The following is a 70,488-nucleotide window of genomic DNA, read 5'->3' on the forward strand; positions in this document are numbered from 1 at the left end:
CTTCACCTGGATTTGGGTTTGGCACTACAAGATTCTTTACCAAGCGAAAGTCTAGCTTATTTCAAGAGAGAATACACACAAAACTGTGGGATTTATTTGCCATATTGGGGGAAAATTCATCATGTCTTTTAACAATAATAATAATAATAGTTACGAGCCAATTTTGGGGTATGAGAGGGTGCAACAAATAATGTAAGCGGTGGACAGCTGTTAAAGTTAAATAAACCAGTTTCTATTGATAAGAGCAAAAATCAAGCCTGAGCCTCCATTAATTAATGTGTCAGAATCAGGGTCTGATGACAAGATTTCTCCTCTAGTCTGTTCATCAGCCTGTGATGAAGCAACGTCCTCATTCAGAGGAATGTGAACAGGAACCTCTGCAAATAAACGGGACAAGGCTCTGTCTGAAAGACTAGCTGCATGGCCTTGGCTTCGAGCTTGTGCACAAATTACTGCACAAGCTGGATACAAATTGGATAACAAATAGGAATCTGGTGAAGCATCAACTACAGAAACATTTAATACTACACGACCACCAGCTATATCATTCCCCATTAGCATATTATCATAGTTATCCCCTTCAGAGGTAATTCTGGACATACAGCTACAGGAAAAATACCACTAATTAAATCTGTCCTAATGTGCACATGATGTACCGCTCCGGGCACATATGGCATCTCTATTCCTCTGTTCACTACATTAAGCCCACATGAAGTAGCGTTAAAGAAAGGCAGTGCGTCAGCCAAGATGAGGGACTGGGAACCTCCAGTATCCCTCAAAATACGGATCAGGATTTCATCATCGGCATTTCCTGTTAAACAGAACCACTAAATATGAAAGGAACAACACATGAATCAGGACTTTTTGACTTATCTGATTTTGCGTCTCTGCAGTGAGCCTGTGTCCAGACCAAACCTACACCTTGTGGCTGTGGTTTGCGGTGGTTTTTGCGTCTCAAAACTTCACACTCAGCAATAAGATGACCGGGTTTGTGACAATAAAAGCCCTCCCGCACCTCAGGACTTCTCACAAATGAAACTTCCTTCACAGGGTGACTGCTTGTTACCTCACCAGCTTTTGACACCGCACACAACTTGTCAAAGAGAGTACTTTTCATTTCCATCTGTGCTCCACATAAGTTTGCCCCGCAGATTGTTTCTGCTGGCGAAATTTCTGGCAATAAGTTTCAGGTATAAGTTCGTAAGCTTGGAGAACTACGGCTTTGACTGTGTTGTAGCTCAAGCTGTCCTTTAACGGCAGAGCTGAAACAACCTCTTGTGCATTTCCAGTTCACTTTTACTGTAACAATGAGGGCCACACGTCATATGGCCATTCCAACGTACCTGCAATGCACTCAAATGCGGCAAAATACGAGTCCACCTCTGTATCCCTGAAACCAAGGAAATGCACTTGCTCACATCAAAGGTGACAGAAACAGAAGGAGCCACTGCTGTAGTGGTGGCTAAAGTGGGCGGTGCCTGGGCTTGAGCCTTCAGCTCCAACCTTCGGAGTCTGACAGCTTTGTCAGCTTCTATTTCCAACTTTAACTCAAACGCCATGTGCGCTTGGCGAGCTTCAGCCTTCTTACGGGCTTCCAGCTCCAATCTTGCCAAACGGACTTTCAACCGAGCCCTAACACGGGCATCCGAACTGTTTGAGGAACAGAGTGGGCAGAGTGACAGGTGTCACCGGCTTTTCAGCCCCCGGTCCCTCCTCAACCATCTTCGGGCTGGGAGTCTGAATTCTGCTTCTGCAGACACCTCCAACACCCCACAAGCTTCCAACTGCTCCACCAGTAGAGCCTTAATCTGGCTCTAGATGGCCTGATTCGAGACCAACAGGGAAAAAGATCAGCTTTGCGGCAACAGTCAAGAGCTACACTGGAAGGAGCCGCAAGAAACCAGTCCAAGTCAAAGGACGTAGCCATCTCGATCTCCGATCAGAACAATAAAGTCCACTGCTCCACAACAACTGTGCTAAATATACTACAAGAAAAAAAGCTCCCGGACGAGCCCCCAATTTATTTACGACCCACTATAGGGGTATGAGAAGGCGTAACAAAAGAACAGAACTGTGGACAGATGTTATTAACGGAAGCAAGCAGTTTTATTGTTGTAAAAGGAAATGGAGAACAAACAACCAGTGGTAATGACAAATGCTGGGTTTAGTGAAGCTGTCCAAAGTAAAAACACAATAGAACCACTAAGGTCTAACTCAAAATCAGCCAGTTGAAAACAAAACCAATTTTACACAAAATAAAAAGCTGAGCATAAACCGGCGTACTTATCGAGATAAGAAAACGTGCAGCAATTCTAATAAACTATGTAAGATGGCTGCGATGCGATTGGCTGGGTGATAAGCCAACCAGAGGGGAGGAGACGAGGGTGCGTCTGGTCAAGCCACTCCGAACAGGCATCAGGGACTGGCATTTGCATGCATGACGAGCCTCAGGGGGCAGCAATGACCGGCTTCCGTAACAATAATAAATTATTTTTATAAAGCACTTTAAGTTTTGGAAAGCATTCTCAAAGTGCCGTTTCTATGTTGCATGGACACGAATGTGCCTTTTTAAAGAACGACGCCACCTAAATAACTCACCACATACCTCACAGGGAAATGGTCTCTGTCCTGTGTGGATTCTCATGTGTTTGTTTAAGCTTGTCTTTTGACTAAATCGTTGTCCACATTCCTCACAGAAAAATGGTTTTTCTCCTGTGTGGATTCTCGTGTGTTTGTTTAAGTTTGACTTGAGACTAAATCTTTGTCCACATTCCTCACAGAAAAATGGTTTTTCTCCTGTGTGGATTCTCGTGTGTTTGTTTAAGTTTGACTTGAGACTAAATCTTTGTCCACATTCATCACAGAAAAATGGTTTTTCTCCTGTGTGGATTCTCGTGTGTTTGTTTAAGTTTGACTTGTCACTAAATCTATGTCCACATTCATCACAGCTGAATGGTTTGTCTCCTGTGTGGATTTTCATGTGTCGGTTCAAGCTCATCTTCTGACTAAATCTTTGTCCACATTCATCACAGCCAAACGATTTGTCTCCTGTGTGGATTCTCATGTGTACATCTAAGCTTGACTTGCGACAAAATCTTTGTCCACATTCATTACAGCTGAATGGTTTGTCTCCGGTGTGGATTCTCATGTGTCTGTTTAAGTTTGACTTGAGACTAAATCTTTGTCCACATTCCTCACAGTAGAATGGTTTGTCTCCTGTGTGGATTCTCATGTGTTGGTCTAAGCTTGTCTTTACATGAAATCTTTGTCCACATTCCTCACAGTAGAATGGTTTGTCTCCTGTGTGGATTCTCATGTGTCGTCTTGAGCTTGACTTGTCACTAAATCTTTGTCCACATTCCTCACAGCTGAATGGTTTGTCTCCTGTGTGAATTCTCGTGTGTAAATCTAAGCTTGACTTGCGACTAAATCTTTGTCCACATTCATTACAGCTGAAAGGTTTGTCTCCTGTGTGGATTCTCATGTGTTTGTTTAAGTTTGACTTGAGACTAAATCTTTGTCCACATTCATCACAGCTGAATGGTTTGTCTCCTGTGTGGATTCTCATGTGTTGGTCTAAGCTTGTCTTTTGACGAAATCTTTGTCCACATTCCTTACAGTAGAATGGTTTGTCTCCTGTGTGGATTCTCATGTGTCGTATTGAGCTTGACTTGTCACTAAATCTTTGTCCACATTCATCACAGCTGAATGGTTTATCTCCTGTGTGGATTCTCATGTGTTTGTTTAAGCTTGACTTGTAACTAAATCTTTGTCCACATTCATCACAGCTGAATGGCTTTTCTCCTATGTGGATTTTCATGTGTCGGTTTAAGTGTGTCTTGTGACTAAATCTTTGTCCACATTCCTCACAGCTGAATGGTTTGTCTCCTGTGTGAATTCTCATGTGTAGCCCAAGTTTTCTTTTATGACTACAGATGTGACCACAAACATCACATTTAACTGCGTTTGTCCCTGTGTGAACTCCTCTACTCAAATTTATATTTCGTGTTACTTTAAAACATTTCTTTTGCTTTAAACAACTCAAAGGATTCTCTGTTAAATGTCTCTGGAGAGATTGTTGGTCGTGAAACTTTTCACCACATTCAGAGCAGCTGAGGGAGTTGTTGGCAATGTTACACTCTACATCATCGTTTACACCTGACCCATGTGCCCTGTTCACGTTCCAACTTTTATCACTCTTTTCGCATCCTGATTGGGCCACAGTTCCTCTGGTTCCTCTTCTAAGCAGAGGGGATCTGGATCCAGCTTTTCCAGACTCCATTTCCAGGGAACCCCCTCTTCAATCACCAACAGCTGTTGCAGGTAACACTGAAAGAAAAAAGAAAGACAAAACTGGATTTGAAGGAGCCTGAACAGTGATGTTGACAGGTTCTCAATGTAGTGAGTCTCTGGCACCCATAGCTGGAAATTCAGTGGGTCCCCAATGTAAAAAAAAAATCTTTTAAGTTGTTACATTCTTCTTTTTCTTAAATTGTAGTATTAAACTTATTTGATGGGTGTATGGTATGACATGGTTATAATTAACAGACAGTCTCTCTGTGTTGCACTTCAGGTCCACATCAAGTGTTAGGATAAGTAAAAAGTAATAAAATAAGGAATAAAATAAATAGCAATAAAACAGACTCTTATATAGTGTTTACTATACAGAGCAATATATGCAAATATACATGCATTAATGTCTGAAACTATAAATAAAGTATGTAATACTTAATTTCCTATTGTCACATCCCCAGGCCTGTGGCTGGTGGTTGTGGTAATTTACATTCTGCTGCTCGGTTGCTTCTCTGCAATTGGCTGTGGATGCGGCAGTGACCTCCCCCCTCTTCCGCCTCCCTGATTGGTCGCCTCCAGTCCAGCTTACTCTTCGGTGGGACCAACCCCTGCTCTTCTGTTATTGGACGCCTACAGTTCCGCACTTCCTCTCTTCCTATCTTTATGTTTGGTCCGGCTCATTTTTGTTATTGATCCCAATTCCCCTGGATTTGAAAAGAGGTAGTAACACTATAGTATATCATACCAATCCCGTGTGTGTACATATAAACTATAAAATATAGACAGGGCTGCACGGTGGTGTGGTGGTTAGCACCGCAGCCTCACAGCAAGAAGGTCACCGGTTCGAATCTCAGCTGGGGGGAGGTTTGAACCTTGAGGGTGGTGGCCTTTCTGTGTGGAGTTTGTATTTTCTCCCCGTGTATGCGCGGGTTCTCTCCGGGTTCTCCGGCTTCCTCCCACCATCCAAAGACATGCATGTTAGGTTAATTGGACACTCTAAAATTCTCCCTAGGAGTGAGTGTGCGTGTGAATGGTTGTTTGTCTCTATCTGTGTTGGCCCTGCGACAGACTGGTGACCTGTTCAGGGTGTACCCTGCCTCTCACCTGTTAAAATGCTGGGATAGGCTCCAGTTCACCCGCGACCCGAAATGGAATAAGCGGTCAAGGTAATGGATGGATGGATGGAAAATATAGAGACGTATTAATATTTATGTATGTACCAAAAACATATCTGTCTATACACACATATATATATTAGTGCTGGACACATTAACATGTTAATCGTGCGTTAACGCAACGCTTAATTAACGCCGTTAATTTCTTTAATTGGCTGTTAAGTTTGGTTTTGTTTTTGCTGCCAACTGGCTTTGATGACAGAAACATGACCCAATTCAGGGTCTACACACTTCGAAGTCTGCTTAACGTTTGTGAAATGGGACAGCCTACCTAGTCAACAAGAATTTCCCATAGCAACAACACAGGACGTTGAATCACCTAAACCTCTGAAATTACTCATAGGACACTTCAGTGGACGCCTAACATAAAGCGGCAACACCAACAGTAAAAAAAACAAAAAACGTTTGAGGCTCCATTGTATTTCAGCAGGTACACACTTCATTAACCCCTTAAAACTCATTTAATATCAAATATTAAAGAATTTTAATGTCACCATTTAACAAACATGCTTTCAATGTACTTGGTTTTGTAACGTTAGTAACTAAAGTGTCATAAAAAAAAATGTACTTTAAAAAAAAAAAAAAAAAAAACTTTAAACTTAATACGATTCTTCTGAGGTTGCTGATTCAGCACTGTCCTGTGCGCAATGAATTGTGGGAGAAAAGAGGCCGTGAAGGATGCGTCACCAGCAGCCTTCGTTTGAGGGTCGGAGGGTCCTTCTGTGAATCGGGACAGTACTTTGCGCACCGCGTGCAGACCCTGAACTGGGACACACCCCATGTCTCCCTTCCCTGCTGCAGCGGTGCGTCTGATGTAATCAGGAGAGAGCGGGTTTTTTAAAACGAAGAGACGTTTTCTGTCTGGAACTTAAGAAAGAACCAACGTTTCTCTTTGTCTAAACCCATGCAGATGGCAGAACATCGTGAATCTGCTCCAAAAAGACGGGAAACTTTTTTTTTTGTTTTAATTTTGGCAAGACAGCAAAGGTAAGACATGCTTTCTGACTTTTACAAACGTAAAGCATAAATCGGGTCTTCTTCTGTCTCTGGTTCGGTGAATCTTGGTCACAGCGAGATGAAACTTCCAGCTGTGGAATCTATGAGATGTGAGCTTTCAGTAGAGGAGTTGTTGGTTCGTGTTCATGGGGAAACATCATCTGTGTTTACATATGCTTCAGACTTTGTGTACCTGGTCTTTTACTATTGTTGTCCTAACTGTGTATGTTAGATAGAAATGGTTTTACTGAGCTCGTAGCTGAGATTCTGGACTTTCTGTGGATACCACACATGTTTGACTTGAGCTCATTAGATTTGTAAAAAAAAAACATTACAATAGGCAGAAAAAAGTGCATGAGGAATGTATTAATTTCTCTGCAGTTTCTTCAGCTGTAGTTGGGTGTACAGACGGTATGAGATTAAATGATCATGCCTGAGGTGATATCTGAGACAAAAATTGAGTGGAAATGTTTCTGTTCACAGGGGAACTCTTGGTCTATCTTTCGAGGGAAGCAGGCAGGTTAAAAGTTAAAAAAAGAAATGGCCAACTTTTTCTTCAGTTTTTTCTGTGACCTCCTTATCTCTGGGACTCCTCTGAAGGAAAAGGTCCTCCTGTGCGTAGACCACAAAATCACATCAGTAAAGTCCAGAAATCAACATTTGGCCCTGGATCTGGCAAAATTAAGGATGAGATTTCCTCAGTTTCTGTGCCATCTAGGGCTGCAAAGATTAGTCGACAATGAAAATAGTCGACAACTAATTCACCCGTCGACTATTGTCAGCAAAAAAAAAAAAAAAAACCCTACAGAGTGAGACATCGTCTTCTTCCCTATCTCTGCTTAGATTTGCACAATGCACATGCGCAAAGAAAAAAAAAAACACTACAGAGTGAGACATCGGCTTTTTTTCTTATCTGCTTTTTCTTATCTCTGCTGAGAGCTGCACATGCGCAATAAAGCCCGCAAGGGGAAAAACATGGCGGCCGACCGGGGAATAGAACGGCGGCAGAGGACTTCAAAAGTTTGAAATAATTTCACGTTAAACTTACAAAATTAATTAAATACATGTCGGATTTGTAAAAGGGGCCTAGTGTACCACGGAAGTACGTCTGCAATGCTGGAACATTTAAAGAGGAGGCAGGTCGGACTTACACAACAACCTCATGCAAAATTTCAAAGCTGAAAGTGAAATAAGATCCATTTAATAATTTTCAGATACATAATCCGATTGGTCGACTAGTCCTTTTAATAGTCGGTGACTAATCAACCATCAGAATAGTCATTAGTTGCAGCCCTAGTGCCATCACAATCTACATACCTTGCCACATTTGGGCATTTAACCTCTACAAGGCTGAATGCTGGCTGCCACCATGCGTCAAACACAATACCATCAGGCGAAGAGCCCATCCATGGTGCATCGGGATGAACAAGGAAACCACATGGATAGCGGTTAACATCCATTAGTCTGCAGTATTCCTCCACTGCAGCAGGTTCCTTGTCCAGCCCCCGCTTCATGTCTCCAGTCTGATGAGAAGGTACCTAGGAGCCTACTGGCTAGATTTTTTGAAGATGTCTCTCCCCTGTAATGACATACCTTTCCTCTCTAAATGTGGTGGAAGTGACACTGAGCCGCCTTAGTTGATGCCACTCATGGCAGCACCTCTGGTGTTTTGTACTGTTCTCAATGGCGTGTGCTTGTTGGAGTTTTCATCCTGCTCATGTGCAATTGCTGATGAAGACAAAAGAGACTTGAGAGGGTGGCAGTCTATAATTAGCTAGAGGCAGCTGTGGGGAAGAAGGGGCATTTGTGTGTGTGTGGACATGTTTTTGGCACTTTCTTTGCTGGAATGTTAAAACAACACACTTCCGTCTTGCACTTTTCCAGAGAGTCAACCAGAGGTACATCATTAGATATTACCATAGTTGTAATTAATGGAGCTGTATCACTGGGGAAATCGTGGTAGACCTCATCTACCTGGAGTGTTGAAAGCTCAGGTAGAGCTTCAAGGAGCAACATGAGAGGAGAGGGAAGAAGCAGCTGTTGCACCAACGCAGAGACGAGAAGAGATCTTCTAGAGCAGCCATGTTGGTGCAGGACGCAGGAAAGGTTTACAGAAAGAATGAAGGAAAAGTGAGGAGGAACCCTCTCACCAGGAAAGAGTTGTCTCAATACACCCACATTCTCCATGGAGGAGATGTCCATGGTTGCTCCATTAATAGTGTGTTTATTCTCAAATCCATACATAGAGCCAGCCGGCTGATCTCAGGGTCCGAAATTAACACTCGCCAGGCGCCAAATGCGAGTAAATGTTTTGTTTGATGAGTAAATCTCAGGGCTATCCACCAAATGGCGAGTAAATGTTTGGACCAAATTAATAATGTTTTTCAGTCTTCCTTTTGGTGGATTTCTTCTTCATGTTCCTCTGCTGTCTGCATGAATGAACGACGCGCACGTACACAAACATGCACTGACGCATATGCTTGCACGTGACATGAGAATGTGCTGCACTGTTTCAGTTCTGTTTACCGTTTAGCTCAGGCTAATGAAGCAAGTAAATATGTGGAGATTTTTAGAAGGAGACGGCCAGCTTTCTAAAAGAAAGCTCAGTGAACTGGAGGATAAATCAGCAGCTTACAGCGCCAACCAGAAAGTTCAGTGTAAAGTGAAGGTTTGGATAAAGCGGCGCCTGCTGTCTGCTTCACAGCCCAGTTCCACTCGCTTCTCACACGCCGAATGTAGGCGGTAACACACCTGCGCGTGCCGACTGTAAGCGGTAACACACCTGCGCGTGCCGACTGTAAGCCGTAACACACCTGCGCGTGCCGACTGTAAGCGGTAATACACCTGCGCGTGCCGACTGTAAGCGGTAACACACCTGCGCGTGCCGACTGTAAGCGGTAACACACCAGCGCGTGCCGACTGTAAGCGGTAACACACCTTCGCGTGCTGACTGTAAGCGGTAATACACCTGCGCGTGCCGACTGTAAGCGGTAATACACCTGCGCGTGCCAACTGTAAGCGGTAACACACCTGCGCGTGCCAACTGTAAGCGGTAACACACCAGCGTGTGCCGACTGTAAGCTGTAACACACCTGCGCGTGCTGACTGTAAGCGGTAATACACCTGCGCGTGCCGACTGTAAGCGGTAACACACCTGCGCGTGCCGACTGTAAGCGGTAAGACACCAGCGCGTGCCGACTGTAAGCGGTAACACACCTGCGCGTGCCGACTGTAAGCGGTAACACAACTGCGCGTGCCGACTGTAAGCGGTAATACACCTGCGCGTGCCGACTGTAAGCGGTAACACACCTGCGCGTGCCAACTGTAAGCGGTAATACACCTGCGCGTGCCACGCTGTCAGCACAGCAGCACTCTGTTGGACGTGATGTTAGCCTGTTAGCTTAGCTGTTTTCAACTTGAAGGGTAACGACAGCTGCATAATGGGCGTGACGTGACTCTGCGTGACTACGAACTGCTGTCAACCAATTAACTTTTTTTAATAATGAGACTTATTGTATTGATCGGTTATTAAATTCATTATTTTAAATCAGCTTTACTTATTTTTGATAAGCTATTTATAGTCAGTATTACTGATTTCTCATAAATCGGATAAATCAGCTTTAAATTTAATTATCAATTTTTGTTAAGTTTAAAGGAATAAACAATAAAATTAGAAGTAAGAATCAGGGAGTATGATCCCACCAAGGCTGTAATGCTGGGGCACAAGGACTGTTAGGAGCCGGAGGCCAGACTTCACGGACTGTGTGAAAGCATGAAAAGTAAAGGGGGACGAGTCTGATCAGGTTTTAGTTAATTCATTCATTAACACATTATCAAATAAAACCATTTTTCTTGTTGCTTTTATTTAATGTTGCTGTGACTTCCACTTTCAATTTGGATACAACAGAATTTTATTAAAAAAATAACGTGCGTAGAGGTATGTGTGAGTAAAATAATTTAATAATTTGGGCAGTAAATAATATGTTTGGCCGGTGGATTTTTTCCATCTATCGGCCTACTTGGCCGGTGAGTCAAAAAGTTCATTTTGGAAACTGGCTGGTCTTTTACTTTGCGTCTCTCCAAGTCCCGCCATCATAACAGAAAAATGACGGATGTGTGGGGCTTGTCATGCCACACATGCGTTGTGTTAAAATTAACGCAATTAATTATATAAATTAATTATTGTCATTAACGCATTATTTTTGACAGCCCTAATAAATAGTTTTCCATCCTTATTGGTTTCATTATATTGTTCACAGTTAAATATATAATAGTAATTAATTAATCAATCAATCAATATTTTAAAATGATACAGAAGAAACCCGAGGGAGTCAGGTGACATAAGATAACGGAGAGGTTCAAAATTCTTCCTACAGTTTCAAAAATACTCGGGAGGATACCTTGCAAAATGCAAAACTTAAGGCAGAACGTCCTACACCTCTTTTATTACATTTTAAAGGTCCCATATTATGCAAAATTCACTTTTTAATGGTTTTGGAACAGTCATACTGGTCCCCCCGCATGTGTAGGAGACCCGTAAGTGTGAAACTCTTTCAGGCGCTCTCTCTCCCCCCTGCTCCACCTCTAGGGAAGTAAGCGCTGAAATGAGCTTGTTTGAAAGCGTGTACGTTATGACGTCATAAGGGACAATAACCACTCCCCACAGAGCGATGGACCCGTCTACCGGCTCTCAAAGCCCGCCCTCTAAAAATCACCTAGCGCCCAGTGTTTTTCCCTCTTCGGCAACCCTCGTTAGCGGACATGGCTAAGCGACAGAAGCACTGTTCTGTTTGTGGCTGCATAAATGAACACGAAAACGTTTTTTTACTTCCATCCACTGAACCCACGAGGACTGAGTGGATTAATTTTATTTTTGGAGGAAATGTACCCGGAAAACTTCCAAAGGTTTTGCATGTCTGTGGCCAGCATTTCAAAGAGGACTGTTTCCACAACATGGGGGCATGGAAAGCAGGCTTCGCCAACCGTTTGAAGCTGAAGCCAGGTTCAATACCAACTGTCCGTGACACAGCTGGAGAGGTAAGAGCTGGAAGTTATTTTATCGTTTCGGCCTTATTAGTCTGATAGCTTGAAAATATATTAACCTGTCAATCACCTCATGACGGGCGATGCGATGGGCGGAGCCAACAGCTGAGCTGCTCCACCAGGGTTCCGCCCACCATAAACGGCACATTTCTGAAGCTGCTAAAAAGAGGGAGGTGAAGAGAAGCCGCTGCACTCAAACTGAGGGTCGATTTGTCCATACCATGGCGGAAATATTTCATTTAGATATTAATGAATGGTCTCAGATTGGGAATAAAGTGTATAATATGGGACCTTTAACACTGCACATTTTTAAAATTTTCTCCTTAGTGTAAATATTAGCATTTTAGCTCAACAGCTTCCATGTCACATGACTTGTTTGATCAAATTAAGTGCAGGATCATATAACCATACAGACTTGTTGACATACGCCTCTTTTATTACATTTTAATGCTCTTAATAGCCTTTGTGAATTTTGTAATTTAAAAATTAGCATGTTAGCTGAATGGGATCTAGATCATGTAAATAGATCTGTGAAAAAATTCACAGATCTATTCATCCTGTTGGATCACTAAAAAGTTGAAGAGTGTGGATTTATTTCTCTTTGGCTTATCAGAAACTATCTTAAGAGTTTTTTCTTTTTGGGCCTGCTGCTCCTCACAAGTGGCTTGGGCCTTGTAGGCCTCTGAATCCATCATGCCTCCAAAGGTGAATAATACCAACACTGAGGAGTTTGTCACCTTGTCGCAGGTGCGTGATCTGTTAGACCAGCAAAAAGAATTCTATAAAACTCTGCTTGAACAACAAGAAAGAAGTTTTAAATCATGTCTTCAGGTGTTTGTGGACTCTTCAAACAAGAGAATAGATGACCTGATAAAAACCATGTATGACTTTAAACAGAGTTTAGAAATGACTCAAAAAGATGTGGATGATTTTAAAGTTTCATCCTCTGCTTTGACGAAGGATTGCAAAGAATTCAGGTCTGAACTGGACACCATCTGTAAAAGTCTTCTGGCATACTCTGAAAAGACTGAATCTCTAGATGGCCTTTCAAGACGCAATAATGTTGTAATCGATGGCATTAAGGAACCTGGAAAGGAAACTGCTGCTGACTGTGAAGACCAAATAAGGAAGCTTTTTAAAGAAAAACTTCAGTTGGAGCATGTCAAAATTGAGCTGGATCGGGTTCATAGAGTTGGCAAGTTTACATCAGCCAACTCTGACAAACCGCGTCCTATTGTGGTGAGTTTTCTAAGACTTAAGGATAAACTGGCTGTCTTGGGTTGTGCAAGAAGGCTAAAAGGAACAGGGATCTTCATAAATGAGGACTTCCCTGAAAATGTTCGACAGAAAAGGAGAGAGCTTTTTCCAGCCCTGAAAGCAGCGCGGGAAAGAGGTGAAATTGCATATTTGAAATATGACAAGCTGATTACTCATCCACCCCGCATGGTACCTCAAGCTACATAAGCAAATGTCTAGTTTGCCTGGTGGTAGCAGGGAAAAATGCTTGATATTGTTTTTTTTTGCAGATGTTAGGTCAAATTTCTTTTTTTCCTCCATGGCTAGTGCTTTGTGTGCCAATGAAACTAACATATTAGATTCTGCTGAGTCTTTTAACAGTGATATTGATCCTGATGCTCATTTTTACTCTAATTTAAATGGTTCAAAGTTTTGTCAGTATTATAGTACAAATGATTTGGACGAACTTTTTATCAATACATCCTCTAATGTTTTTTCAACTTTTCATTTGAATGTACGTAGCCTATCAAAACATTATGATGAGTTTATTCACTTTTTACACTCCTTTGAACATATTTTCTCAGTTATTGCTTTAACAGAAACTTGGCTTACTGAAGACTTATGTGAACTCTATAAGCTACCAAATTACCAGTCCTGCCATTATTTAAGAAAGAATAAATTAGGGGGAGGCGTTTCTCTTTTCATTCATAAAAATTTTGAGTTCAAAATAAGAGATGATTTAAAGCTCAGCTCAGATAAGGAGGAACAAGAATCCCTATTTGTTGAGCTAGTTGGTCCTTTTGTGGAAAGAAATGTTGTTGTCGGAGCAATTTATCGTCCACCTGACTTTTGTATCAAGGACTTTATTGAAAGTCTATCTAAAACTCTTGACTTGATAAACTCTGAAAAAAAGCTCTGCTACATTTTAGGGGACTTCAATATTGACTTCTTAAGAAGTAAAAATGCAGTACAAACTGATGAATTTATCAATACTCTTTATGCAAATTATTTTGTTCCATTAATTCATAAGCCAACAAGAGTAAGAGATAAAACTACTTCTCTGATTGATAATATAATTACAAACCATATAGATTGCAATATTAAATCCGGAGTAATTTACTCAGATTTGTCTGATCACTTTCCTATATTTCAGGTTTGTTCCTCTATAACTAAGAAGCACAGAACAGAGAAAAAAATATTGATGAGGAATATGTGCAAAACTAATGTAGACAAATTTAAATATAAACTAAGTAAAACCTCCTGGGATAAGGTATATATGGAAAGTAATGTGGATGATGCATATAAATGTTTCATGCATATTATTACAACCCATTTCAAAGATTCTTTTCCAGTTAATTATTACTGTAAAAATAAAACTAAAAAATACAAAAAACCATGGTTTACATCCAACTTATTAAAAATGTCAAGAATGAAAATTAAACTTTACAGGAAATATTTATCTAATCCTTCTCCCCTTGCTTTGAATGATTATAAAAAAGTTAGGAATAAGTATGTAAATTCTTTAAGATCTGCAAGAAGGATGTATTACCTAGATAAAATTAAAAGTAGTTCTAACGACACTAAAGGTACTTGGAAAATTATTAATGATCTACTTCAAAAAAATATATCATCCAGGAATGTTATGCCTTTGGCATTTGTAGATGATGGAAAAACTTATGAAAATTCAATTGATATAGCTCACAATTTTAATACATTTTTTGTTAATTCTGGTCCCGAGCTGGTGGAAAAAATGTCAATTGCAATGGGTGATCCAATGGAATATATAACATCTAATTATCCTCAAATTATATCTTTTCACCCACCTGATATACAAGAAATAAGTAAAATAATTGATGAATTAAAACTATCTTCTTCTGGGCATGATGACTTATCTGCTTGGCTTGTGAAACAAATAAAACAGTTTGTACTGCAGCCCCTAGCTTATATCATCTCATTGTCTTTAAGTACTGGCGTCATACCGGAAGATTTAAAAGTAGCAAAGGTAATCCCCTTATTCAAGGCAGGTGAGAGACAGTGTTTTAATAACTATAGGCCAATTTCTATATTGCCATGTTTCTCTAAAGTAATGGAAAAAGTAGTCTATAAAAGAATAATCTGTCATATAAATAATAACTCCATTCTCTATAAACATCAATACGGTTTCCGAAAAAATCATAGTACGTATATGGCCGTACTTCATTTAATTGATAATATAATTTCTACATTAGATAGTAACATATTTGTATGCAGTATTTTCTTAGACTTATCAAAAGCATTTGATACAGTCAATCATAACATTTTACTTGCAAAATTACAAAAATATGGTTTTCACGGACTTGTTTTTAAATGGTTGCAAAATTATATTACTAAAAGATCTCAGTTTGTCAGCATTAATGGCTGCCAATCGAAAAAGATGGATATACACTGTGGGGTTCCGCAGGGCTCAATATTAGGTCCATTATTATTTCTGATTTATGTTAATGACTTGTGTACAGTCTCTCATGCTCTTTTTCCAATCATGTTTGCTGATGATACCACTTTAGTTACTTCCCATTCAAATCCGAATGCCCTCATGAAACAAGTAAATGAGGGATTATCTGCTTATAATGAATGGTTCAAGAGAAATAAATTAGCATTAAATATTAATAAGTCTAACTACATGATCTTTAGTGGTAAAAAAACATTCTCAACTAGTCTTACGATTAATATTGCCTCAGTTGAAATCAGTCGTGTGGCATCCACTAGATTCTTGGGTGTTATTATAGATGAGCATTTGAATTGGAAGGAGCATGTTAGATGGGTAATGAGTAAAGCAAATAAGTCTATAGGTATTATAAGAAAAGTCAGTCATTCTGTTGGTTTAAAATGTACTCTTGCTTTATATTATAGCTTAATTTATCCCTATCTTTCATACTGTAATATTGTGTGGGCAAGCACTTTTCCTTCAACTTTAAATCAAATTCTAATTTTACAAAAGCGTTTTGTTAGATTTGCAACCCATTCGGAACCATTGTCATCATCTGCAAATTTATTTTTAAAATTAAATTTATTAAATATTTATGATATCAATGTTTTCCAAATATGTATTTTTATGTTTAAAATTCAGTTTAATCAAACTACTTTGCCTGATCATTTCATTTCATATTTTACTACCAATGCTATGATTCATAATTACAATACCCGTCAAAATCATCATTTTCATTTGTTTAAATGTGTTACATCAAGAGCTCAGTTTTGTATTAGATATAGGGGGTGTAAATTGTGGAACCAGTTTTCTTATGTTGTAAACAGTAAATCAGAGAGATCATTTAAGAAATATTTAAGAAAATCAATTATCATGTCCCATTGATAGTTTTTTTTTGTTTTTTTCTTTTTTTGTTTATTTATTGTTGTTTATTATCTTTTTCCTTCTTATATTTGTATTAGGTGGAGGCTTCCAAACAAGCCTTTTTTGGCTTTCTGCCTCTCTCCTGCACTTTTATCCATCTTTTAAAGTTTTTTTTTTTGTATTGTGATTTCGATGTGCAAATAAAAAATAACGAATAACGAATAACGAATAACCCAAGTAACTAAATTTGCACTTGATTATACCGACTTATATGTTTTAACTTCCTCTCAATAAGCCAGTGTTTTATTTTGAAAACCGGAAATAGTTATGGGAGCACTCGAAATGCACGAGCGGTAAGCTTGACACATGGAAAGGAGAAACGGTTAGATTAACCCATGGATGTATTATAGAACTGGATAACGGACTGAAAAAGGACGGCACGCCGATTTTTCCCAGTGGCCACTCGTGGTACTGCAACAAAAAATCCCATGGGGCCCAAAAAGCATTTTTCCCATAGGCCACAATGGTAAAAGACACGGCTGTAAAACTGTTGACAGGACGTCTTCAGCTTTAAACACAGCTAATTACTAATCTTTCTATTCAATATTTTTAATTCATGGACATTTAATCCGTCAATTATTTTTCAAAAGGCCATAAAAGCCACAGAAAAGTCTCTATTTCTCCGGTGACGTCACGGCTGTGCACATGCACTGCCGAAGAGCGGTCATGCTGTGTCGGGAGCGAGGAGGACGGCTGTTGACTTCAATATGATGGGAAAGCTGTTCGTAAAAGTTAAGTTAAAGTTAAGTTTCTTTAAGGGAATAGCAGAAAAATAAAGAGAATATGCATGGGTAGCACAATGAAATAATGCATTAACAAGGACTTCTAACATTTATTACAAAAGAAGTGCCTAAAATTATTCATGAATAAAGGTAGGAATTGTAAGTCATCGTGAAAATTTGACACGGGATTATACAAATATACAATATAGACTGACTTATATTGGGCTATTACGAATCCCATATAGAAATTCATCAGATTAAAACAAACCATCATTTTAACAATTACTACACAACTTTTTCCACGTATATTATATCATTACTTTACATCGAGGTCCGATCGTGTGCCGTAGAAAATCATCTGAGTTTGTACAGCTCTCATACTGCAGATTAATGTCGTGACCGCGCGTCGCTGGATCAGGTCACTGGGCTGCGCATTGCTCGTTCACAGTGACGTGAAGCATGATGGGAGGTGACACTACTGCGCATGCTCTATGGGCCCAATATGCGGAAGTAACCCGGAAGCCTGAGAACTTTTTCGGCGTATGCGCTGGGTGAGCAACTTCCATAGAAATGAATGGGCCGCCATTTTCAGTCCGTTATCCAGTTCTATAATACATCCATGGATTGACCGCAGTGGAAATCCAACACAATAAACACGATCAAAAACTAATGGAGTGCGCGCTCCCGCGTCAGGGATGCAGTTTGTCGAGGATACCTGCTGTGGTACAGCAACTGATCTCGACACGAGACACCAGTCTGCCACACCAACTTAACGTCACTAATCAAATCAAATTTTATTTATAAAGCACCTTTCATGCCACAGGCAACACAAAGTGCTTTACATCATTTAAACATGTATGCATATAAAACAAAACAAAGTGGGAATACATAATAATAGAAACACTAACCAAAATATTTCACACAGCCGCACACACCAAGCAGCCTTCCCTCCCCATTCTATACAAACATGATTCTCTTATTTCTGTCTCGAACTGAATGTTATTATGAAATACTAAAAGTGATAAGCAACCGGCCTGATGCTGCTGTGTGGAAACAATATCAATGTTCTCTGCAGCCCTGAGGGCCTCCAGACTGTTCCACAGACGAGGGCCGTAACAACGGAAAGAGGCTTCGCCGAATGTCTTGGTCCTCACCCTTGGAACAACTAAAAGGACAGAACCAGAGGATCTCAGGGTCCGCGAGGGTTCATGAATTAAAAGAAGGTTTGATAAATAAGATGGACCAAGACCAGTAAGACATTTATAAACTACTAAAAGAACCTTAAAATCAATCCTGAAATGCACCAAACATCACAACCACACAGTTCACAGGAATATTACCACTCGCTGATTAAACCAAACACGTAACACACACCAAGCTGTGTTAATTCTCACCTTCCTTCCCGACCAGGGTCCCTCGATAACGAGTCTTTGTCCGGTCCCTCTTCCACGCCGTCGTTCCTCCCCAGCGAGCTGAACCTCCGCAGACAGAAACGTACAACCGTCAGAATCCAAGATACGTCGAAGTCTCCAACTATAGTTTAAAGTTTTCATCAACTAATGTTGCAGTAATACCTTGAAAAGAAGTTAAATGGATCCTCCAGCAGTGATGCGGCTTGCAGCGGGCAGACTAAACCGGAAGCATTTCGTTCTTCTTCTTCTTCTTCTTCTTCTTTGGATCAAGCAGGCTAGACGCAGCTCCGGCGTATTGCTGCCATCTACCGGTTAGTGTTGTCGCAGTTAAATTCTACCTGATCACTCACAGATACCATAAAATATTCAGATCCACCTATAAAGGTTAGTCTGATGCAAATAGTCAAACACTTTTCGAATTTATCCCAACAGTCCAGCTGCAGCAGTGTCTGTACACTAAAAACTGACATTCTGATAGCTCCCAGCTCTCCCAGTTTCTTTCTTTGCCAGGTATAGTTCTTGCAGTCCATAAGAACATGTTTAATTGTTTCTGTGCTTCCACAGTCACACTTCCCATCCGAATGCTTTCCTGTCAGAGCCAGCCCACTCCTAAGTCCACAGTGACCAAGACTCAACCTAGTCAGGACTACTGAATCTCTCCTCTTTTCAACAACCAGGCTTGTAGTGGTCCTTATTTTCCCTTGTACTGCAAAATATGCTTCTTCCTCATACCACAACTTTTTTTTTGTAAACTACTCAAAGACTAACAGTGCAGTACAATACAATACAGCTGCCAGGGGGGCTACAATCTTTCAGAAGCGGCGTTTCATAATATCGTATTACACAAACACATGAAAAATAACACATAAATCTAAAGTCTTATTGGCTTCATATCAGTGGAATAATAGTTTAAATATATTGTTTGACCACATTATTAAAGACAAGAAGTGTAGATTTTGAATAATGAGTCAACATTAATGGATATGTCATTTGGCTGAATATATAATAAGATTAATGATGTTTTTATTTCTCAGATGGAAAGTTAATGAAGCCAAACAACATAAGTCCAAAGCAAAGGGAAAAGGGTGTTTCTATACAAGTAGAAATGAAATTGTTATCCAGTAAATAATCTGCAGTACAGTAAGATAATTACACTTGCTAAGATGTACTGAAATAAGAAACATATCTGGACTTTAGACAAGTTAGAAATATCTTAAAACAAGTTGTAAAACATTCATTTCACCTCCGTCATTAAGTGGAAAAACCCTCAAAACGATCAAGTTAATGCTTCTTTTCAAAGTCGTTTCTTTTTCACTTTGTCAGAAAAAGATCTTAAAACAAGATGATTCTTCTCAATTCAAGAATATTAATAGTTTCATTAGAAAAACCTAACAAATCCCCTGCTGCAGAGGTAGAGGGAGCACCAATCCCTGCCAACAACTTCTCAGACCACCACCAAACATTCATTTACCTGAATGAGCAGGATGAAGTGGAAGATGAACTAGCAACCTTCTACTTACTGGACAACCTGCTCTACCACAGCCGCCGCCAGCAGCTAAACCATGTACACTGCCACTCTGTTCAATTCTTCTTTAGTTTCTCTTGTTTTAGGATCTTTTCCCTCAAAATGAGAAACACTGAAAGAAGCATTAACAGGCAAATTATCAGGTTGACTTGAAATGAGCGTTTCACTTGTTTTAGGATATTTTTCATTTGTTCAAAGTCTAGAGATTTTTTTTTCTATTTCAGGAAATCTTACCAAGTGTTTTTCCCTCATACCAAGACAGCTCCTCTCTGCCGAGTGTGAAGTGATACAGGACATCTTGAAACGAGGTTTTATAGCTAAAACTAGTAGTGAAAAATACAATCATGGAAATCATGGAGTGACCCCATCAAGGGTGCAGCCAGAGGAGCCATGGACCACCCCTACAATCTGACTGGTCCTCAAGTATCGATAATCAAATTCTAACAAATATTCAGTGCTAACTGACCTTTGCCTGGATAAACCTCAGATGTCTGAGTGTAACTGAACGCAGCATGTAATATCTTGCTCTACCATGTTGTAGCTCATAATAATGATAACTTTATTAGCTAGAGCCTCTGATGAGCTAGCATACATGCAGCATCTGACCAGCTCCTTATCTGGGTGAGAATATTTGTCTGTCCAAACTTTACATTTTCTGAAGAGGATGTAAAAGTCATAAAATCACCAGATGTGATGACTGAAGTTAAACAGCCAATAATGCTGAAGAAACTCTGATAAAACTGCTGATTTGGCTCAAACGGAGTTTTTTTTTGTTATCAGTGAAGTAGACGTGTTTGTGCAGCAGTGATTAAAGACATACAAACAGTCCCTGTGTTTAAAGACATAGATGCATCTTCAAAAACCAAAGAGGAAGAGACCTGAGAAGCATTTACCACTTAAAACCACCACTAAGGATCCTGTACAACACTTTCCTAGAGTTCTGCATGAAAGTGGAGGAAACTGTTTGGTACCACGTGCAACAATGTGGTGGAAGACAAACAAAAGTCGTCATTTTTCCACTGCTACACACTGCCAGAGAATGTCTGTAAAGAGAGAACAGACGAGACACATCACCATGATGGAGTTCAGAGCAGCAGACCTGCTGCAGATGGAAGAATATGAATAGTTTTTATTCTTTGTGCTGAAAAATTTAAAACTTTTCAGGATTTTAAGAGACGATATGACCCAGCATTTAGTATCTTCACTTAGTTATTTTTCTCTCTTGTGTAAGATCTCAATCTAAACAGACTGATTAAATCTTTTTGGGGGGTTGGTGTTGCAGTTTTCTGAGAGTCCAGCAGAGGGCAGCCATGATCCTCATCAACAGCACCGAGCTGCAGTCCCTCCTCTTCTCCTTCCTGCAGAAATGCCTCAACAGCTCCAACCTCCTCCCCCAATCCCAAACCGAAAACTTGAGCACTCGCCCTGAGCCCCTGATGACTAAATGACATCACCTGCGTGAGGAGTCGAGGGTGACAGGCCACAAGGGCTCGAAATGCTTTAAATAGGATTGGGACAGCACTTTGAGACCTGCACTGCAAGGAGAGAGACGCCAAAACGAGAGGATTACAATTCTTTAAAAAAAAAAAAAAAAAAAAAAAAAAATGACAGAAGAGAAGTTGCTGCAGCGACGATTTGTCTGTAAGTATAAAACACTGCAGCCATGATTTATTGTCATGAATGTCTGAAAGAATGTGGCTAATAACAACGTAATATCTCCATCAACAGGGTCTGAAGACCAAACCAAAAAATTAATTTGTCTCAGGATAAAACATGAAGCGCTATTTACGGGCTTCCGCAACGCGTCCTTACAAGGATTTGAGTAAGTGTTGAGTTCTTGTAATCCATATAAAAGTAAATGGGCTGAAAACAAAAGAAAACCAGTGTTGATGAGCAGCATTTGTGTCTGTGTGCGTATGTGTATAGTGTTATCATTGCAGAAATGGGTCTGCAGAAGGTTGTGACCCCCCAGCCAGGCTGCAAAGAAATGGGAAAACTTAAAGAAGAAATATAGGGTTAACCTGTTTAATGTTTATGCACATGGGTTGCTGGGTGACATGTTGGATGTTGTTCTGTGGGTTCAATTGACACCAATGGTGACTCTTCCTGAGCTTTCTCCAGTCTTATTAGATATCAGCAATTATGTATCACTACATTGAATGTGTGAATCTGATGTCATGTGCTCTTCTTGTAGGATCTCATCTTGCCACGAACTGGTGCAGGCACAGAGGGTGGGCAGGTCACTGCTGCAACATGGCCCTTTTTTGAGGCCATGCATGATGCCATGGGGGCGAGGGACTCCATCAGGCCCCTCAGCCTCATAGCCACTGCAGTGGATACAGAGGCTGAGGAGGATACTGATGAGAGTCCCAGACACCCCAACAATGGCGCGTCCACCAGCGCAATGCCGTCCACCAGCACTGCCTGGGGGTCCAGTGGAGAGCCACCAGAACCCTCTACCCACTCTCCACTCTCCAACAATCCAGAGGGTGGAGGGAAAGGGAGGAAGAGGAGGAGGAGGAAGAGCAGCAGCAGCGACATCCTGGAGTTCCTCAAAGAAGATGCTGCCAAACGAGAGGCCAGGAACCTCCAAATGGATGCCCGGGAGGAGGCCAGGGAGGCCAGAAACCAGGCCCAAATGGACCGGCTCTTGGGAGTATTTGAGAAACTTGTCGACAGTCAGACGGCCAAAAAATAGACCGCCTATTTGTTTTTTCTGAGGTCTTTATTTTATACACTTTTTTTTTTTTAACTTTATTTTATTTTTATTCAGTCATTACAGTGCAGGTTTAAGCACTACCCCCTGGGTCTCTGATATTAAAACATTTTGAATTTCAACTTATGCATTGCCATATTCATTAAGGTAAACAGTCCACTTACTAGCAAGTTGGTGTTTGTGCTGCACATATGCATGTTGACAAATTGCACTCTATTGTCTTACACAAGTTACTGGCAGTGTTTTTCATTTAATCAGCAGACCAATGTGTGGTAAAACAAATGCATGCAAACAGGTCACAGGCAGTACATGTAGTATTTTTATTACCACAGAATGAATTGTCAACCAGCTGAGAAAATCTTCCAAGGATGATTGTGATGGGATCACTCTTCGTCTGGTCTCTACCCTTCAACCAATACGGCATGGGTGTCCCTACCAGGAGTATAAACTCCAGCCGACATAGCTCTCAAGGTCATGGAGACACACAAACTGCCCCACCATGATGAGGTGGTGATCCATTAGGGGCAGAGAAAGTAGTATGCCTGTAAAAACAAAAAGAATGTAAACTGAAATGAGCCATCCTGGCAACCATCAATGTGTCAGTCAAAACTAAAAAGGCACTCATGCATTCTTAAAAACTACAAAATAGGATGCAAAAATGAAACATTCTTGTGCCTTCCTCAGGCATTGATGCAAATGAACAGGCACAAAAAAAAATCATAAAGATGAATAATTATGGTCCTGTAATGGTGCCTCAAGATGTGAGGGTGCTGAGAGACAGGCGGAGATCCTATCCCTGATGTGGGACCCACTGCTCCCCTGGAGGTCTTCGGGAGGGGGTGGTGGGGGTGGGAGGTCAGGGCCATGTGGCTGCTGCTCTGGCTCTTCGACAACATCACCTTGGGCCAGACACAAATTGTGCAGGACTGCACATGCCAGGGCAACTTCAGAGCAGAAGCGGGGCCTCACCTCCAGGGCCTTGAAGAGGGTGGCCCGCCACGTGCCTTCATCATGCCAAAGGCCTGCTCAATAATGGAGCGGGCCCGGCTGTGCGCCTGGTTGAAGCGCTCCTGCATCCTTCCATGCAAGGGGTGTCGGTAGGGGGTAATAATAGCAATGGGCCCCTCAAGGCAGGGGTAACCTCCGTCTCCCAAAAGAAAATAACCAGGTGGGGGGTACAAGGCCTGAACATAAATGGGGCTGTTTCTGAGAATGCGGGTGTCGTGCACAGAGCCGCCGTAGCCAACAAAAATGTCCAGAAATCGTCCGGCTGAATCACAGACAGCTTGGAGTTGAATGGAATAAAGCTGCTTGTAATTAAAGTAATCCGGTTTATTGTGTTTGGGTGGTTTAATCCTGATGTGGCAGCCATCTATGGCCCCCACTGCTTTATTGAAAGCACAATGCTGAGCCAGCACACCAAACCCATGGCCAACCTCATCCAAGGTGTCATGGCTGGGAAAGAAAATGACCTTGGATCTGGCCTTTCTGATCTCCCTTCCAATGCGGTGAACAACCCTGTGGATGGTGGATTTTGGGATGTCAAATGCCTCAGCTGTCACCCGATAAGAGGTACCATGGGCCAGCCAGTAGATAAAAATGAGGACCCCCAACCATGGTCCCTCTCCTGATTAAGGATGGCCAGCAGGGCATTAAACGACCGCCTGGTCAGCCTGAAGCTTGGCCTCATGTCCTGCTCCGGATCCATGTAGACCCGGAGGACAGGCACCCTGACATTAAGCCGAGCGTAGCAGATGACCTGGAACAAAAAAGCAACAAAGTAATTGCAATGGACAAAGGAGGATTTTACAGGATATTTATTGTACCAATTCTAACAAACACTCAACCTGAAAATGTAAATGTGCCGAATAATTCTCATAACATCATAATAATGATAAAGGTTGAGATGGACACATTTGCAGTGTATAGGTGGCAGAAACCGGTTGTCTGGTGTGGGGAAGCTGTGCTCCAAGATCATTGGCCTTCCTCTGACATCCCTCTCCACCATCTCTGACTAATTTGAGGCTTGAGAAAGGCCACCAGGATTCTCCTCATTTGAGCAGCTTCCCCCAGGGGGTTGGTTGTTGTATATATATAAATATTTACACACATATATATATATATATATATACACACACATATATATACACACACATATATATACACACACACATATACATATATATATATATATATATATATATATATATACATATATATATATATATATATATATATATATATATTGTTTGTGTGTGCCTGTGAACAACTTAGTTCGCCTTTCTGTTGTGTCTTTGAGGATAAATGACGTTCTTCTGAATTATATTAAATTTGTGTGTATGACCATTGCATCTCTTCCCTCCACCTAAATGTCTGTGCACATGACTGTTTAGATGGGCCTGAGCATTATTTAAGCACCTTTCATGAACAGCACACATGGTAATCATGAGGGCAATATTATCTTAAATGTTGGATCTTGATAAATATCTTTGTGTAGCAGCTTTATTCACCTCAAGTCACATTTCTGAAATTTCAAGGTGATATGACCAATGAGTTAATCAGCAGCACATAAACAGGATAAAAGAAATACACAATCTGACAGTAATTACCTGTCGTCCACCCCATTCCGCTAGGATGTTGAGGTCAGGAAGCTCCTGTAAACGCCGCCGTGGGGAAATTAAACGGCGAAAAATATAACGACCCAGCGCCACAATACTGAAGAACATGTTTCACACGTCGGCTTCTCTCGGTAAACTCCGTGTTTCACGTGACATCGCAGTGATTTATGGGTAATTCCTTAGCGAAAGTTGGCATCGATGCTGACTTATGGAAAGGGGGCAGAAAGGGCTCAAAAATGTCCGCCATCATCCCTTGATCACTCACACAATTCCAATTGGAATACCACTGAACCCTTAATGCCACATTAAAGAAAAAAGTTTCCTCTTTGATTTCAACTCAACACCCTGCATCATGTCTGCGACTTTAATCCAGCAAACAGGATTCATATGAAATATAGTAAAGGCTTTTTAATGAACTCTGGGCTCATTCAGTTTCAGAAACCACTTTTCAAGCAGTTCATTAGCTTAATACCAACTCTGCTGGTTCAGATACAAGAACCTGTGACGATGAGGACAAGATGGAAACCACCGGAGAGCTTAAACCTCCCTTTTGTGGTGAAGTGTTGCCCTGATTCCTATGTTCATAATATAATTAAAATACCATGACAGAAGCCCTGATCCAGTTCTCATTTCTTCATATTTGACTTTGTTTTAAATCTTTTAAAGTGGTCTTGATCAATAGTTCTCCATCTTTCTGAAGGTCTTTCAAAGTTTTTCTTTGAAAGTTTTCTACTTTTTCCCTCATTTAAGAACCACAAAGAAAACCTCCAACACAGGATTATTTAATCACCTCTATCTAGCAGCTAAATGACACAAACAGTAGTTTATATGCACAACAACCTTCTGATATTTAGCTGATGGAGACTTGACTCTGTAGAAGACACATTTTCACCTGAAAAGGTCACTAACTCAACTTTGGAAACATTTTCTGTTAGAATAAACATGTAAACATAAAGAGGAAAACTCCAGAAGAGGTTTAACCCCTTCACACCTGTTTACTCTGTTTCTTTTTATCTAACTCATGTTTTATTCATTTACTTTTATTCACTCTTATTTATGTATTCGTATATTTTTCATTATCTCTCTGTCTTTATTAAACAATTGTTAATTTATTATATAATTGTATTTTATTTTATTCCAGTCTTTTTCTTTCTTCCTGTATTTATTTTGTTTTTATACAATTGTAAATAAATTCACGTGTTTAAACCACAAAGAGGAATTTACAGTGATATGATGACGGGTTTGATGAGGTCTTAAGAGTTAAATTAGTTCTGAAACGGCACCAGTAACAGACCAGAACCAGTAAGATCCAGTACCTGGTTCGTATTATAAACCAGGGATGGGCAAAGTTGGTCTTCAAAGTGTCGCAGTCCTGCAGGTTTCTGATGTTTTCTGCTGCTGCACACCTGCATCAGATTGATGGGTGTGTTGGAGCAGGAAACATCTAAAACCTGCAGGACTTTGAGGACCGGAGCTGTCCACCTCTGGTTTAATATCTCAACAACCTCTGCATCCAGGAGACGAGCCCCTGCTTGCTGGGTTTAGTCTTGGTTGCAGCGTTGGCTCTCTTCTTCTCCTCCTTCCTCCTCTCTCGCTTCTCCTCTCGCTCTTTCTGCCGCTCCGCCCGGCACCGCTCGGCTCCTTTCGCGGCTCGCTCCGCCTCTCGGGACAAGCTGAAGTGGACCATCTGCATGCCAAGCATGGGGACGATCAGGTTGTAGTCGTCCACCTTCTTGTTGAGCTTCAGCAGCTCCTCCTGCACGGACGCACACAGCTGCTCCCACTGCCTCTGCTCCGCGGGGGTCATCTTCTCTCCGAGCCGGGCCCTCCCCTCCAGCAGCCGGTGTCGGATCTGAGCGGCGGCCTCTCTGATGTCTCGCTGCGTGACCACCCAGGGGGGCTGGTAGCCGTTGTCGATGAGGATGCGGTTGAGATTGTGGGTCATGGGGTCGGCGTACGGATTGTGCTGGAACTTGCTGAGAGGTTTTCCAGCTCCGCTCAGGTTCCGGAAATCTCCGCGAGCCATGGATTCTTGAATCAGGTCCTCTACCAGCCGCTCCACCGCCTGGGTGATCTTGATCTTTTGGCTGCGCTGGCGCATGTCGCGCTCCACCAGCGCCCCATCCGCCGCCCCCGCTCGCTCATGCTCTCTCTGCCGGTAGTCCAGGACCTGCTCGGCTGCCCGGTCTACACGGATCTGCCGGTACTGGCGCTCTCGCTGGCTGGGCGTCCCTGTGCCCACGCCCTCGTAGCTGAGGTAGTGTCTGTGCTGGAGGGCCGTTCCTCTGGACTTCTCCTCCTCCTCCTCTTTACCTCCATTAGGCGGCATGGTCTTGCTCTGGTGGGCCAGCACGGCTCGGTACGCCTCTTCAACACGAGCAAACAGTGCAGCGTCTGCAGTTGCTGCCCCGGAGTCTGGGTGGTAGAGCTTGGCGAGGTGCAGGTAGGCCTCTTTTACCTGAACGGGGCTGCTGAGACCTTCGTCAGGAAGCTGCAGGAGTCTGTAGCTCTCCTGGAGGCTGCGGCTGATCCGGCGGTGGGATCCGAATGACCGGACCGTCGGCGGCTAACGACACAGGATGAGCAGAAATCGGCCATGGTGGAAGTCGCTGTGGGAGGCCAGGAGATAGAAGAAGCAGCTCATCTCTGAAAAAAAACAAACAAACAAACCAGGATGTGATTCTGGATCAGAAGAAAAGACTTCAGCAGTTTCTCAGGAACGGTGGTGTGTAACTCTGTGGGGTAGATTGTGATGGATAGTTTAATATTTAGATGAGAGATTGTTTGAGAGAACGATGAGATGAGAAAAGGTTTGGTCACTGTTGATCTGTGTGTTATTTCTACAAAGTTCTGTTAGTAATCGGCCTTTATGCTGCTTTATCTATTCAAACACTCATTTTAAATAATTTTAGCCTCATAATCTGACAACTGAGGCTGTCCTGGAAACATTGTGTCTGCACGCTGATGGGGATTAAAAGCTTCAGCTGCTACAAGCTTCTACATTATTTTAAAAGCAACAGGTGGAACAAAAACAGCACAGAATGGCTTGAAGTCTTAAGGGTTAAAATTTGTCTCAATTTGTCTAACTTGTAGATTGAAGATGGCGGCGCGGTTACATGCACCTCCGGACTTCAGGATATCAGACCATATTTCTGTGGAGTTTATCCCTGCCAACAAAACCTCTGATATGCAGAACCAAACCCACCACCAGAACCATTCAGGTTTGGACTAAGGAGGCTTCCTCAGCCTTACAGGATTGCTTTGACAATCATGTTTTCCCCAAACAGCCGGGATGCAGCCTACAGAGCAGGAGACAAACTGGTTTATAGCAGGGCCTGCAAAGAACTGAGCTGGCAAAACTCAGGTACAAGCAGCACATTGAGGAGCACTTCGATGATAACAACACATGTAACATGTGGAAAGGCATCAAGACCATCACAGAGTACAAGAACAGAGACCAGCAGGTCAGCCACGACCCCACTCTGACCTACCTTCCTACCTTGAACAGCTTCTTCACACGCTTCGACACTCCAAGCAGCAGAAGTACTGTTCACCCTCCAGAGGTGCAGCATCAGCCTGTTACCCTGCAGCTGCACCAAGTGACCTCCACCCTGAGGAGGATCAACATCAACAAGGCTGCGGGTCCAGATAAGATGTCAGGTTGGACACTAAAATCATGTCCAGACCAACTGGCAGAAGTTTCTCTGGGAATCTTCAACCTGTCCCTGCAGCTTTCCACAGTTCCTGTCTGTCTGAAGTCTTCCATCATTGTGTTTGTGCCTAAAAGCAACCATTACCTGCCTCAGTGATTACCGCCCCATCGCTCTCACCCCATTCATCATGAAACGCTTCGAGCGGATCCTCCTAAAGCACATCAAGGACGCCATCCCTGCTGGCCTGGACAGCCTGTAATTGGCCTGCAGGGAGAACCGTTCTACGGAGGTACTGTTGACACCTGAAGACGTGTTTGCAGGAAGAATGGGATGTAAAAATAAAAAATAAACACCTGAAACTCTTCATCACTTGGTTTCCTCAATGTTAAAACATCTTGTGGTGGGAGAAGGAATGGAGATAGTACAGAGGGGGGGACTCTGATATGAAACTGGATATATTAATAAATTAAATGATATTATGCTAAAGTCAATTTTCTCTGATTTATGTTTCTACATATTATGAAAGAAAAACTGCACAGTTTGAGCGTTTGGTGGAGCCACCCATTAAAAAAGCAATGCCAGTAATGATATATATATATACATACCAAATGAGCTTAAATGAATTTACAGGTGTTACAAACCAGGAATTAAGAGACTTTATTTAAATGTATAAACGAAGTAAAAAAATATTCACATACTGCTGCAATAGTAAAAAAAAACACAACATGAGGATTAACTAAACGAAACAGTAGCAAAAGCAATGTTTTCTGATGTTGGCTAAAGAATCAAGCTAAGTGCATATTATCCTGCTATTAGTGCAGCACGTGCTCAATTTACGGTGGTTTTGTTAAGAAGATGTTAACAGAGCTATGAAAGGACCTAAAAGTTGACACGGCCAGCCGGTTAAGTAACGCTCTGACAGCAGATGTTAGCTTAAACTTCCGCCACTCCCACACGTTTAGAGACAGTTAATAAGTAAAACGGAAAGAAAACAGCAGCACAAACCTGTTTATAACACATTCCTTCAAACTCGTTCACGTCGTGTAATCCACAAATTCACATTGAGCAGAAATTCAGGTCACCGTGTTGGTTTGTTGTTATGCTTCTTCTTCTTGTGTTTCCCTGCTACTGCTGCTCCACCATATTTGCACCACCGCCCTCTAGTGGCCCTCTACCGCCACTTCAGGGAATCTTAACTCCCCCTTCTTCTCGGCTTTGTGTTTATTGGCTGCCAGTCATACCTTTGGTCATACCGCCGCCTACCGACCAGAACGTGTATAACAGAGACAATGGTCTGGATCGGGGATGTCGAACTCCGTTAAGTTCAAGATCCACATTCATTCAGCGTCATTCCATTTCAAGTAGGACAAAAACAGTAACAAAACAGCAAAACAATCTATAAATAAAGACAGTCCCCATGTTTAAATGCAACATAAAAGTTATCATGTTTATATTTAATTAACTATTTTAAAACAAACAAAAACATTATGAACAGCTGGGAATTTCTGATGAAAACTAAGCTAAACTACAACAATATCTTACTCAAGTTACACATTTGCATATTTTACATTATTTTACAAGTTTTTTTTTTATATAAAGATGATTAAATAAAATAAATACTGATCAAACACAAACAGATGAACCTATTTCCATTTCCGTCCCTCTTTGCCTCTAGTTTACACGTGAAGTTAGCCAACGTGAATAAAGCGACTTTAAAAAGACAAATAAAGCGTATTCATTAACATTACTTAAACAATAAAAACAACAGCAACAACAAAAACTCTCCTACTTGCCTTTATGAAAATGCCGACAGCAAACACGTGTAACGGAGTTAAATTGTTAATGATTCCACTTGCCATTATTAGCTGTGTTTCTGTCACTGTTACTACTGCCCATTACGTTATTCAGTCTTCATTTGCTGCTGTTAACTATGAGTAGTTATAATTTCTTACATTTTTGGGAACACCTGAACGTCTCAAAGACGAACCCCCTGCAGATTTAGCTGTTACGCCCCGTAGCTTCGCCACAGTCTGTCACCAGCAAGACTCGTGTGTGTGTGGCAGAGCTGAGACTGTAACCTTTCTTTATGTTAAAAAATCCAGAACATGCCAATAAAGAGGCGTCAGAGACTCGACATTGAATGGCTTGTGATTTCTGAGCACCACAACGCATGTGAGAGTACTAAAACCGCTACAATGGTGCCGTGACCCGTTCTTCCGCCTGGTGTTGCACCGCCGGATTCCGCGTAGGAATCGCAGCTCTTCGCTCTGCAGCGGCAAGGACTGTTTGATCTTTCCCTGGGTCCCGTGAGTTACGGTTATGGCTTAATGCGTCCTTTTTGGACTGAGTTGCTGCCTAATAACTCTGAGTGGACTGAGTAAAAAAAAAAAAAAAAACGGACTTTATTTGAAATATTGTGATTATTGTGTATGGATCTATTGAATATTCCTGAATGTGATCTGTTAAGGAAAAAAAAAAAAAAAAAAGAGATTTGTTTTTCTGTTTTTGTTGGGATCATTATTTGATGTGTGGATTCAGCAGTTGCTGTTTAATCTTCACTGGACAGCTGTGTGGGAGGAATTAAGAATTGAATGGGATATTTAATGACGCTGTAAGTGAAGTGGGCTCGGAGTTTTGCATTTTGAAAGTGAGATTTGTTTTTTTTTTTATTTCTTTTGCTGTCGCCAATAATGGATGTGCCTGATATGTCAGGTGTTGGGAGGGGCTCAAGAATGTGGTTTAGTCATTTTCCAACTTTGGGTGGGCTTCAGGAGGACATACGTGTTACATCTACTCCTTATCCTGCTAGGGTGAATCATACTGTGTGTGATGATGCTGGTATCGCTGTTGATGCTGGGGTGGGTGGTCAGCCTAGTTTGCCTAATCGGGATGAGGGATCCACTCCAGTTAATGTTCTCAGTGATTTAGTGAAGCAGATAGGGGCCAGCATAGGTGAGAACATAGTTTCATGTCTCAAGTCCATCTCAGCAAGCGACAGTGTTACTCAGTCGACCACAGCTGATCTCTCCAGAGTTAACCTGACAGTTAGCCACGATAGCTATGAACCACATTCCTTCAGGGGTGATAACACTGACAGGCTTACAGTCTCAGAATGGGAGGAAGCTATGATGCTTTATCTAAAAAAGAGAGGGATTGAGGTGTGTAACCAGGTAGAAGAGGTTTTGGGCAAGCTAAGAGGGAGAGCACGGGATGTCGTAACTATCGGGCTTCGCAGCCAGCCCTCTAAAGACCTAAGATCTGGCCCTCAACCTGTGTTTGACATACTTAAGCAGCATTTCAGTGATTCGGTTACCTCCTTCATGCCCCTAGCCGACTTTTATGACACAAAGCCCCGCCCGGCTGAGACTGCAGTTGACTACTGGATTCGGCTTAATAAAGCCATTGATGCTGCAGTGGAGGGACTAGAAAGACAGGGAAAGACTCTCGACAACCCTTCTCGTGAAGTGACAGCCATGTTTATCACCCACTGCCCTGATGCCGAACTGTCTGTAGTCTTCAGCTGCAAGCCACTGGAGGAGTGGACAGCTTCTGATGTTCAGAGGCGACTGGATGAACACCACCAAAAAAGACGCCTCCAGCAACGTCAGTCCACAGGCCCGGCTGATGGCCTGCAGTTCAACCGGGCTGAAAGAGTTCTGCGCAGCAATGTACAGTCTGCTGTGAACCCACCTGCCACTACAACAAATGTAGACAGTGGAACAACTCGAACTGAAGGTCGGTCGCTTGAACATGTCATCACTCTTCTTGAACGGATGCTGCAGCGGGAGACCTCCCAGCATTCCAGAGCACCGAGACCGGGAAATGGCAGCCGCAACAGAACTCGGGGTCCATGCACTGTCTGTGGGGGAGATAATCATGACACCATGTCCCACTGCCGGAAAGAACGTCTTTGTTTCAACTGCCATGCTGCCGGACATCAGGCTGTGGCATGCCAAGCTGCTACTTCATCTGATCCACCTGCTGCTCAAAGGATCAGTCCCAGTCAGCAGGAAAACTAGCCGGCCCGCATGAGCAGGGGACGGGTGTAGGGCCAGATGACATGTCCCCACAAGAACTTGATGATGTTGACCTCGAGTCTGTTTACTCACAGTTCTGTGCTTTGGAAGGTGATACCTCCTCTGTGATATTTCAGAACACTCAGAGGTTGTCCGCAACCGATAAGCTTTTTCATATTGATGTCTTGGTCCAAGATGCTGTGCAGCTTCGAGCCATGCTTGATAGTGGTTCCATGGCCTGTTCCTTGAGTTCTCGTGTACTTCCCCTCCTGGAGCAGGCCGGTGTTGTTGGTCCTGGCTCCATATCTCACACATCAGTGGTTCTCATTGGATGTGGAGGTTCGAGAACAAGCCCTGTTGGAGTGTGTGAACTTAAGATGCAAGTGCATGGCTGTCGCTTCTCAGTACCCACACTCATCGTGAAGGGTCAAAGTGATGATCTAATTCTGGGCAGCAACGTCATTAAACACCTCATTCGGACATTAAAGAGCTCTGAGGACTTTTGGGAGAAGATGTCCCTCACGGATCAGGCTCCGGGGGAGGAGGAGATTCTGCTGCAGCTGCTAGCCGCTGTGGAAACGTGGAGAGGCGACGAGTGTCCTGATAAGGTAGGCACTGTCAAACTGAAACATGCAGTGACCTTGGAGCCCATGCAGGAACACTTAGTGTGGGGGCGCCTACCCAGCCATGCATGCCTCTCTGCGGGCAGCACAGTTGTGGTGGAACCAAGTGAATCAAGAACTGTGCCAAGGACTGTTATTGTGGGACGGGTTGTGACACCATTATGGGGCGACGGATGGGTCCCGGTGAGGATCATTAACCCTTCCACAAAACCAGTGACTCTCAGACGCAACTGTAAGATTGCTGACGTGTCCCCATGTGTAGCACTGGAAGATTTTGATACTGACCACTTGTATGAGAATGACCACTGTAATGACGTGAAATGTACAGTGACCAGGACTGTTGAACAGGCTGACACAGGCAGTGAAAAGAGCTTGACTGTTAACTCTGAGTACAGTACGAAGGGACGTAGTAGTTCAATGTTGCATGACCTGGGACTGCATGACATTGACGTAGACTCGAGTGATCTGTCCCCATTCTGGCGGGCAAAGCTTATTGATCTGTTAGCCAAATATGAGTCCATCTTCTCCCGCCACAGCTTGGATTGTGGTAAAGCCAAGGACTTTGTCCATCGCATCAGGCTGAGTGACAGCAGACCATTCAGACTCCCGTATCGCCGCCTGTCTCCATCCCATTATGAAAAGCTCAGGATGGCTCTGAATGAAATGGAGGAACGTGACATCATAAGGAAGTCTACCAGTGAGTACGCCTCACCGCTTGTTTTAGTTTGGAAGAAAAATGGGGATCTGAGGCTCTGCACAGATTTTCGTTGGTTGAATGCGCGCACGATCAAAGACGCGCATCCCCTACCCCATCAGACCGACGCCCTGGCTGCTCTCGGAGGGAACGCCTTCTTCTCGACCATGGACTTAACCTCTGGATACTACAATGTAGAGGTCCATGAGGAGGACAAAAAGTTCACTGCGTTCACCTCCCCGTTCGGGCTTTACGAGTACAACAGGCTGCCACAGGGGCTGTGCAACAGCCCCGCCACATTTATGAGGATGATGATGGCGATCTTCGGCGACCAGAATTTCTTAAGCCTGCTTTGTTACCTGGACGACATACTTGTATTTGCCCCCAATGAACAGCTGGCGTTGCAGAGACTGGAGATGGTTTTTGAGAGGCTAAAGGCGCACAACCTGAAGCTAGCACCTAGGAAATGCCACTTCATGAGACCATCTGTGAAGTTCCTCGGGCACATCGTGAGCGAGGATGGCATTTCTACTGATCCTGAGAAAGTCAGGGCCATCGTGGCCTTGGGTGAGAAGGACTTAATGGTGGAGGGCTCCGAAATACCCTGCCCTACCAAGATCAGGTCTTTCCTTGGGATGGTTGGGTTTTATCAACAGTTCTTTGAGGGATACTCCAGGATCAGTAAACCTCTGTTTGCACTGGTGTCGGGTGTGAAGGGGCCACGCCGTCCCAAGGGCAAACGGGGCCCCCCAGTGGCCAGGAAGCTGTCCTCCACTGACTGGACCTCTGAATGCAGTGTGGCATTCAGGAAGCTAAAGCAGGCCCTGTTGGAAAATGCCACCCTTGCCCACCCTGACTTCTCTAAGCCCTTCCTGCTTTCAGTTGACGCCTCCTCCAATGGCCTCGGGGCTGTGCTGTCCCAGTTAGCTGATGGTGATGATGTTGCACGTCCTATCGCATTTGCTAGCAAGTCGCTCAACTACGCCCAGTCACGCTATCCTGCTCACAGATTGGAATTTCTGGCACTCAAGTGGGCTGTTTGTGACAAATTCAGTCACTGGCTGAGAGGTCACCCCTTTACCATCTGGACCGACAACAACCCCTTGACGTTCATTCTCAGTAAGCCAAGACTTCACGCCTGTGAGCAGAGATGGGTGGCGAAGCTGGCTCCTTATGACTTTGGAATCAAGTACATTCCCGGCCCTAAAAATGTGGTGGCGGACGCCCTCAGCCGTGAGCCGTTTGTACGTCCAAGTGTACTTCAACGCCTCACAAAGAGCCCCTATGGAGCGCTTTTAGAGGAGGCAAATGCCCTGGACCTTGACTGTGTGCAGGACGTTTTCCGCTTGTCTTGGGACCCACTGAGCAGACTGCAGGTACATCGTCCCCCGACGATGACCCCAGACAACGTAGTACCGTCTAATCATTCCATCTCAGCACAGGCAGTGTCTGCTGTTCTGCACCAGTCCTTGGAGCAAGAGTGTCTGCCTCCTCATGCTATACACTTAACTCAGCTTATTCAATCCATTCAACTACCTGAGCCGTCTGCTTCCTGCCCTCTGTCTAGGGAGGAGCTGATGGCCAGGCAGCGTGCTGACCCTTGCTTGAGTCGTGTGCTCCATTTTGTGGAACGGCGGAGACGACCTTCAAGGCGAGAGCGGTTGCATGAGCCCGTCGATGCTCTGCGGCTCCTGAAACACTGGGAAAAACTCACCATCAAAGCTGGGGTGCTGTATCGCTTCTCCAAAGATGCAGTGATGGGGAGGAAAATATTCCAATATGTCGTGCCATCCACTGAGAAGGGGAAGGTCCTCAAAGGTGTCCATGATGAGGCGGGTCATCAGGGGCAGAAGCGGACACTTTACCTGGCCAGACAGCGATTCTATTGGCATGGGATGGAGAGTGATGTAAAGGAGTATGTACGGTGCTGTCGTCGCTGCGTGTTCAGCAAGTCTCCTGAACCTGAAGCCAGAGCCCCACTTGAGAGTGTCAAGACCACCAGACCTCTTGAGCTGGTTTGCATTGACTTTTGGTCAGCTGAGGACTCTTCCAACAAGTCCCTTGATGTACTCGTAGTTACAGACCATTTTACCAAGCTGGCCCAGGCCTATCTCTGTCCTAATCAGTCAGCCAAGGTCGTCGCACGACAGCTCTGGGATAACTTCTTCTGCGTCTATGGCTTTCCTGAACGGGTGCACTCAGACCAAGGGGCGAACTTCGAGAGCCGTTTGATAAGGGAGATGCTCCAGGTTGCTGGTGTGGAGAAATCTCATACAACCCCTTATCACCCCATGGGTAACGGCGCAGCTGAGAGGTTTAATCGCACCCTTGGTAATATGATTAGAGCCCTTCCACCTAAAGCCAAACTCAGGTGGCCACAGTTGCTGAGATCTCTCACCTTCTCCTATAATGCCACTGTCCATGAGACCACTGGCTTTGCACCCTTTCAGCTGATGTTTGGGAGAACCCCGAGGCTGCCTGTAGACCTGATGTTCGAGTCTGTGCTTCTTGATGATCAGGTGGTGGACTATGATACTTATGTGCACCGTCTCAGGAAGGACATGGCGGATGCTGTCAGGATTGCCCAGGCCTCTGCTAGGAAACAGCAGGAGAAGCAAGCAGGCTTCTATGACCGCAAGCTGAAGGGCGCACCAGTGGAAGTCGGGGACAGAGTCCTCTTGGCCAATAAAGGGGAACGGGGCAGGAGAAAACTTGCGGATCGCTGGGAGAATCACCTCTACACTGTTATGGAGAAACATGAGAACACTCATACCTTCAGACTCAGGAACTGTGACACGGACCAAGAGAAAGTGGTCCACAGGAATCTTATTATGCCTGTGAACTTCCTACCTTTTCCTGCTAATCCAGAGGACTCTGCCTCTTTTGTTAGTGATCTGACTGACAGAGACATGGATGAGTCTGTGCGGAATGCAGGCATTGAGGGTTCTTCTGATCTACCTACCTGTGGGCCTGAAGATCGGACTGCATCATGGATCTCGCAACTTCCAGTTGCCACTGAGGAGCAGTCAACAACGGAAGTTGACATTCCTCCTGATGACTTAGTGGGGACTGCGGGTGCGACTGGCCAGTCCAGTCTATGTAATATGACTGTTGATATGGACTGTCCTGGAGCAATGACTAGCCCCCAACCTCCTATCCTTAGACCTCTGGTTGATGCACTGCCCTCTGGTGCTGGTTCTGAGGTTGTACCAAGGGCGGATCTGAACCTTAGCAGTGACAGAACGATGGGTGTGAGAACGAGGTATGGGAGGGTGGTTAGACCTGTTGTTAGACTTATTCAGAACATGCACCAGAAAGTTCTTGCTGGTCGCTGATGTTATGTTGTGTAGCAATAACCTTTGCATAAGTACATGTGTTTGTGGTCAAACCATGAGGAGGATTTGTTTTGTTTTTTTTCTTTCTGTGAGTAGTGACGCCTGTGTGAGAGTACCATGATGCATAGTCCAGGTGGTTACTAGTAGTACTGTGTAATGCCATGATATGAGTGTGTTAACATGTATATGGGCATGTTTTCCTATGGGTGCTGGAAGGCTTTGCAACCCTTCCCCATTCTAATTCTTCGAGAGTAGTCTTATGATTGGAACACTTGGTGTCAGGATCTGAGCAGTACCGTGCACTGGATTATTTTTATTTTTTTTTTTCTTTTCTCCTTTGCCTATTTCCTCCTCTTGGTGTGATGTTCTGGGTGCCTGGTATGTTTGGACTGTAGTGTGGCCTCACAGTCCGGCGGTGTTTTATTGGAAAAAAAAAAAAAACGTTAAAAAGGAATTCATTGTTTTTGGTTTCTTTTGGTTATGTTGGCTAGTGGTGATCAGTAGGGGGGAGTGTAACGGAGTTAAATTGTTAATGATTCCACTTGCCATTATTAGCTGTGTTTCTGTCACTGTTACTACTGCCCATTAAGTTATTCAGTCTTCATTTGCTGCTGTTAACTATGAGTAGTTATAATTTCTTACATTTTTGGGAACACCTGAACGTCTCAAAGACGAACCCCCTGCAGATTTAGCTGTTACGCCCCGTAGCTTCGCCACAGTCTGTCACCAGCAAGACTCGTGGTAAGTTAGCTTCTTCTGGGCTCCGTTACTGTGACTCTTATTCAGTGTGTAAAAGCACTTAATTTGTCATACATGCAAATATTTCCTCCAGTTAACAACTACTGAGTTTTAATTTCAGTGTTATCCGTGTTGTGTGAGGATTAAATACTATTTACAAGTTACTAGCTTAAAGTCCGTGCAGGCCAGTTTTAGCAGTGAGACGTACACTTTATTTTGTTTCAGTGTGTGTGGCAGAGCTGAGACTGTGGGAGCTGACGAACCTTTCTTTATGTTCAAAAATCCAGGTACCTGTTGTTTCTTTGTATAAAATGTTTAGCCTGTTCATATGTGTAGCTTCGACACAGTCTGTCACCAGCAAGACTCGTGTGTGTGTGGCAGAGCTGAGACTGTGGGAGCTGACGAACCTTTCTTTATGTTCAAAAATCCAGAACATGCCAATAAAGAGGCGTCAGAGACTCGACATTGAATGGCTTGTGATTTCTGAGCACCACAACGCATGTGAGAGTACTAAAACCGCTACACACGCATGATGGGAGATGGTGGTGAAAGTGACGTCCTTCCATCACTGCTGCGACCGGGCATCCAACGCCTCAGTTACATCCTCAACCTGCTGTCCATAGTCTCTTTTAAAGGTGGGAAACCGAACAAATCTAACGTTGTGGCTGACTTCTCTACCTTTTTTATCGTGTGACTCTTTCACACAGTCTTTCACACAACACGAGACTCCCATTTTATCAAAGATTATAACGCAGCAAAGACGATGAACAGTCGTTTACAACGACGATGCAACCAACATGGCGACTGACTGCAGCTATCCCGAGTGTGACATCAGCTGACACAGACCCATTTGTGGACTACACAGCGTGAACAAGTTTGAAGGAATGTGTTATAAACAGGTTTGTGCTGCTGTTTTCTTTCCGTTTTACTTATTAACTGTCTCTAAACTTGTGGGAGTGGCGGAAGTTTAAGCTAACATCTGCTGTCAGAGCGTTACTTAACCGGCTGGCCGAGTCAACTTTTAGATCCTTTCATAGCTCTGTTAACATCTTCTTAACAAAACCACCGTAAATTGAGCACGTGCTGCACTAATAGTACAGGTAGCAGGATAATATGCACTTAGCTTGATTCTTTAGCCAACATCAGAAAACATTGCTTTTGCTACTGTTTCAGAAAATGTTTCCAAAATTGAGTTAGTGACCTTTTCAGGTAAAATTGTGTCTTCTACAGAGTCAAGTCTGGACTGGAAATGAGGGGAAAAAGCAGAAAACGTCCAAAGAAAAACTTTGAAAGACCTTCAGAAAGATGGAGAACTATTGATCAAGACCACTTTAAAATATTTAAAACAAAGTCAAATATGAAGAAATGAGAACTGGATCAGGACTTCTGTCATGGTATTTTAATTATATTATGAACATAGGAATCAGGGCAACACTTTACCACAAAAGGGAGGTTTAAGCTCTCCGGTGGTTTCCATCTTGTCCTCATCGTCACAGGTTCTTGTGTCTGAACCAGCAGAGTTGGTATTAAGCTAATGAACTGCTTAAAAAGTGGTTTCTGAAACTGAATGAGCCCAGAGTTCATTAAAAAGCCTTTACTATATTTCATATGAATCCTGCTTGCTGGATTAAAGTCGCAGACATGATGCAGGGTGTTGAGTTGAAATCAAAGAGGAAACTTTATTTTTTGTTTGTGTGGAGACTGTTTCCTCCTCATGTTTCAGTTTAATCTGGGAGCTCCTGCAGGGCTGCAGGGTTGCAGGAGCTGCCAGGCGGGCCCCTTGCTCCAGCTTCTTGGACCGGATGTAGCTGAGCATGATGGGTAGTGTCGTTTTGAGGAGACAGGAGGTTGGAGCTGTGGAGGCATTTCTGCAGGAAGGAGAAGAGGAGGGACTGCAGCTCGGTGCTGTTGATGAGGATCATGGCTGCCCTCTGCTGGACTCTCAGAAAACTGCAACACCAACCCCCCAAAAAGATTTAATCAGTCTGGTTAGATTGAGATCTTACACAAGAGAGAAAAATAACTTTTACCTTAGTGAAGATACTAAATGCTGGGTCATATCGTCTCTTAAAATCCTGAAAAGTTTTAAATCCTTCAGCACAAAGAATAAAAACTATTCATATTCTTCCATCTGCAGCAGGTCTGGTGATGTGTCTTGTCTGTTCTCTCTTTACAGACATTCTCTGTCAGTGTGTAGCAGTGGATAAATGATGACTTTTGTTTGTCTTCCACCACATTGTTGCACGTGGTACCAAACAGTTTCTTCCACTTTCATGCAGAACTCTAGGAAAGTGTTGTACAGGATCCTTAGTGGTGGTTTTAAATGGTAAATGCTTCTCAGGTCTCTTCCTCTTTGGCTTTAGAAGATGCATCTATGTTTTTAAGCACAGGGACTGTTTGTATGTCTTTAATCACTGCTGCACAAACACGTTGGGTTTAGAAGATGCATCTATGTTTTTAAGCACAGGGACTGTTTGTATGTCTTTAATCACTGCTGCACAAACACGTTGGGTTTAGAAGATGCATCTATGTTTTTACACTCACAATCAGAAACAGAAGTTAAGTTGATGGTGTATGCGTACCGGGTAATGCAGAGGAGGTCTGTTGTTTGTTAAAGTTGCATTAAAGTTGCAGTGATTGGTCTCGATCGTTTGTGCTGCGTTAGTGCTGGTTTGTCCAGAAAAAAAAATAGTTTGTGCTGCTTTGGTTTCTAAAGGCTAAATAATATTTCAAATGTTAGACCGTTCACGCAGCCTCACGAAAACGGTTGTTTACAATTCGTCCGATTTTATTACCCAGAAAACTGGAGAATAATTAATTTTACAGAGAAGAAGGTTGTAGTGTGGTTTTAGAAGAAGGTGGCTTTGTCTTTTGATGATAGTCGACAATTTAATCATCCAGCTTCTTGCTTGTTTTAATCCAATATCCAAAAAAGTTTGTTGTATAAATTTAAAAATTGTTTGTGCCGGAAAACCTGGAGTTTGTGTCGTAAAATCAGTTTATGGACCAACGGTTTTCTTGTCAGCCCTAACATTTTATAACGGAAAAATCGCTGTAACCTTAGCTATTTTTTTCTTCTCCTTAAACAGCAATTTAGTTTTTACTTTTTCTCAAAAGATTTAAAGGTAAGTAAAAAGCAGTAATATTATCAGTTAATACAATCCAGACTTCATAGAGCTGCATCTTTCTAATGGAGATCATGCTGTAACTTGGCATCATGCAAGAAAGGTTCATCTAATAAATGCAAAGACAAACCAGTTAGATTTTCCTGTAACTTGGATGTTAAAACACATCTTTCATTTGACTGCAGTAGATTAATAACAGGTTAATGAGAATACTTGGTAATAACTACTCAAAGCTGTTGATGGCATATATAAACGACAAAATTATATCAAATCCAACACCATTAAAGTTTATTTAGGCTTTACCTGCAACCTCCTACAACCTTGTGGTTGCCGTGGTGACGGCTGGTAGTCACGTGGTTTACGGCGAGGGAAAAATAGGCAGCTTCGTGTCCGAATCGCCAAGAGAATGAGTCACTATGTAGTGCAGCCCTATGTAGTGAGTGAGGGGTTAGGGAGTAGGGTGGACATTCGGACACACAAAAAGATTCCCTTCTGGAAGTTCTCTGCTCATCAAAAGAGGCCGTAGTACTGGAAAAGGGAAGCATGGTCACTCCTAGGGCCAGAGTCTGGACAGAGCTGAGTGAGCAGCTTGGAAACAGGATCTCTGCAAAAGTGCTGTATACTATAGTCAAATTAAACTGATACAGTGTCTGGTCAGCTTTAGGGTTCAGTAGTCAGACCAAGGATCCAGAGAATACTGACACAGAAACATCCGAGTCAGGTTTTTCTCCTGGACTAAAACACAAGGAAGAATTTTTTTTGCTGGCAGATGTCACTCTAGTGCAAGTATTAGGATAAGTAAAAAGTAATAAAATAAGTAGCAGACTCTTATAAAGTGGTGTCTACTATATACAGAGCAATATATGCAAATAAACATGCATTATTGTCTGAAACTATAAATGAAGTATACACTATTTTGTGTGTGTAAATATATATTATAAACTTTATATCTTTGTGTGTGCATATATATATATGTGTGAAAAATCTTTATGGAATGTAAATAGTTTATATGTGTTTACACAAATATAATATTGTTTATATTACATTATAGAGCATATATTACAAAATTAACTATAGTACATGGTACCTAAAGAAGAACAGCATAGTAAAATATAGTACAATGTGCTGTTGAATTGGAAGCAGGTTATGAGTTTTCCATCACTATGCTTATGGCTCTGGAGTAAAAACTGGTTAGAAATTGTGTGGTGCTAATCAACTACTAATCAACAACATTGCAGCCATGTGTGCAAGCCCCTCCGTCATGAATGCCCACAATATACACATCAAATGAAAGCTCAAAGTCTCGTCTTTCCGATGATATAAACCATTTTGACACGCAACAACCACAGCACTAACACTAAAGCCTTTTTTAACAGAAAAGCAGAAAGTTTAAATGTTGACTTTCTTTTCCTTTGAGGGCTCTCTATGAGTCAAACATCAATATTTCACATCAAGATTGGTCCCATTCTCTCCGTACAGGTTAGGCGAGGACAAAAAAATATTTTTTTCTGTGTGTTCTAAAGTGTATAACTTTTTATCAGTAATACTTACAGTGATTCTGATTGCTGTGGGTGAAACTAGAGAGTGTTACGTTTACAAAGAACCCAAGCCTGTACTTATAATCCAGAGGGTTCAATAACAGCAGTAATTCTAATTTGGAGGTCATATTACAGGCCTTTTTGCCAAAATGACCCCACTTGATAAGGGGTTAATGGATCTGTATCATTTGGAAACCAGATTTTCTAAGATTTATCTTCCTGAGTGTTCCTACAAAGTATAACTCTCTTAGTGCTTTTTTCTTATAACATGTTGCTAATAACAGAACATGAACGATCCTCTGTGATGTGGATGCTGTTGTAGAAGGATTACCAAGAATCTGAAATGAGTAAAAGTATGACTAAATGTATTAAAGGGAAATGAACACAGACAAATTACTTGGAAGTAACGAGAGTGGTCGTTCTGACTCTCATGAAGTCGAAAGAGACTCTGGGGAGGCAAGAGTTAAAATAATACTTCTACATTTGTGTAGAAAAAGTCCTCCTTCCTGAAGACCTTGGGTGGACACACAACTCCCAGGACTGGCGTCAAAGCCGCCTCACATAGTTGTGTCTCCACCAGAACCAGTCTAAGGGTCTGAGGAAGGACCAGATAAAGGTCATCTTACCCTCATAGTGAACTTTTAACAGAGCATGTACATGAAGAGAATAAACCTTAAAAGTTAATTAAAGCATGATGAGTAAAAATGTACAATGTAAAAAGTGTAAGTAACAATGAATGAATGAATAAATGAATGAATATATAATGAAAGAAATAATGGGATAAATCAACCCTTAATGAAGTGAATATATGAAGCAATAAGGCATAATAAGTCAAATTTCTTCCACAGTGCTGAGGAATTTAAAGCTTCTCCAGATTCTCAGTATTGATGTACAGTGTTGTGTTATCATCCTTCTTTTTACTAAAGGCAATAATGACATATTTGTTTCTATTTAGTTTTATTTGTTTTACATAGTGTGTCAGGTTATTTTCTTTGCATGACACTGTCAGCCCTTCCTCTGAACTCTCTCTGAACTTTTCTCCTTCTCTCTCTGTCTTCATTTCTCTGAGTTTTTCTTCTCTCTCTCTGTTACTCCTGCTCTCTTTATCAAAACTTGACTTTGCGAGCTTGGCATCAGCAAATTTTGCTATGACATCTTTCATGTCTAAGGATTTTGTGATTTCTTGCTTAATCGAAAGAACAGCCAGGGAGGACAGCCTTTCTGTGTCATGGTGGTTCGCAGGTATGTTTTTTATGAGTTTGAATTTAGAAAAGCTTCTCTCACCTGAAGCTACAATAACTGCAGTACTTACATTTGGAGACAGGTCAACGATGTTCTCCTTATAAATGTGATTTAACATCTCTGATGGTGTTGAGATGTCTGTGGGGAAGGACTGAACTGCCCCCTTTACCTCCAGGCTCAGGTCCTGAGCTTCAACATCTTCTGTTGACTGCTCCAGTTTGTGGCAGCCTTCCCCTAGCCTCCCTACCACCTCTGTGCTTTTATCAGGTCCTTAGAATGGAGAAATCCATAAAGCTGGAAAAATGTTTCCACATAGGAAAACCTTTCTTTGACAGTGACCATGGCTGTATCGACAAGAGGAAGAAAAACTTCTCGTGAAAATCTCTTCTGCTGTACCCTGTGTTTTCCCTCCTCCTCCTTTCATATATATATATATATATATATATATATATACACACACACACAGTATATAATGTCTTGAATTTCCTCAATCCTTATTTGAAATCACCTTTCACTCATTTTCCACAACAAAACCGCCCGGAATATTGATCTATTTATAAAGCCGTCCAATTTTCAAAACGTCGTTGGGATAACAGCGTGCAAACAAGAACTTGAATCTAATTGGATGAATGTGTATCTTCTCAGAAAAACAGCGATGGTTTCTGCCGTTGTGATCTGCCACCCAGCAAACTGATTGGAGCCAATCTGACGCCCCGTTACTGCTAACGGAGACACGTACTTACGTGAGTGTCTGACCTCTGAATTTAGCATAAGTATAAGTTCCACAATCATTTACAAAAATGTGCATCACTGTCATTTTCTGTAAGTTGAATTAACATTAAATGACGAATAATTAGGGAAGCATTAGGAATGTAGTGATGAAAATAACTTTTCAACATTTTTGTTGATAATGTCAACTGATTTCAACTGCTGTACTTAACGCTGTAGGCTTACTGTTAATTACTACATTACACAAAGGACACTGATTTTCTCACATGACAACATTGAAAACATTATACTAGAAATTTAAAGTCTTAAATAATTCATTGTAGTTAAGTTCTAAGTGTGTTTTACTGATAAATTCTGATAAGTTTAGCTTAGACCACAGTTAAATACTGAATTGTTTGTTAAAGCTCCCATCGTCTATAGTCGTGTTTGAAACTCAATATATCTTTGTAGTTTATTTCTATGATCCTAGGCTATTATCTGAGAGCAGTTTGTAGCTTTAGTAGAAAGAACAACAGACTGAATTTTCTGGATTTTATGTTAAGGAGAGAGTATAAGAGGCCAACCAGACAGTATTATTTGGGTGTAGTGGACCTTTGATTAGCATTAGCATTGAATTTGAAAACTTTCAAATTCCTGCATCGGAGGCCTCCTAAAACAAAAGATTCGAAGTAAAAAATAATTTAGCTTATTTTTGTTCTGTATCTTGGTCTTTCATGGTTAAAAACATAATAGTTGACAGTTGCTGAACGACTCTAATTTCATGCTATTGTAAAGTCAATATATCATGTTAAAACAGCATTTAATAAACTTCGGGTGCTGTCAGAGCAGAATGTACATAAGTTACAAAGAAACAATGGTATCAGGTCTCTGGTTTATTGCAAAAAACAACTAGAATTTGAACACAATGTTTCTGTCCTTTTCATAAAAGTCTGGCTTTTTGATTAAAAAACATCAGGTAGACAATTTTTTTATTTCTAAAATCTTAGAAAAAGTTGTCCACACTCAACTCAAGCTGTTTTTAGATGATCATGATGTCCTGGAGGTGTTTCAGTCTGGTTTTAAAACTCTGCACAGCACCGAGTCAGTTTTGTTAAGAGTGTTCAACGACATCCTCTTAGCAAATGACTCTGGTGAACATATTATTCTTATTTTATTAGATTTAACAGCAGATTTTGACACTGTGGACCACAACACTTTAGTGACTTGGTTATGCCACCTAGTGGGTATTGGTGGTACTGCATTGGAGTGGTTCAAGTCTTATCTCTCTGACAGAAGCATGAGTGTGACCTCTGGAAACTTTGAATCCAGCTCTGCTCCACTTCCTTATGGGATTCCCCAGGGGTCGATTTTAGGGCCTCTGCTCTTCTCTTTGTATTTACTGCCCCTGGGCTCAATCCTGAGAAGGCATGGCATCTCCTATCACTTTTATGCTGACGACAGTCAGATATATATGCCCCTTAAAAAGAAACAGTCTTTCTCCCTTGCCCCTCTTCTGGCATGTCACAAAGATATAAAAGCCTGGTTGGTCCTAAACTTTTTATTCCTTAATGAGGAAAAAACTGAAGTGATGGTGTTCGGTCCCAGTAGCTTTTGTGAACCCTGCACCATTGATTTGGGTCCTTTGGCAGGTTTTTTAAAGCCAACAGTCTCAAACTTGGGTTTTAAGATGGACAGCGACTTTAAACTGGATAGTCAAATCAGCTCTGTAGTGAAGTCCAGCTTTTTCCACATCAGGCAGCTTGCTAAGGTCAAATCTTTTCTTAATAAACAACACTTTGAAACAGTAATCCATGCCTTCATTACATCTCGGCTGGATTATTGTAATGCTCTTTATTTCGGGGTTAGCCAGTCCTCCCTCGCACGTCTCCAGTTGGTGCAAAATGCAGCTGCATGCCTCCTAGCTGGAGTACGTAAGAGGGAGCACATAACCCCCATCCTGGCCTCACTTCACTGGCTGCCAGTGCACTACAGAGTCCATTTTAAGATTCTTTTATTTGTTTTTAAATCTTTAAATGGTCTGGCGCCTCCTTACCTCTCTGAGCTACTCCACCCCTATGCTCCTGCTCGGTGCCTCAGGTCAGCTGACCTGCTGCTCCTGGACGTACCGAGGTCCAAACGGAAGCTCAGGGGGGATCGAGCTTTTTCGGTCACTGGTCCAAAACTGTGGAATGAGCTTTTTTAAAACTTTTTTAAAACTCACCTTAAAACCCATTTTTATTCTTTGGCTTTCAGCCCATTGTGAGACTGTTCCTGTTTTAGTGTGCAGTGGTTTGTTTTACTTATTGGTTTTATTTGTTTATATTTGTTCTTTTAAAATTGCTTATTGTTTTAATTGCTTATTGTTGCTTGTTGTTTTAAAACCGTTTTTAAAACAGTGAACAATTATTTTATTATATTTTATGATATTATTTATTTCCTGGTTGATTTTTGTACTTTGTGTTGCTTTGTCCATTTATGTACAGCACTTTGTTTCAGCTGTGGTTGTTTTAAAGGGCTATATAAATAAAGTTGAGTTGAGTTGAGACAGGAACAGATCTGTAGTAACTGGTTTTCGTCTACTGTCTATCCAGTTTGTCCTTATTGTCATTATTCTTTGCTCTTCTTTTAGATCTGGGGTGTTTTTAACTAGTCTTCCTGCTTCTCAGTTCATTTAGTGTGTGGCACTCGTCAGTCATTACACGTCCCCAATCACCCTTGTCCTTACAACCGGAGTGGGTAGAGGCACAAGTTCACCATGGCTCGAAGGACTTTTATCTTGAGGTGTAGGCAGATTCTTAATGAATGCACACGGCATATCCTGATGGAGGATGTTCATGTGTAACACTAACAAGATATGCTTTTGTAAGTTCCAAAATAACTTTGAAAATAGATCAGTTGTCCAGACCTGCGTGAAGCTGCCCCCCCCCACCCCACGCAAAACAGTGAAAATGGTCTCGATCGTTTGTGCTGCGTTAGTGCTGGTTTGCTTTTGATGATAGTCGACAATTTAATCATCCATCTTCTTGTTTGTTTTAATCCAATATCCAAAAAAGTTTGTTGTATAAATTTAAAAATCGTTTGTGCCGGAAAACCTGGAGTATGTGTCGTAAAATCAGTTTATGGACCAACGGTTTTCTTGTCAGCCCTAACATTTTATAACGGAAAAATCGCTGTAACCTTAGCTATTTTTTTCTTCTCCTTAAACAGCAATTTAGTTTTTACTGTTTCTCAAAAGATTTAAAGGTAAGTAAAAAGCAGTAATATTATCAGTTAATACAATCCAGACTTCATAGTGCTGCATCCTTCTAATGGAGATCATGCTGTAACTTGGCATCATGCAAGAAAGGTTCATCTAATGAATGCAAAGACAAACCAGTTAGACTTTCCTGGGTATTCACATCCATTTATATAATAAAAGACCCAGATAAGTGAAAATTGTCTAAATGTGTAACTTGGATGTTAAAACACATCTTTCATTTGACTGCAGTAGATTAATAACAGGTTAATGAGAATACTTGGTAATAACTACTCAAAGCTGTTGATGGCATATATAAACGACAAAATTATATCAAATCCAACACCATTAAAGTTTATTTAGGCTTTACCTTCAACCTCCTACAACCTTGTGGTTGCCGTGGTGACGGCTGGTAGTCACGTGGTTTACGGCGAGGGAAAAATAGGCAGCTTTGTGTCCGGATCGCCAAGAGAATGAGTCACTATGTAGTGCAGCTCTATGTAGTGAGTGAGGGGTTAGGGAGTAGGGTGGACATTTGGATACACAAAAAGATTCCCTTCTGGAAGTTCTCTGCTCATCAAAAGAGGCCGTAGTACTGGAAAAGGGAAGCATGGTCACTCCTAGGGCCAGAGTCTGGACAGAGCTGAGTGAGCAGCTTGGAAACAGGATCTCTGCAAATGCGCTGTATACTATAGTCAAATTAAACTGATACAGTGTCTGGTCAGCTTTAGGGTTCAGTAGTCAGACCAAGGATCCAGAGAATACTGACACAGAAACATCCGAGTCAGGTTTTTCTCCTGGACTAAAAAACAAGGAAGAATTTTTTTTGCTGGCAGATGTCACTCTAGTGCAAGTATTAGGATAAGTAAAAAGTAATAAAATAAGTAGCAAGTAATAAAACAGACTCTTATAAAGTGGTGTCTAGTATATACAGAGCAATATATGCAAATAAACATGCATTATTGTCTGAAACTATAAATGAAGTATACACTATTTTGTGTGTGTAAATATATATTATAAACTTTATATGTGTGTGTGTGTGTGCATATATATATATGTGTGAAAAATCTTTATGGAATGTAAATAGTTTATATGTGTTTACACAAATATAATATTGTTTATATTACATTATACAGTATATATTACAAAATTAACTATAGTACATGGTACCTAAAGAAGAACAGCATAGTTAAAATATAGCACAATGTGCTGTTGAATTGGAAGCAGGTTATGAGTTTACCATCACTATGCTTATGGCTCTGGTACATGACTACCAATCAACAACATTGCAGCCATGTGTGCAAGCCCCTCCGTCATGAATGCCCACAATATACACATCAAATGAAAGCTCAAAGTCTCGTCTTTCCGATGATATAAACCATTTTGACACGCAACAACGTCAAAGCAGCCTCACATAGTTGTCTCCACCAGAACCAGTCTAAGGGTCTGAGGAAGGACCAGATAAAGGTCATCTTACCCTCATAGTGAACTTTTAACAGAGCATGTACATGAAGAGAATAAACCCGAAAAGTCAATTAAAGCATGATGAGTAAAAATGTACAATGTAAAAAGTGATAATGAACCCTTAATGAAGTGAATATATGAAGCAATAAGGCATAATAAGTCAAATTTCTTCCACAGTGCTGAGGAATTTAAAGCTTCTCTGATTCTCAGTATTGATGTACAGTGTTGTTTTATCATCCTTCTTTTTTACTAAAGGCAATAATGACATATTTGTTTCTATTTAGTTTTATTTGTTTTACATAGTGTGTCAGGTTATTTTCTTTGCATGACACTGTCAGCCCTTCCTCTGAACTCTCTCTGAACTTTTCTCCTCTCTATTTGTCTTCATCTCTGAGTTTTCTTCTCTCTCTCTGTTACTCCTGCTCTCTTTATCAAAACTTGACTTTGTGAGCTTGGCATCAGCAAATTTTGCTATGACATCTTTCATGTCTAAGGATTTTGTGATTTCTTGCTTAATCGAAAGAACAGCCAGGGAGGACAGCCTTTCTGTGTCATGGTGGTTCGCAGGTATGTTTTTTATGAGTTTGAGTTTAGAAAAGCTTCTCTCACCTGAAGCTACAATAACTGCAATACTTACATTTGGAGACAGGTCAGCGATGTTTCTGTTAGTGGGACTTGCCAGTATCCTTTTAACTAGGGATGCACCATCGGCATTAATATCGGTATCGGCCGATGTTAGTCATTTTTTAAGATATCGGTATCGGTCCGATAACCAAAACTGGGCCGATATTAACAGCCGATATTTATTTTCATATAATTGCTGATTGTGTACGTGTGTCGGAAGGTTTGGCCATGCAGCCATGTTTGGACATGTGACAGCGATGCAGCACTACATTGTGGGATGTAACTGAAGCAAGAAGCAATTTCAGCTATGTGGTAATTTTTACAGTGTAGAAAGAAGGTACTCGAAAAGCAGTATGCAATATCTGCAGAGTGGAAGTAATGCGAGGAGGATGCCGTGTGAACTCGTCCAGCACCACAAATTTGATATGTCATCTGAAAAACTGCCATCCAGAACTTCACAAACAATGGTGGGAAGCTAACACCCCTAATGTTTGCCGTATTTTCACTTTGTACAGAATTTGATAATCTTAAACCTTTTAAAACAAAATATATATATCGACATCTGTAAATATCTGTTATCGGCCATAACAACAATATTAATATCGGTATCGGCCAAAATTTTCACATCGGTGCATCCCTACTTTTAACAGATCTAATTTAGTTACGTAGCGAGCCAATCCTAAAGAATCCTAAAGAATACAAGCATGCTATAGTCTAACCTCTGCTCAAAAAACCCAACGTGGATCCCACCATTCTGTGTAATTTCCAACCAATTTTCAAACTTCCTTTCATTTCTAAAATCCTAGAGAGGATTGTTTATACACAGATAAGAGTTTTTAGAGGAAAATAATGTTTTTGAGGTTTTTCAGTCTGGTTTCAAACCTCTTCATAGCACTGAGTCGGCTCTACTGAGGGTTTTTAATGATCTTTTATTAGCTACAGATTCTGGTGACCATGCACTCTTGGTTTTATTGGATTTAACAGCAGCCTTTGACACAGTGGATCACAACATTTTAATGACTCGTCTGGAGCATTGTGTTGGCATTCATGGTACTGCCTTGGAATGGTTCGGGTCCTACCTGTGTGAGAGGACATTCTCTCTTAAATTGGACCATTTCCAGTCATCCCCTGCTCCTCTATCCTGTGGTGTCCCCCAGGGATTCATTCTTGGGCCTTGCTCTTTTCATTATACCTCCTACCCCTTGGGTCAGTTATTAGGAAGCACAATTGTGCTTTCCGTCTGTATGCTGATGATAGTCAGGTCTATGTCCCTCTTAAACACAAGGACTCGTATTCCTTAGAAAAACTCGTAATCTGTCTCAATGAAGTCAAAGCCTGGATGGCCTTAAATTTTCTTCATTTTAATGAAAAGAAGACAGAAGTCATGGTTTTTAGTCCTGGTTGACAGTAGGTCCTCTCCTGTCGACTTGGGTCCTCTGGCACAGTATTGTAAATCTGATGTGACAAACGTGGGAGTGAAAATGGACAGTGATTTTAACCTAGACAGGCGGATCAGTGCAGTTGTGAAAGCTAGCTTTTTCCAGCTGAGGCAACTGGCAAAGGCCAAAGACATTCTTTCAAAGCAGGACTTTGAAACAGTTATTCATGCTTTCATAACAACACGGCTGGACTACTGCAATGCCGTATACTTCGGTGTCTCTCAGAAATCTCTGTCCTGTCTGCAGCTGGTGCGAAATGCTGCAGCACGTCTGTTAACTGGAACACAAAGGAGAGAACACATCTATCCTGTTTTAGCGACACTGCACTGGTTGCCTGTTCTTTTTAGAGTTCATTTTAAAATTCTTTTATTTGTTTTTAAGTCTTTAAATGACCTTGCCCCCACTACCTCTCTGAGCTGCTTCACATATACTCCCCCTCCCGGTCCCTTCAGTCAGCGGATCAGCTGCTCCTGGAGGTGCCAAGGATGCGGAGAAAGCTCAGAGGGGAAAGGGCTTTTTCTGTGGCGGGACCAGAGCTGTGGAAATGTCTGCCACTGCAGGTCAGACAGGCTTCATCACTGTTCAGTTTTAAATCCCTTCTAAAGACCCACCTCTTTTCATTGGCTTTTCACCCAGTATGATTTTGCTTTTATTGCTTGTATTGTTTTTATTTTGTATTGATTTAATTGTTTTAATGATTTTGTCTTTTTTATTTAATGTTTTTCTGTTTTTACTTATATTATGTTCAGCACTTTTCAGTTCAGCATGTTCAGTAGCTGCTGTCGTAAAGTGCTTTATAAATAAAGTTGGCTTGGCTAGCCGTTGTGGACTAAATAGTCGGTTTCCTGAATCATGAGCTGTCTCTTGGGCAAGCTACACCAGTGCAGGTGCTGTTTGACTGGTCTGTTGTTTCCCATCAGTGTCATGGGAGATGACAGTGGTGCGAGAAGGAATGTGCTGAAATAAGCTGTGAAACTTATTAATGCGAGACAACCAGAGCGTTGATTGTCATGGAGATGCTGTAGCGTGTACCCTGCATATGAGCTTTCAGTGAAGGGCAGCGCATCTGCTCAAATGAGCGTTTGGGAACCTCCCGTATCCCTTAACATTTTTATTTTATTTACTATTATTATTTACTTTGTGGCAATAATAATGAGCGTTCTTCTTGAACGCGAGGTTTGGCTGATTTCATATTTTCAACAGTAGTGTTTTTCACAACGGGCTTATATACTGTTTAATTAGTGAGCACATATTCGTCAGCAATTACAGCAGCAGCCGACAAAGTAGCCACACACTGCTCATTTAAATAAACTACCACACTCTTGGGTAGCTGTTTCTTAAATTCCTCTAAGAGGATTAGTTCTCTCAGAGAATCAAAAGTGCTCACACCACCTAAAGAGCACCACCGGTCAAAGAGACTGCCCTTTTCCTGTGCAAATTCAACGTAAGTCTGGGATTGGGTCTTTTGATACGTTCTAAATTTCTGTCGGTAGGCTTCCGGTACAAATTCAAAAGCTTTGAGTACCGCAGCCTTCACAATGTCGTAGCCCTAGCTGTCAAGAAGAGGGGGCGCTGCTACGACCTCTTTTAATCTGCATTGCACAAGAAGGGCCCACCAGTCCTTTGGCCACTTCAAAGTTGGCGCTATTCTTTCAAACGCTGCAAAATAGAAGTCTCCATCCCAGAATACTGGAACAAAAGGAATAAATTTAGTGATATCTAAGAGACTAGAGGGGACCGAGGCATCTGATGACATGCTAGAGCCATCAGTCGCCCGTAAAGTGGACTGGGTTTGAGCTTCCAGCTCCAAACGACGCATGCGCACCTGCTCATCAGCCTCGATTTCCATGCGACGGATCTCGAGCTGCAAACTGCGCTGATGCTCCAACTGCAGCCTTGTCAATTTCATCCTCAACCGGGCATCTAGCCATGAGGAACCTGAGCCATTCTCAGAGAGAAGCGGATCATACTTAGGAAGAGTGACGGGTGGAGTCATCCTGCCATCCCCCACAGAAGATGCTTCCTCGACACCAGCTGAGCCCAACTGACAATCACGCTCAGTCTTGCTAGGTCCTGCCTCCTTGGGCAGACCAGCCACCACAGGCAAAAATGCAGATATCACTACTACTACACAAATTGAGATTATATGCTCTCACCGTATCCTCCAATTAAAAAAAAAAAGCTCCCGGACGAGCCCCCACTTTTGTTATGATCATGTCTCAAATCCAGGGGAATTGGGATCAATAGCAAAAAAAGACTTTAAGTTTGGTCCAGCTTATATACAAGAAATTTATTACAAAACCAGGTTCAAAAAAGAAAAAAAAACAACATAAGGTGTCCTCAATTCAGGTAATAATTACCAATAACAATTAACAATTAAACAAAATAATAAAAAATCCTCTTTATGTATTACCCAAACTACTATACGAAAACAAAATACTTATTCTAATAGAAATCCAAAAATCTTAGTTTTACTCTTAACCTTAACCAAATTGGAGCTTTTTATACAAACCAAAACCAAAATGCAATACCAGACGGTAGCCTTCAATACAAACCAAAAACTATTCAAACTACAAACCAAAATCTGCTATAAAACTTAATTCAAAAGCCACTCACACACGATGAGCGCGCATATCCTCAATTATCTCAACCAAAAACACAACCGTGAACTAAACTAAGGGAATTCTAAATGCTCTTACAAAATCCCACAAGGGTTACTCAGACCAGCCACTTCTATACACAATCCCAGTTGGCGAGCTGTGGGCCTAATGGTACACAGCTGCCCTGAGTGCTGGCACTTCCTCCTTCCTAAAGGCCTGGAGTCCTTCTGGTTGGCTGGCAGAGAGGAAGTGCGGAACTGTAGTCGCCCAACAACAGAAGAGCAGGGGTTCTGGAGGTGGGAAGAGGAGGGAGGTCCCTGCTGCATCCACAGCCAATTGCAGAGAAGCAACCGAGCACCAGAACGTAAATTACCACAACCACCGGCCACAGGCCTGGGGATGTGGCAGTTAGAGATGGGATATATGGCTTTTGGAAGGGAGCCGGATCTTGAGGAGCCGTTCCTTTTAAAGAGCCATTCAAAAGACTGGCTCGTTCTCACAATATCTTTCAAACTTTACAATATATAAGAATGACAAACAATCAAAATATGTACCTATAGAAAATTTGTTATACAAGATTTAAAAATTATAGGAAAAATATAGATAAAAAAGGATAAACCTGAGCAGTCAGTGCAAATTCTAGTAAATGTTTTGGACAGAACTCACAGCATTTCTTTCCAAATAATACTCTCTACCCACAGATGCTTCACATTAATGGAGCGTGTTGGACATCAGACTTCTATGATGTCACAAATGTTATTTATTTTATTTTCATTTTACTCAACTGTTCTACTTCTTATTAACTTTTTTATTCATTTATTTATTCATTCAGTCATTTTTAGCTAAAAGGGGGGTGGGGGGATTGGGCTTGGCGTGTGTTGTGTACATGCGTGTGCCTGTGTGAAAGATTTCATTGAGTGTTTTTATTCTTATGTTTTTAATCATGTAAAAAACTTTGTGTTACCTATGGCATGAAAAGCGCTTTATAAATAAAGCTAGATTTGATTTGATTTGAAAAAAATTGAAAAATTTGTATATACACTTGTATATAAAAAGAATGATTCACAAGTGAACGGCTCACAGATGTGAATCGGTTCCCATCGTTCATTTAAAAAAGTCGTTCAAAAGAATCGATTCGTTCATGAACGTCACATCTCTAGTGACAGTAGGAAATTAAGTATTATATACTTTATTTATAGTTTCAGACATTAATGCATGTATATTTGCATAATTGCTCTGTATAGTAAACACTATATAAGAGTCTGTTTTGTAGTTATTTATTTTATTCCTTATTTTATTACCTTATCCTAACACTTGATGTGGACCGAAGTGCAACACAGGGAGACTGTCTGTTATTTATAACCATGTCATACCATAAACCCATCAAATAAGTTTAACACTACATTTTAAGAAATAGAAGAATATAACAAATTTAAAGATATGTTTTTTTTACATTGGGGAGCCACTGAATTTCCCAGGGACCGACTTAAACCACCAGCTGCCGGAGACTCACTACATTGAGAACCTGTCAACATCACTGTTCAGGCTCCTTGAAATCCAGTTTTGTCTTTCTTTTTTCTTTCAGTGTTACCTGCAGCAGCTGTTGGTGATTGAAGAGGGGGTTCCCTGGAAATGGAGTCTGGACAAGCTGGATCCAGATCCCCTCTACTTAAAAGAGGAACCAGAGGAACTGTGGCCCAATCAGGATGCAAAAAGAGTGAAAAAAGTTGGAATGACAACAGGGCACATGGGTCAGGTGTAAACGATGATGTAGAGTGTAACACTGCCAACAACTCCCTCAGCTGCTCTGAATGTGGTGAAAAGTTTCACGACCAACAATCTCTCCAGAGACATTTAACAGAGAATTCTTTGAGTTGTTTAAAGCATAAGAAATGTTTTAAAGTAACACAAAATATAAATTTGCGTAGAGGAGTTCACACAGGGACAAAAGCAGTTAAATGTGATGTTTGTGGTCACATCTGTAGTCATAAAAGAAAACTTGTGCTACACATGAGAATTCACACAGGAGACAAACCATTTAGGTGTGAGGAATGTGGACAAAGATTTAATCACAAGACACACTTAAACCGACACATGAAAATCCACACAGGAGAAAAGCCATTCAGCTGTGATGAATGTGGAAAAAGATTTAGTTACAAGTCAAGCTCAATACGACACATGAGAATCCACACAGGAGACAAACCATTCTACTGTAAGGAATGTGGACAAAGATTTCGTGTAAAGACAAGCTTAGACCAACACATGAGAATCCACACAGGAGACAAACCATTCAGCTGTGATGAATGTGGACAAAGATTTAGTCAAAAGACAAGCTTAAACCAACACTTGAGGATCCACACAGGAGACAAACCATTCAGCTGTGATGAATGTGGACAAAGATTTAGTCAAAAGACAAGCTTAAACAAACACATGAGTATCCACACAGGAGACAAACCATTCAGCTGTGATGAATGTGGACAAAGATTTAGTCGCAAGACAAGCTTAAACCAACACATGAGAATCCACAGAGGAGACAAACCATTCAGCTGTGAGGAATGTGGACAAAGATTTAGTCGCAAGACAAGCTTAAACCGACACATGAGAATCCACACAGGAGACAAACCATTCAGCTGTGATGAATGTGGACAAAGATTTAGTCAAAAGACAAGCTTAAACCAACACTTGAGGATCCACACAGGAGAAAAACCATTCAGATGTGATGAATGTGGACAAAGATTTAGTCGCAAGACAAGCTTAAACCAACACATGAGTATCCACACAGGAGACAAACCATTCAGCTGTGATGAATGTGGACAAAGATTTAGTCAAAAGGCAAGCTTAGACATACACATGAGAATCCATACAGGAGACAAACCATTCAGTTGCGAGGAATGCGGACAAAGATTTAGTCACAAGTCAAACTTAAACAAACACATGAGAATCCACACAGGACAGAGACCATTTTCCTGTGAGGTCTGTGGTGAATTATTTAGGTGGCCTGTCTCTGTAAAAAGACACATGCTTGTCCATGCAAAATAGAAATGGCACTTTGAGAATGTTCTAAAATTTAAAGTGCGTTATGAATTTATTATTATTATTATTATTGTCACGGAAGCCGGTCATTGCTGCCCCCTGAGGCTCGTCACACATGCAAATGCCAGTCCTGCCTGTTCGGAGTGGCTTGACCAGACGCACCCTCGTCTCCTTCCCTCTGGTTGGCTCATCACCCAGCCAATCACATCGCAGCCTGCCAGCAACCAGGAAATAAAGGACTGCTGCTGTGTTCATTCTGGGGGGAGAAGCTGTTTAGCACAGATGGTTCCCCCTCAGCTTGACAGAATTGTGGTGGCTTTTGACTGTTTGCTGTGCTTAGTGGTGGCATTTTGGCACGTAGAATACTCGGAGTTTTCAGCAGGGTTAAACCTGACTGTTTATGTTGTCAGTTTAATAATAATTACTAATTTCATTTTGGTTTTGCCTTCGATAGCATACAACTGCTTTGGCTACTTTTTGAGCTTGAGTTTCTCATACCCCTACAGTGGGTCGTAATAAAGTGGGGGCTTGTCCGGGAGCTTATTTTCTTGTAAAATATTTAGCAAGGTTGGTGTGGAGCAGTGGACTTTATTGTTCTGATCGAGATGGCTACGTCCTTTGACTTGGACCGGTTTCTTGCGGCTCCTTCCAGTGTAGCTCTTGACTGTTGCTGCAAAGCTGATTTTATGCAGCCTGTGGGCCATTTTTCCCTGTTGGTCCCGAAACAGGCCATCAAGAACCAGATTAAGTGTCTGCAGAAGCTGCAGCTGTGTGTGAAGGCGCTCTGGCTAGAAGCGACCCAGTTAATGGAGAGGTGAAACCTCTCATTCAGACTCCCAGCCCAAAGACGGTTGAGGAGGGACCGGGGGCTGAAAAGCCGGTGACACTTATCACTCTGTCCCGGTGTGATCCACTTTCCTCAAACAGTTCAGATGCCCGTGCTGGGACTCCGTTAAAAGTCTGTTTGGTTAGATTGGAGCTGGAGGCCCGTGAGAAGGCTGAAGCTCGCCTGAACACACAAGCATGACTTTGAAAAAACTGTTTTGGAACACAGCAGGAGTGTGTTGTCTCACGCTCTCTCTGTCCTGAGCGGAGAAAGCAGTTTTTACTTGAAGTTATTGGTTTTCAATATATAAAAGAGAGTCATCCACATATATAGCAACATCTATAACAATACATAAAAAAAAAAAAATGAAACACAGTAAAATGCAAAAAGGTTGGAGTTAAACTTATATAATAATGTAATTATTTCATTATATGACAAACATTGAGATGTTGGCCACTTAACCCTCTGCCCATGATACTTTAAAACCAAGTAGAACTGGATCATTATTCAAAGTTCTGACTGTTGTGGCTCTTTGCGTTGTATTTGTTTAACTCTGACTCTGCTCAACAGATCCGAACCATGCGGTAAAGACCTCCATCCTCTGCTTAGCCACTCCTGCAAGCTAGGTTAAATTTTCATTTTACGCGTTAACGGTGGTTTGTGTCTGCTCTTTGGGCATGTCGTCTTTTCCGCATCATGACACGTGTACAGTTTAGTGACATTTTACAGTGAAACCTTTCCCACATGTTTTAAAGAAAATGGCTTTTGCATGTGTGGATTTTCATGTGGACCATGTGTTGGATAAATGTGTTTTTCATATTCAGCTATACTACACATGTCACATCCATATTTGCATATTTATTAAAAAGGAGAAAAGTTTTTGTTGACAGAACAGATTTAACATCAAACAAATCAGTTACAAATCTGAAGACTCAAACATAACTTTATGACTTTGAACAGGGCTAAAGTTTTATTGTAACTTGCCTGAGATTTTTTTATTCTCATTCCCCTCTGCCTTCGTTTGCTGTCTATTAAACTTATTTCTTCTTTAACCATGGTGGAAATAAAGAAAGGTATTAACTTTTGATGCTACAGAATACAAAATATTAACAAAAGACTGCAGTGGTGACATGTTACCCTGTATGGCTTGAAGCTTGATAGACAAAGAAATAAATTGAGAAGGTTTTGAGCTCAGGAACAACGAACGTAAGACTGGGAGAGTTTTGCATTGTGATAGTGGAAATGTGTAAAGTTATTTACAATGTCTACACAGAAATCAGACCACACAAGGTCAAGGGTTTGCCTACAGAAATGGGTGGACTGGATTACAATTTCACAAGCAGCAAATAAAACACTTTGATTTTTAAATAATGCAAAAAGCAAGATTATGGACATTTCCAGCCATGCCTACTCTGACATGGTGTGATAAGATAACCAAGAAAAGATCTGAAAATTCCTGAATAAAATAAGTTTATCTCTGCTGAAAACAACAGTAGAGACCCAACCCTTTTTACAGTCATTTTTTTCTCTGCAGATTTGTGGCTGAAAACTAAATTAGACTCCAACTCCAAGAACTTAAATTTCAGATATTTACCACATAAATAAATGGTTGTGGCCTCTCACCCGTGTGAGTTTTCTTGCGTCTACTTTTGACATTTATAATAAAACCTTTCCTACATGTTTAACAAGAATACAACTTTTCACCTGTGTGGGTTCTCGCGTGGACCAACGATGCATCACGATATGTGAAATCTTCACCACGTTGTACAAAGATGAAGCAGCTTCTATGTGAGTTTTTATTTAAAAAACCACTTTGAATATAAAATTTTCGCATATATTGCAAAATATGGCCTTTCGCCTGTGTGGCTTCTCTTATGGTCACCAGTATTTCCTGAAGCCTGAAACATTTCCCACATGTATCACATATAAATGGCTTCTCACCTGTGTGAAATCTTATGTGGGCTGACAGTTTAGCAGAATCTCTGAAACGTTTACCGCATGTTTCACAAGGACTTGGCTTCTCTCCTGTATGGATGTTCTTGTATTTAAACTACAACTTGAAATGAACTTTTCCCACATGTTTTACAGGTACATGTTTTTCTCTAGCGTGGCCTTTAATATGTAACAGTGATGAGTAAATAAAGCTTTTGCCATGTTTTGCTAGAATAAGGTAAGTGACGCTAATGCTGTAGGTGACGTAGTTCCGGGGGAGACGGCAGATTCAAACTAGGCGCGCCCAAACATTTATACTTTCATTCGATTGTATTTTGTGCCAACTTAATCAAAATATTCTTTAAAGTAGGACTATAGTGTCTTTAAAAGGTACACTCTGGAGCACAGCGGGGAGGATTTGGCCAGCCTGACAGATTTTATAGATCGTTGTTACGACAGAATCGTCATGGGGAAACCAAGCTACACCTCCACCCCCTCCACCTCATCCAAGTCCAAGAGACAGCGAAATGAGGATTCACCTGGAGCTATTTCACCAACGGGGAACGACTCAACAGATGTTCTGATCTCCATAGATAAGAAACTCAGTAGTTTTGATGCGCGTTTGAGTCTGGTAGAAATTCTCCACAAGGAGTTCCAGGCGCTACGTGAATCATTAGAATTCAGCCAGAAGCAGGTGGAAAGTCTGGCTGCAGAAAATGCCGGTCTCAGAGAGACGGTAAAATCCCTCACCGAGGGCTTGACCCGTCTCTCAGATGAAAATAAGAAGATTAAGGAAACGGTGATCGATCTGCAGGCGCGGAGCATGAGAGAGAACCTGGTATTTGCAGGGATTCCAGAGCAGACGGAGGAGGACCCCGAGACCACGGTGAAAAACTTCATCAAAACCCACCTGAAGCTCCCGGAGGAAACGGTGAAAAACATCTCCTTTCACAGAGTCCATCGGCTCGGCGGGAGGAAACCCGGGTCCAGCAGACCAAGACCCATAGTAGCGAAGTTCGTCAGCTTCAAACAGAAGGAGCAGGTGAAGAACCAGGGCCGCGAACTGAAGGGGACCAACTTCGGAGTAAACGACCAATATCCGAGAGAGATTCTGGACCGACGGAGAGTCCTGTTTCCCATCAGGAGGAAATCGATCGCCGATGGCGCTCGCGCTGTCATCGCGGTGGATAAACTGTTTATTAATGGACAACTGTGCCGCGACCCGGACATCACTCCGTGGCTCTTCTGATCCCAGGTGCTGTAAGTCAATCTCTCCAAATGATCACTCTTAACTCGCCATTATAGATCACTGACAGTAGAACACACTGCTCGTCTCACCACAGCCTCTACACCTAGATCGATGTATTTTTTTCTGTTTTACCACTCTTCTCACTTTTCACTTTTCACTATCTTTCTATTTCACGTCTTCACTGTTAATTGTAATCCAGCTCGTAATATCAGCAACGCACGCAGCCGGTCGAACACCGTCAGGACGCACAGCCGCACCATACATGATACATATAAACACTCGCGTTTTATGTATGAGAGAACACGCATTAAGGTAGACTACATATACGGACATTTAACATACGGACAAACACGCGCAATCAGGCTGCATGCAAACACGCGCGAACACGCAAGAGGGGCGCACAAAGACACACGCGTCAGTAACACGCATGAAGCATTAAACCGTTCACAATAACCATGTTAAAAATCATCTGTTGGAATGTACATGGAGCCGGTTCCAGGGAGAAGAGGTTGAAGATCTTTAATAAATTACAGGAGCTGCAGGCTGACATTGTCTTACTACAAGAGACTCATTTAACAAACTCAACCATAGATCTTCTTCAAACAGCTCAGTTTCCTCATGTTTACTCAGCTTGTTACAATTCTAGGCAGAGAGGAGTAGCTACTCTTATTAATAAGAGACTAAATTTTGACATAGATAGCACAGTAGTGGATCCGGAAGGCAGATTTCTGATAACTTTATTATCTATTTGCAATATCAAATTATGTATTACCAATGTGTACGGCCCCAATGCAGATGATCCCTCCTTTTTCCACTCCCTGTTTGCTACACTCCAGAATTATTCAGATAACAGAATAGTGCTAGCTGGTGATTTTAATGTAGTCTTGACTGAACAAGATCGCTGCAGCACATCAGGTAGTCATCGAGTCTGGCAGTCGTCAGAAACTATCAAACAGTACATGAAGGATTTTGGTCTTTGCGATGCTTGGCGCTCTCACCATCCTAAACTAAGAGAATACACCTTCTTCTCTTCAGTTCACCACTCCTTCTCTAGAATAGATTATATTTTAAATAGTAACTCACTAATGGGCGACATTTCAGAGACTCAGATACATCCAATCAGCATCAGCGATCACGCACCAGTTTCATTCAGTCTGAGAAACAAAAATAATAAACCGATTGGTAAAAGCTGGAGATTTAACACCTCTTTATTGAAAGATCCTGAGTTTATTGATTATTTTAAAAAAGAATGGTCAGTTTATATAGAAAAAAATGACATGCCTGAAACTTCAGCGTGTCTCCTTTGGGAAGCAGGAAAAGCAGTAATGCGAGGGAAAATAATTTCCTTCTCCTCACATAAGAAGAAGAAGGAAACAGCAAGAGTTTTAGAATTAGAACTCAGGATTAAATCATTGGAGGAGGCTTACCGCATTTCCCCCGAAGAGCACACAATGAATAATATAAGGAAAACTAAAATGCAGCTTAAAGAAATTATAGATAAAAAAACACAGTTTTTAGTGCAAAGACTTCGCTTGGAGAACTTTGAACATAGTAACAAATCTGGAAAGTTTTTAGCAAATCAACTAAAAACAAACAAGGAGAAAACAACAATCTCCTCTGTTAAAGATCAAGACGGAAACATCAGCCATGACCCAGACAAGATAAATGACGCGTTTAGAAGCTTCTATAAAACATTATATGAATCACAGATTAATCCAACAGATGAACATATTGAACAATTTTTAACCAACATTAATCTACCAAAACTAAAAAATGAAAATAAAATAAATTTAGATGCACCTATTACTGTAGATGAACTCCACGAAGCTCTCCAACATATGCCCAACAATAAAGCCCCGGGTCCAGATGGTTACTCAGCAGAATTTTACAAGGAATTCTGGACAACGCTAGCTCCTACATTTTATAATATGTTGTTAGAAATACAGGAAAAACAAAAAATACCGCAAAATATGAACTTAGCTAATATAACACTATTGCTAAAACCAGGCAAAGACCCCACACTTCCATCCAGTTACCGTCCCATATCTTTAATAAATGTAGACCTGAAAATAATTAGTAAAGCTCTTGCCAGAAGGATAGAAAAAATAACCCCTCTTATAATACATCCGGACCAGACAGGTTTTATAAAAGGTCGACATTCATCTACTAACACGCGTAGACTAATTAACCTCATAGATTACTCTACTTTACATAATCTAGAATCCACAATCATTTCTCTAGATGCAGAAAAAGCCTTCGACAGGGTAAACTGGAAGTTTCTATTTGCAACACTAGACAAATTTGGGTTTGGACCTGCTTTCATAGAGTGGATTAAAATATTATATAATAACCCAAATGCATGTGTGAAAACCAACGACCAAACTTCTCCAAGCTTCCGCTTACAGAGAGGCACCAGACAGGGCTGTCCACTCTCCCCCTCACTTTTTGCCATTTTCATAGAGCCGTTAGCAGCTGCTATTAGACAAAATATAGAAATTAAAGGAATCCAGGGCAAAAATATAGAACATAAAATAAGTCTTTATGCAGATGATGTATTACTCTTCCTTCAGAACTCACAAACATCACTCTCTGAGACAATCACAGTTATTAATAAGTTCTCATCAATATCTGATTATTCTATTAACTGGTCTAAGACTACAGCCATGTCCATCAACTGTGACCTACAAAACATCCCTAATATCAAAATACAGACAGGAAACATTAGATATTTAGGTATAAATATTTCCCCCAGATTATCAGATTTAACAAAATTAAACTATGTTCAGCTACTAAAAACAATAGAAGATGATCTCTTACGGTGGAGGCGCTTACCCATCTCACTAATGGGGAGAGTTGCCACCATTAAGATGATGATTCTACCTAAAGTTAATTATTTATTTTCAATGATACCCACTAAACCCTCCACCAGTTGGTTTAAATCTCTGGACTCTTTCATATCCAAGTTTCTTTGGAAAAACAAGCCGTCACGTATCAGTCTTAAAACCTTACAGCAGACTAAAGATAGAGGAGGACTGGATCTACCAAACTTTAATCACTACTTTATAGCTAACAGGCTGCAGTACATCTCAATGTGGCTCAAACCCAGTTATCTGGATGAGCCGTGGCTAGATGGGGAGCAGGCTTTGTGTGAGGACTTAGTCATCTCTGACCTGCCGTTCATCAGCTCAACCATTAAACCATATAAGTGCTTTAAAAGCCTTAACATCCGTTTTTCCTTAATGGCTTGGTGGGAATTCTGTAAGATAACCAGATCTTCCCTCTTTCCATGTAGACTTACACCCATCTGGAACAACCCTGACATCCTGCAGAACAAAAAGATGATAAACTTCACTCAATGGAAGACTAAAGGAATACAACAGTTAGGACAGATAATAGAAAATGGAAACTTTGTATCTTTCAACACAATTGTCTCACAGTATGGAATCAACAGCAATAAATTCTTAGAGTACCACCAACTAAAATCAATTATATGTAAGAAGTATACCCCTGTACAGTTAGACTTGCAGCTTCCTGTCAGAATAGCAGAATTCTTGAATCTTAATACTCCAAAATTATTATCAAAAATATATAGATTACTTGCAAAGCTAGAAGACAGGATATCTCTCCCAACTTCAAAATGGGAAGATGATTTATCTAATAACTTTGATCAGAAAAGATGGTCACAAATATGTTTAAACACGTTTAAAATGACTCAGAATTCAAATATACAACTAATACAATTCAAAATTCTCCATAGAACTCATTATACAGGACACAGGATGTTCAGGATGGGCCTTTCACCATCAGATATCTGCCCACACTGCTCTGAGAACACTTCTGATAGCTACATCCATGTGCTGTGGTCCTGCACACCTGTCCAAAGGTTCTGGATTAAGGTGTGTGAAGATCTCTCAAAATGGTTTAAAACCAGTTTTTCTGCAAACCCCACACTTTGCCTACTGGGCGACCTGGGTGACACCAACATAGAAATACACTCCATAAACTTGGTCCTCGCAGTCTTATGCATCGCAAAGAAAACTATTCTTGTGAACTGGAAAGATAAGAATAATTTGTCTATCCAGCAGTTTAGAAATCTCCTGTTAGATCACATCAGCATTGAGACAATGTCTGCCTCCTCCAGGAACCAATCAGATGACTTTCATTCCCTCTGGTCCCCTGTGACTGGCTACATCACCTAATGTAGGTGGAGGATTGCGGCTTCACTGGGATGGGGGTGGATATGGGTGGGGGGTCCCTGGTGGCTTCGGGTCTCCGGTTGTCTCCTGGGTGGGGATCTCGGCTGCTCCGCTGCTGGGTCGGCTGGGGGTTCCGGTCTGGGCGGGCGGCGTTGGGTGGGCCCCGGGGTGGGGCTGCCTCGTGGCGGTGGGGGGTGGCTGCCGGGGTGCCTGGGTCGGTGTCCGTCGGCCCCTGGCCGGGTGGCCGGTCGGGCCCGGGGTGGGCCGGGTGGGGGCCCCGGGCTCTGGGGTGTCGGGTCTCCCCCCGCTCCTGGGGGTGGGGGGTCTGCCGCTGCTGGGGGGGGCTGGGCCCGTCCGGATGTGCCGTGCCGGGGGTTGGTCCGTGCCCTGGTGCTTGGTCGCAGCCCCGGAACCTGGGTGGGGGTGTGTTTGTATATAGGTGGGTGTGTGTGTGTGTGTGTCTGTAGGTATGCTGGTGTGTGGGTGGGTGTAGAGGGATGTGTGTGCTGTATGTGTGTGTGGGTGTGTATGAAGGTCTAGGTGTGTGCGTGTATGTGTGTGTGAGTGGTGTGCGGGTGTGTGTGTGGAGGTCTATGTGGGATGTGTGTGTGGGTGTGTGTGAAGGTGTGTATATATGAGTGTGTGCACGTGGAGGTCGAGGTGTGTGTGGAGGAGTGAAGGAGTGGGTGGAGGCGTGAGTATGTATGGAGGTGCTTGTGTGTATATGCAGGTATGTATGTGAGTGCGTGTGTAGTGGTGTATGTGTATGGAGGGGTATGAGAGTGTGTGTGTATGTGGGCACCGGTGTGTGTGTTTATAAGTATGTGCGTGAAGTGTGTGTGTGGAGGTATGTGCACGTATTGAGGTGTTGGTGTATAAAGGTGTGTGAGAGTGTGTGTGCATTTGCAGGGGGTTAGGACGTGTCCTCTGGGGGGCGCCCTGGCCGGGTGTTGGGGGCGTGGGCCTGGGGTTCCCTTCCTTTGCCTCGCCCCCCTCCCACTCAGAAAGAGGAAAGTGGCCCCTTGGGCTGGTGGCTGGCCCCTGGGGGGGTTCGTGGCGTGCCTGGGTTGGGGTGCCTGCTCCGGGCCTGTGACGCCCTTCGGGGCCGGCGGGGGACGGGGGCGCCCTAAGCCACTGGCGGGTCGTCTTCCAGGGGGGAGGCTTACTCCCCTCTGGACCTACATCTCCTGACCCCTCCCCTCCCCCACTCTTCACTACATACACAGGTAGGGCTGTGGGGGGTGTGCTTGTTGCGCTCCTGGGCCCGGGCCCTCTGCCCCGTCTGTCCCGGGCGGCCGGTGCCCGGGGGGGTCGGGGACTGCTGGCCTCGGCCCGCCGGGGCCGGTGCCCTGTGTCCGCGGGGCGGCTCCTGCTGGGGTCTCCTGCTGCTGCCTTCCTGGGCGGGCGAGTGGTCATCTCTGTGGACCGGTCGGGATCTGTTGCCTGCGGGGGGGCTGGTGGCCTGGGTCTCGGGACCGCTGGCCTGACTCTGGGCTCTGTTCAAATGAGGTGGCATCTGCATGATCACTCTGCATGGTCACTCCTTCCTGAACGTCTCCACACAGTCCTTGCGTCGCCGTGTGGCCGAGTTCTCCAACACATCCACACAGGTTTCTCTGCGCGTGTTCTTGAATACAGCAGTTTCACTTATATCTATTATCATATTTTTTTTCTTTTTTTTATTTTATTATTTCTGTTCTTATTATTATTATTACTCTTACTCTTATTATTATTATTGTTACTATTATCAACTAGTTGTGTAATGACCTACTGGCTAGGACGATCTTAGCTATATATGTTGTAAGTAGTATGGATTACATGGTCTTCTGTATGATGTTTCAAGTCCCCACCCGCACTCCCCACACCCTTTCTGTCCCTCTCTCTCCCCTCCCTCTTCTCTCTACTTTCTTTTCTCTCTCTCTCTCTCTGTCCCCTCCGGTCGAGTCCAGCATTAAGAGTCTGATTTAATAAAGTTTTTCATGTCATCAAGAGGGACTTTATACATGTAGTATAAATCCCTCCTTGATAGAGTAAAATTGCCCAGCACCAGACGGCAGCCAGACAATCATTCTGTTTGCAACGATGCTGGACAAGACAGGTTAAAAAAAAAAAAAAAAAAAGAATAAGGTTTCTCACCGGTGTGGATCCTCATGTTGATCTGTATGTATCGAACACATCTGAAACTTTTCCCACAGTATTTACAGGAATATGGTCTCACCTGTGTGGGTTCTGTCATGATTCATCATTATACTCTAAAGACTTTTCCACAAATGACACAGTTTGTAGATTTATTAACCTCATCACTGTTACACAACTCGTCGATAAGGGAGAGTCGTCTTTATTGTTCCTGTTACTTCTTTTCTTTTTCTTCTGTCGTGTATATGTTGCTGATCCTGAGTCTACATGTTGTCTTGGTTCCTGATCTTTGTTCTCAGGAGCAGGAGTGTTGTCAGAGATTTGCTGGTTTAGTTCTTGTTTACAGAGGTCGTTATCTTCATGAATAGGAATTACCGCAAAGGTTTCAGTCTCCTGCTTCAGTACCAGCTGCTCTGAATCCTTAGTAGGGATGAAGTCCTCCTCTTCCTCTTTAATGGGGAGAGACTCTGGTTCCTCCTGGTTCTGGCTGGAGTTGTTCTCTGGATCACAGGGCTGGCTGGCAAGAACCTCTTCTTCTTTGATGACGTGTTGTGGGAGAGCTGAAGAAAATCAGAGGACACAAGAAAATGTTTATTACTGAAAAAAGACAAAAAACTGTGCGAACAAGTTACTAAAATTTCATGGTATATTTTGTTTTTCTGGCTTTTCTACAGAGTTAAAATGTGTTTTCACCTAAAACATTACACAAAGATAAAGTGTACATTCACATTTTCAAATGTTTTTTATGTTTTTTTTATTTTTGCTGATATTTTAATGGATATTTATAGACTCTTTGTTTTTGTAGCATGCAATACAATAAAGTATTATTTCATCTTATATTTGTTTTGGTTTTTTTTGTGCAGGAGGATGTCTATCCAGACATCATGTCTGGCTCAAAAGCTTCAAAAAGGCTTCAAATGGAAGCTTAACTATCAGTGAACAAAGATCAGACAGCAAGGTGCAAGGAGGGTGCATTTATTAGGGCCCCATCAAAGATACAGGCAGCGAATGCATAAGTCAGAACCCGGGTTCAGACTGAACTTAAATTTTATGCATCCATTAATTTTCACATCTACCACATGAACAAGACTCGGAGTCACTTGAAATCCCACACTTGATTCAGGACCTCATCAGCCAACCCAGAGGAAGTATTCCAGCCTTTTCCCTCCGAGGACCATGCTCTCACATTTGGAGATGATTCTCATCCCAGCAACTTCACACTAGACTGATCTGCTCCAGTGACAGCAGAAGGTCATGGCCAAGGTCTCCAAAAAGCAGACATCTGATGCTTAGGTCACAAAATCTGCCCCCTCAACCCCATTACTGCATCTAATAATTATTTCCATAACTGTAATGAACAAAAAAAGTGAAAATGTGTATTCAGTCAGTGGTGTTTGCCACAGAAAAAACACCGTCAAGAAGGATTGAATATCTGTTGTGCAATCAAAATTTCACATCCTTTGTATGGATATGTGGCTTTTTTTTGTAGATAGGCTTTGGTCTATGGGGTTTTTGTTGTGTATATACTGTGTATTGCTGCTGTTACATCAGTTACATTTATCTATTTTTTGCAGTTAAATTGTAATAAACATTTGTGTTGTTCCTTTGCAGTCACATCCCACTGTACAATTATTTATATTATTACGTGATTGAAATAACGAGGTAAAACATGTAAATCTGAGTTTATTTTAATCAAAAAGGTATGAATAAAAACAAACTATCCCAAATTAAGTTATATAACTATACATAAATGAAAAACAAAATACAAAATTATAAGTGAACAGAAATTATACAATAATTATGTACATATACATCTATTACATTTTACAGATATGTTATTATTAATTTGCAGTTTACCCAAAAAGAATATAATATGCCAGGAACAAAACCGGTGTACTGTCTGTGTGGATCAGGAAACTTTTCTCTAATAGCCCACACACAACAACTGGGGATGACACGCCGATTTCCTGCTCCCAGGGAGCCGTGCTTCCATAATATGAAATGCCTATAGGCGGCATACCGGTACTGCCTGTTGTCATCACCTGGCTCTGTTGCATGGCCAAGTGCTATCACACCTTCTCGATAATGCCTATGTATCCTAAGATATCCTTCATCAAGGCAATATTGGGTAAAATGTGGTAGCTTGCTGATGCAATTAGCTGGTGTCTGACCACAGCAGATCCTCTCCCTGTCGGTTGGCATCTCCCTGCATAACCCACAAGTACACCAGGGCGTTCCTGGGACTCCAGCTGCCTCTGAGACGCTTGAATTGCTCTGTTGCAATAGAAGATCAAAAATCAGGCCTGGTTGCCTTTCGACGAGCTGTGATGCAAGCCTTCTTAGGTTCCTCAGCAGTCATGTCATCAAGAAGTCTCTGGAAGGTATAAAAAAAGATTAGTTATACAAGTGGAGCCTAATTTTATTTATTAATGGAAAACAAAGTGTAAAGCCAAGTAAAAGATTTGATTTATTAGTGAAGGCCTGTGTCTCCCTATTCTGTATAGAGATAAATTTTAAATATTACTATAGTATCTGATGAAATGGTTTGACTGTCAAAGCAAAAAGTTCAAATACTAAGAATAAGTGCTGTAAGTACATCCATAAATTACACATAAAAACGCATTTACGTTGCAACAAGAAATAATACATTAAACATATGTAGCATTATTAGTTATTGCAATATTTGTGAAAATATGGACTTTTTTGAGGTATATTTTTTATCAGTGATAGCTTGACAAACCATTGAACATGAAGCTGCATCCTGCATTTTACCTGTGTGGCAGCCAACCGGTCACGGCGATACTGTTCAACTCTATCCGAGTGCTCAGCGCTGGAAGCTGCAGCTCGTGTTCCTCGGCCTCGTACCCTGAACCCTCTTGCTCGTCCTCTCGACCGTCCACCGGACCTGCCTCGGCTCAAACGCTGCGAACTTTGTGACACATCGTCCTCGTCACTCTG

At 42.0% G+C, this 70,488-nt stretch overlaps 3 protein-coding genes and 2 long non-coding RNA genes across 6 annotated transcripts in view; 2 read left to right on the plus strand and 3 right to left on the minus strand.

Moving 5' to 3' along the window:
* The window catches only part of LOC121641727, a 17,881-nt gene extending 17,870 nt beyond the window's left edge, over window positions 1–11 (minus strand). The window contains exon 1 of the long non-coding RNA XR_006010784.1: window positions 1–11. This is a non-coding gene — a long non-coding RNA (uncharacterized LOC121641727).
* Window positions 12–1,910: 1,899 nt separating this feature from the next.
* On the minus strand, window positions 1,911–18,543 carry LOC121641656 (zinc finger protein OZF-like). Its single transcript, XM_041987931.1, has 4 exons — window positions 18,428–18,543; window positions 18,248–18,331; window positions 2,932–4,329; window positions 1,911–2,679 (listed from the first exon to the last, which is right to left on the minus strand). Exons 3-4 carry the CDS (start codon window positions 4,280–4,282, stop codon window positions 2,540–2,542), a joined length of 1,491 nt encoding a protein of 496 aa, XP_041843865.1. The 5' UTR covers window positions 4,283–4,329; window positions 18,248–18,331; window positions 18,428–18,543; the 3' UTR covers window positions 1,911–2,539.
* A 7,684-nt stretch (window positions 18,544–26,227) lies between these two features.
* Window positions 26,228–28,892, minus strand: dnajc28 (DnaJ (Hsp40) homolog, subfamily C, member 28). The gene is given in 2 exon segments (XM_041987954.1): window positions 26,228–27,770; window positions 28,616–28,892. A coding segment is annotated over 1 exon segment (1,155 nt). The 5' UTR covers window positions 27,769–27,770; window positions 28,616–28,892; the 3' UTR covers window positions 26,228–26,613.
* A 9,120-nt stretch (window positions 28,893–38,012) lies between these two features.
* Window positions 38,013–38,756, plus strand: LOC121641720. Its single transcript, XR_006010776.1, has 3 exons — window positions 38,013–38,186; window positions 38,409–38,470; window positions 38,615–38,756. It is a non-coding gene; the product is annotated as an uncharacterized LOC121641720 (long non-coding RNA).
* A 44-nt stretch (window positions 38,757–38,800) lies between these two features.
* LOC121641660 (gastrula zinc finger protein XlCGF57.1-like) lies at window positions 38,801–57,680 on the plus strand. Of its 2 annotated transcripts, XM_041987937.1 has the most exons (4): window positions 38,801–38,818; window positions 44,734–44,831; window positions 55,744–56,010; window positions 56,167–57,680. In XM_041987937.1, the coding sequence occupies exons 3-4, from the start codon at window positions 55,791–55,793 to the stop codon at window positions 57,195–57,197; spliced, it is 1,251 nt and encodes a 416-aa protein (XP_041843871.1). In that variant the 5' UTR covers window positions 38,801–38,818; window positions 44,734–44,831; window positions 55,744–55,790; the 3' UTR covers window positions 57,198–57,680. The 2 variants fall into 2 exon arrangements, with proteins under 2 accessions (XP_041843871.1, XP_041843870.1); XM_041987936.1 differs by having other exon boundaries at window positions 55,744–57,680.
* The last annotated feature ends 12,808 nt before the right edge of the window (window positions 57,681–70,488 follow it).

This window comes from Melanotaenia boesemani, chromosome 6 (genome assembly GCF_017639745.1).
Source record: "Melanotaenia boesemani isolate fMelBoe1 chromosome 6, fMelBoe1.pri, whole genome shotgun sequence".
Lineage (NCBI taxonomy): Eukaryota > Metazoa > Chordata > Actinopteri > Atheriniformes > Melanotaeniidae > Melanotaenia > Melanotaenia boesemani.

Coding starts and splice junctions, on each gene's coding strand:
- LOC121641656 (XM_041987931.1), bottom strand. CDS start 4,282: ATGGAGTCTGGAAAAGCTGGATCCAGATCCCCTCTGCTTAGAAGAGGA. Junction 2,680..2,931: donor CAGCTGTGATGAATGTGGAC/ATAGATTTAGTG, acceptor AGGAATGTGGAC/AACGATTTAGTCAAAAGACA.
- LOC121641660 (XM_041987936.1), top strand. CDS start 55,791: ATGGAGTCTGGACAAGCTGGATCCAGATCCCCTCTACTTAAAAGAGGA.